The sequence below is a fragment of the Bufo bufo genome, chromosome 6, assembly GCF_905171765.1.
Source record: "Bufo bufo chromosome 6, aBufBuf1.1, whole genome shotgun sequence".
Classification (NCBI taxonomy): domain Eukaryota; kingdom Metazoa; phylum Chordata; class Amphibia; order Anura; family Bufonidae; genus Bufo; species Bufo bufo.
Window position 1 is genome coordinate 180,023,844 of NC_053394.1, and position 72,089 is coordinate 180,095,932.

Below are 72,089 nucleotides of genomic sequence, written 5' to 3' on the forward strand. Positions count from 1 at the left end.
AACCCCTGAAGGCGAAGTAACTGGTGAGGAGATGATTAAACATATTTGTGGTTTTTATGATTCACTTTTTAAAAATGAGAGTAAGGCAACTGACAGAGAAATAAAAGAGTATTGTGAAGTTGTACCTGATAATATCCCAAGGGAGGAAAAAGAAGTTGTGGCAGCAGATATTATTGACGAGGAAGTTAAAAATGCTATACAGAGGATGGCGTGTGGGAAAACTCCTGGATGTGATGGTCTCCCGGCAGAATTTTATTTGTTTTATTGGGATATTATTGGGGAGGAAGTGAGTCGTGTTGTGCAATTTGTTTTTAATAACGGGGTTTTATCTTTTTCCATGAGAAAAGGGATGGTGACTTTAATTTATAAGAAAGGGAATGAGAAAGAGATTAAAAATTGGCGACCAATCACTTTGCTCAATTGTGATTATAAAATTGTTGCGAAAATTATTGCAATTAGATTGAGTAGGGTGGTGGAGTATATGATTGATGAATACCAGGTCTGTGCCGTTCCAGGCAGAAGAATTTCGGACAATTTGATTTTGTTAAGAGACATGATTTATTACGCTGATTTTAATAATGTTCCTTTAATTGTTGAAACTATGGATTTTGAAAAAGCCTATGACAAAGTTTCACATAAATTTTTATTTTGCACACTGGGAAGGATGGGGATTCCTAAAAGAATTTTAGATGTGATTAAGGGCATGTATTTTAATGTTTTTAGTCATATTTTAATTAATGGTTGGGTTGGTCCAGCATTAGAGGTTAGGTCAGGAGTCAGACAGGGCTGCCCTCTCTCCCCGATTCTTTTTATATGTGCAATGGAACCATTATTGAGAACAATTCAAAAAGACAAATGTGTTCAGGGAATTTTTATACCAGGAGGTTCCGGAAAAACTGTGAAATCTTTTGGATACATGGATGACGTGGTTTTCTCCTGTCAAACTCAAGCAGAATTGAATAGAGTTAATTTACACATGAGGATTTTTTGCAGTATGGCAGGGATGAGCATAAACTGGAACAAGTGTCAATTAGTGAATTACGGAAAGCAAGTAGAGATGAGCGATAAAGGAATCCCCATAAAAGATGAAGTGGAAGTTTTAGGTATAATTTTTGAAAAGGAGAATAAAGGAGAGAAGAGTCTTACAGCATTGGAAAAGAAAGTTGAGAAAAAGTTAAATTTTTGGAAGTTGAGACAATTATCGTTAAAAGGGAAGATTTTAATTATCAAAGCTGTCATTTTACCATTAATTTTATATACGTCTATATTTTACCACCTGGGAAGATGTGGATAAGGAGGATGAATAGAAAATTATTTGTATTCTTTTGGGGCTCAAAGATGGAGAAAGTAAGAAGAACTGCTCCAATGATAAGAACTGATTTGAGTGGGTATGATTTTCCAGATGTTGAATTTTTTATACGGATGCATTATTTTTTATTAATTTTTAAAATTTTAAAGTGCAATAGTAGAACCACAGCGATGTGCAGGTATTTGGCAGGATGGTTTTTTATTAAATGGAGCTGGTGTGAAAAGGAACTGAGCAGACCAATTGCTTTCGTGATCCCAAAATTTTATGTGGTGCTCAGGTCTTTTTATGATCAATATGGATTAAGCTCTATAAGTAGAACTGACAAAAGAGAAGTTTTTAAAGCAAGAAGGAAAGATGAGATTTTATATGATGTACCATTCTGTAATTCTGCACAAGCTGCTAAAGTATGGAAATTTTTCGTTTTTTTAGGTCTCTCAAATAAGCAAAAAGACGTTGTTTGGTTGAGTTTTCATGGGTGTCTCCCGACCAGGTCTTTTATGAACACTAGGGGCATAGGGGTGTCTGAGAGATGCCCGAGAGAAGGATGTGGAGGCATCGAGGATCTTAGTAATTTATTTTGGGACTGTTTTTATGCGAAAGAAGTCTTTAAGATTTTAAAAGGTCTACTTATTGCACTTTCTGGATGGAGGAGTTTTAGTTACGAGAAAATTTTTATTGGTCAAGATTTTAAGATTTTATCGAACTCACGGGTTTGTTGGTTAATTTTTTCTGTTTTTAAAGAAGTATTGTGGGACACGAGGAATTTAGTGGTTTTTAAAAAAATTGTTTTAACTCCAAGAGAATGTTCCAAAAATTTTTTATCTAGGATTTTTACGATATATTTATTAGATAAAAAAAGAGTTGGAGAAAACAAAGCTGATGGAATCTGGAAAGTGTCTCAATGGAGTAACCTCGTGAGTAGATCTTGATTCATTATTATTTTTATAGTCTTTTTCTTTTTTTTTTAAGTAGAATTCCTGTGATGTAAAATAGACATTTTATTTTCCGAGCCACATCAGAGTGGATTGATTGATAAGAGTAATGTCTAGCTACTGAGGAAAAGTCACTCAAAACATATTTATTAATATAATCAAATATCCATTATTTTTGGTTTGTAGAATGATGATATGCAAATTAGCATCATCTGCCATAGGCTTATGGAAGCTAATTTGCATATCTTTCCCAGAAATCCCTAGTAGCATTGTGTAGCTTGTCATGCACAAGCATGTATTTCGCAGACTTGGGGCTCACCTTGGTGCATCAGGAGCTCTCCTTAATGTAAAAGGGTACCCGTTTAAAGATAGATATATTGGATTGAGAAACTCTCTTTGTTGCAACAATAGTTTTCTCTGTTTCATATGCTCTCGCTGTCACTCAAAACATACTTATTAATATAATCAACAATCCATTATTTTTCGTTTGTAGAATGATGATATGCAAATTAGCATCTTCTGGCATAGGCTTATGGAAGCTAATTTGCATATCTTTCCCAGAAATCCCTAGTAGCATTGTGTAGCTTGTCATGCACAAGCATGTATTTCGCAGACTTGGGGCTCACCTTGGTGCATCAGGACCTCTCCTTAATGTAAAAGGGTACCCATTTAAAGATAGATATATTGGATTGAGAATCTCTCTTTGTTGCAACAATAGTTTTCGCTGTCTCATATGCTCTCGCTGTCACTCAAAACATACTTATTAATATTGATATAATCAACAATCCATTGTTTTTGGTTTGTAGAATGATGATATGCAAATTAGCATCTTCTGCCATAGGCTTATGGAAGCTAATTTGCATATCTTTCCCAGAAATCCCTAGTAGCATTGTGTAGCTTGCCATGCACAAGCATGTATTTCCCGGACATGGGGCTCACCTTGATGCATCAGGAGCTCTCCTTAATGTAAAAGGGTACCCGTTTAAAGATAGATATATTGGATTGAGAATCTCTCTTTGTTGCAACAATATTTTTCTCTGTCTCATATGCTCTCGCTGTCACTCAAAACATTCTTGTTAATATTAATATAATCAACAATCCATTATTTTTGGTTTGTAGAATGATAATATGCAAATTAGCATCTTCTGCCATAGGCATATGGAAGCTAATTTGCATATCTTTCTAAGAAATCCCTAGTAGCATTGTGTAGCTTGTCAAGCACAAGCATGTATTTCGCAGACTTGGGGCTCACCTTGGTGCATCAGGAGCTCTCCTTAATGTAAAAGGGTACCCGTTTAAAGATAAATATATTGGATTGAGAATCTCTCTTTGTGGCAACAATAGTTTTCTCTGTCTCATATGCTCCAGCTGTCACTCAAAACATACTTGTTAATATAATCAACAATCCATTATTTTAGTTTGTAGAATGATGATATGCAAATTAGCATCTTCTGCCATAGGCTTATGGAAGCTAATTTGCATATCTTTCCCAGAAATCCCTAGTAGCATTGTGTACCTTGCCATGCACAAGCATGTATTTCCCGGACATGGGGCTCACCTTGGTGCATCAGGACCTCTCCTTAATGTAAAAGGGTACCCGTTTAAAGATAGATATATTGGATTGAGAATCTCTCTTTGTTGCAATAATAGTTTTCTCTGTCTCATATGCTCGTGCTGTCACTCAAAACATACTTGTTAATACTAATATAATCAACAATCCATTATTTTTGGTTTGTAGAATGATGATATGCAAATTAGCATCTTCTGCCATAGGCTTATGGAAGCTAATTTGCATATCTTTCCCAGAAATCCCTAGTAGCATTGTGTAGCTTGTCATGCACAAGCATGTATTTCGCAGACTTGGGGCTCACCTTGGTGCATCAGGAGCTCTCCTTAATGTAAAAGGGTACCCGTTTAAAGATAGATATATTGGATTGAGAATCTCTCTTTGTTGCAACAATAGTTTTCTCTGTCTCATATGCTCTCGCTGTCACTCAAAACATACTTATTAATATTGATATAATCATCAATCCATTGTTTTTGGTTTCTAGAATGATGATATGCAAATTAGCATCTTCTGCCATAGGTTTATGGAAGCTAATTTGCATATCTTTCCCAGAAATCCCTAGTAGCATTGTGTAGCTTGTCATGCACAAGCATGTATTTCGCAGACTTGGGGCTCACCTTGGTGCATCAGGAGCTCTCCTTAATGTAAAAGAGTACCCGTTTAAAGATAGATATATTGGATTGAGAATCTCTTTTTATGGCAACAATAGTTTTCTCTGTCTCATATGCTCCCGCTGTCACTCAAAACATACTTGTTAATATAATCAACAATCCATTATTTTTGGTTTGTAGAATGATGATATGCAAATTAGCATCTTCTGCCATAGGCTTATGGAAGCTAATTTGCATATCTTTCCCAGAAATCCCTAGTAGCATTGTGTAGCTTGCCATGCACAAGCATGTATTTCCCGGACATAGGGCTCACCTTGGTGCATCAGGAGCTCTCCTTAATGTAAAAGGGTACCCGTTTAAAGATAGATATATTGGATTGAGAATCTCTTTTTCTGGCAACAATAGTTTTCTCTGTCTCATATGCTAAGATCAAGTGTAGCATCGAAAGGTGTCGCGTTTGGTCTTGGTTGGCAGGGAGTGATTGGGGTCCTCCTTGCGGGGGGCCCTGGGTGCTAGCGAGTGCAACCTAGTGGGTGAGCTTTTTGGTGAACCTGCGCTATTTAAAAATGTCTCGAGGTCTCGAGGACACTGTGCGGTTGGAGGTAGAAGATGGTTTCCGGATGAACATCGGGCTGGATAAAGTCGTTAGAGAGGTGTTGAAGAAGTTGGAGTACCTACAGGTAAAGGATGTGTTGGCTTTACAAGATTTCCCTAAACAGGGTATTTATGATTTAACGGTTTGTTCCGAGGGTTTGTGCCAAAGAATATATATGGATTTGCTGAAGATGAAAGAGGAGAAGAAGCCGGCCTTTTTGGAACATGTTAAAATTTTTCCTTCTTTTCAAATGGTGAGACAAACGTTAGTGGTCCATATGTATAACCCTAAAGTTGGTGATATGACTGTTGCAGCCTTTTTAAGGCGGTATTGTGATGAAGTGAGCTTTGACCAAAGATTAACCAACAAACATGGATACCTTAATGGGAAGAGGAGATTTTTTGTAAAATTTAAAAAGGATATGGCGGTTCCTGCTGTTTTTTCTATAGGGGGAGAGAGAGGCTTCTGTTTTTATCAGGGGCAACTCAAATACTGTAGACACTGCATGAATTATGGCCATTTGCAAGAGGAATATCCGCAAAAAGGTGATGTGTGTAGGAATTGTGGGCAGACTGGGCATATGGTGAAAGACTGTACTGAAAAGCGTTATTGTGATGTGTGTGGAAGTGGGGATCATTTGGCGCGGAAATGTAGTTTGTTTGATAACAGGCAGTCACGTGCAGAAATTGTGGGGAAAAAAAATAGGGTGCAGCGGTCAAGTAGTGGGACATTTGCTGAGCGTGTGAAAAACAGTGCAAGCGTTATTGTCTCAAATGTTACTCATGAGAAGGAGAGTGGAAGTTTTGAAAATGAAAACAAAATGGAGACTGTGTTTGGTGACCACATGGAGGGAGAGGCCGTTTTGGCGGGAAATTCAAATGAGGGGGAGTGGCAGAGGGCTTCTGGGAAAAAGAAGAAGAAGAAGGCGAGATCCCAGGAGACTGTTGCTGCCCTTGAAAGGACATTAGGTGGTGAAATTTCTAGCAGTGATGAGGGAGAGGAGGAAAAATTTCCGGATCATGTTGTGGGAGAAGGTGAAGATATGGAATTCCAAATGAGTGGATGTGATTCAGATGCTCCCATAATTCCTGGTCAAAAAGTAAGTAGTGATTATGAGGAATTGGAAATTGATTTAAATCCTCCTGGTTCTGTCCCAAAAAGACCAAAGAAAGGAGAGGGCGGAGCTTGGTCTGGAAGCCAGGAGGATCCTGTGTGGTCTAACACTACTTTCAGGGATTCTGATGTAGGATCGCCTGTTGTTGAAAGAAAAGTAGATAGCCAATCTTCATTAAATAGTTATGGATTGAATTTTTAACATCTTAATAATGAGTTTGGTTTTAGCTACATTGAATGTTAGAAGTATTGGATCTAATAATAGGAGAGCTGCAGTTTTTGATTTTCTTAAAGGTGTTAAAGCTGATATCTTGTGTATACAAGAATGCGCAATAAGGTCTGCCCCTCATGAGTCAGAGTGGGAGTGTGGCAAATCCTTTTGGTCGCCTTGCACGGAGAATAAAAATGAAGGTGTTGGGATTTTAGTGAAGAATAATAAAATTAATGTTTTGGAGTTTAAAGTTGTGTTACCAGGTAGATGTGTTTCTTTAAGTTTGGAGTTTTTAGGACAACGTTTTAAAGTTTTTAGTGTGTATGCTCCTGCTTTTAAACGTGAACGTATTTTATTCTTAGAAACTCTTAAGCTTTTTATGCCTGGTCGCGACCATATTATTCTTTTAGGGGATTTTAATTGTATTCGGAGTGTACAAGATAGACACAGCAATTCAGATGTGAAAATTGATACAACCTCTACCTTGCTTAATGAGATGATCCAAGATTTGCATTTTAAGGATGCTGGGCTGATGGTCAATGGGGATGACAAATTTACATATATTGCTGATAGTGGGCGTTCCAGGTCCAGAATTGATTATGCATTGGTGTCAGATGGAACGGAGGTGACCAGGTGTGACCATGTGATGACCAGTTTTTCTGACCATAAGATGGTTCTTGTAGAAATAGGTCTTTCTGAGTCCATTAGCTTTGGTAGAGGTTATTGGAAGTTAAATGTTGGATTGTTGGAGGAAGAAGGAATTAAAAACAGTTTTACAGAAGTGTTTTTATTATGTGTCAGCAAACAGAAGTGTTTTAATTGTATACTTGATTGGTGGGACTGGGCGAAAGGAAGGTTTGCTTCCTTTTTTAAAAATATATGTGTGAAAAGAGCACAGGAGAGGAGGGAAAAGGAGAATGCTTTGATTGGCAGAATTGAAGCGCTTTATAAGCTTAAAAGCTGTGGTTGGGAGGTGGATGATGAAATTAAGGAAATAAAAGAGGCAAGGAAAAAGGAGGTTGTGGCAAGAGTAAAAAATATTGTGCATAATTCTAAGGTAAAACATTTGGAGGAGGATGAAAAGTGTTCCAGGTATTTCTTTAGAAAGAGTTTTAAATCAAAGGGTGTTTTTAAGTCGGTTTTAACCCCGGATGGTGAAGTTTTTGGTGATAAGATGGTAGATCATATTTGTGGTTTTTATGATGCACTTTTTAAAAATGAAAGTAAAGCTTCTGATAGTGAGATAAAAGAATACTGTGAAGTGATTTCCGATAATATTCCAAAGGAAGAGAAAGATTTTTTAGTCGGTGATTTAAAGGACGATGAAATAAAAAATACAGTGCAAAGGATGGCGAGTGGGAAGACTCCCGGAAGTGATGGTCTTCCTGTGGAATTTTATTTATTGTATTGGGATATTATTGGAGAAGAATTTTGTAGTGTAGTATGTTTTATTTTTAATAACGGGGTTTTATCTGATACCATGAGAGAGGGGATGGTTACTTTAATTTATAAAAAAGGTAATGAAAAAGAAATTAAAAATTGGAGACCAATTACGCTTCTCAACTGCGACTATAAGATTGTGGCAAAGGTAGTGGCAAGTAGGTTGAGTGAAGTGGTGAAATATATGGTGGATGAATATCAAGTATGTGCTGTTCCAGGTAGGAGGATATCAGATAATTTAATTTTATTGAGAGATATGATTTTTTATGCTGATCTTAATAACATCCCTTTATTTATTGAAACTACGGACTTTGAGAAGGCCTACGATAAAATATCACATAAGTTTTTATTTTTTACATTGGAGAGGATGGGGGTCCCAAGGAAAATTTTAGATTTGATTAGAGGCATGTATTTTAATGTTTTTAGTCATATTTTAATAAATGGAAGGGTGGGCTCAGCAATTGAGGTAAGGTCCGGAGTTAGGCAGGGCTGCCCTCTCTCCCCGATCCTTTTTATTTGCGCCATGGAACCACTTTTAAAATCAATTCAAAAAGATAAATGTGTTCAAGGAATTTTTATACCTGGGAGTTCTGGGAAGAAGATCAAATCCTTTGGATATATGGATGATGCTGTTTTTTCTTGCCAAAATCAAGCGGACCTTAACCGGGTGAATTTGCATATGAAGATCTTTTGTAGTGTGACTGGAATGAGCGTTAATTGGAACAAATGTCAATTAGTGAACTATGGTAAGCAAGTGGAGGTGAAGGTGGAGGGGATCCCTATTAAAGAGGAGGCAGAGATATTAGGAATTATATTTGAGAAGAAAAGTAAAAATGAGAAGAGTTTTGCAAGATTGAAAGAAAAGGTGGAGAAAAAACTGAACTTTTGGAGACTTAGGCAGCTATCTCTGAAAGGGAAAGTTTTAATAACAAAAACTGTGATTTTACCTTTGCTTTTATATACTTGTATTATTTTACCACCCGGGAAGTTGTGGATGAAGAGGATGGTGAGAAGTCTTTTTGTGTTTTTTTGGGGGTCTAAAATGGAGAAAAGGAGAAGAGCTGCTGTTATGACCAAAACTGATTTGGGCGGGTACGACTTCCCAAATATAGACTTTTTTATCCAAAGGAATTATTTTTTACTTATTTTTAAAATTTTAAAGTGCAATGGTAGGACGGCAGATATGTGCAGATTTTTAGCAGGATGGTTGTTTACTAAATGGGGCTGGTGTGAAAGAGAACTGAGTAAACCCATTGCTTTTGTCATCCCGAAATTTTATGTGGTACTCAGATCTTTTTATGATCAGTACGAATTGGGCTCTATAAGTAAACCTGATAAAAATGAGATTATAAAAGCTGGAAGGAAGAAGGAATTGTTGTATGATGTACCGTTCTGTAATTCTGCACAGTCTGCAAAAATATGGAAGCTTTTTAATGTTTTAGGTCTTTCAAACAAACAGAAAGATGTGGTATGGCTTAGTTTTCACGGATGTCTCCCGACCAGAATGTTTATGAACTCTAGGGGCATAAGAGTGGCGGAGAGATGTCCAAGGGAAGACTGTAGAGAAAGTGAAGACCTTTGCCATTTGTTTTGGGAGTGCTGCTATGCGAAAAAAGTTTTTAATATTTTAAAAGTCCTTTTTATTGCACTGACAGGATGGAAGATTTTTAGTTATGAGAAAGTTTTTATTGGACAGGATTTTAAGATTTTATCAAACTCACGTGTGTGTTGGCTTTTATTCTCAGTTTTTAAAGAGGTATTGTGGGATGTTAGAAATTTAGTGATTTTTAAAAAAGTCGTTCTAACACCAAGGAAATGTTCTAAAGTCTTTTTATCTAGGATTTTTACAATATATTTATTGGATAAAAAGAGGATCGGTGAAAATGAAGCTGAAAAAATCTGGAAAACATCTCAATGGAGCCAATATATGAGTAGATCCTGATTTTTTTGTTGAGTTTTTTATTTTTATTTTTTGTTTTGTAGGGGTCCAATGATGTAAAATAGACATATTATGTGTTGAGCCACGTTGGAGTGGACTGATTGAGTATGATTATGTCTAATTACTGAGTAAAAAAAAAAAAAAAAAAGGCACTCAAAACATACTTGTTAATATTAATATAATCAACAATCCATTATTTTTGGTTTGTAGAATGATGATATGCAAATTAGCATCTTCCGCCATAGGCTTATGGAAGCTAATTTGCATATCTTTCCCAGAAATCCCTAGTAGCATTGTGTAGCTTGCCATGCACAAGCATGTATTTCCCAGACATGGGGCTCACCTTGGTGCATCAGGAGCTCTCCTTAATGTAAAAGGGTACCCGTTTAAAGATAGATATATTGGATTGAGAATCTCTCTTTGTTGCAACAATAGTTTCCTCTGTCTCATATGCTCTCGCTGTCACTCAAAACATACTTATTAATATTGATATAATCAACTATCTATTGTATTTGGTTTGTAGAATGATGATATGCAAATTAGCATCTTCTGCCATAGGCTTATGGAAGCTATTTTGCATATCTTTCCCAGAAATCCCTAGTAGCATTGTGTAGCTTGTCAAGCACAAGCATGTATTTCGCAGACTTGGGGCTCACCTTGGTGCATCAGGAGCTCTCCTTAATGTAAAAGGGTACCCGTTTAAAGATAGATATATTGGATTGAGAATCTCTCTTTGTGGCAGCAATAGTTTTCTCTGTCTCAGATGCTATTGCTGTGACCCAGGGATCGCTTCTCGGCCTTTTGGCTATGATCAAGTTGGGGTCTCTCGGCTTGGTCGTGGTCAGAGGGAGTATTCGGGGTCCTCCTTGCGGGGGCCCTGGGATATCGTTCGAGTGCGATCGTGGGTGAGCGCTTCAGTGAGCCTACATAATTCAAAATGTCTCGAGGACTCGAGGACACCGTGAGATTGGAGGTGGAAGAAGGATTTCGGCTGACGATCGGACTGGACCTAATTGTGGGGGAGGTTTTGAAGAAACTCCCTTATTTGAAGGTAACGGATGTGTTGGCTTTGCAGGATTTTGCAAGGCAAGGTATTTATGATCTTACAGTTTCTTCCGAGGGATTATGTCAGCGGATATATATGGATGTTGTGAGGATGAAGGAGGAGAAAAGACCGGCTTTTCTTGAACATGTGAAGATTGTGCCATCATTTCAAATGGTAAAACAAGCTTTTATAGTGCATATGTACAACCCTAAGGTGGATGATAATACTGTGCGTGTTTTTTTGACGAGATACTGTGATGAAGTGACCTTTGATAGAAGACTAACCAATAAGCATGGATATCTGAACGAGAAGAGAAGATTTTTTGTGAGGTTTAAAAAAAATTGTGCGGTTCCCGCTGTTTTTTCTATTGGTGGAGAGAGGGGTTTTTGCTATTATCAAGGGCAGTTGAAATATTGTAGAAATTGTTTTACATATGGGCATTTGCAAGAGGAGTGTCCTGAAAAGGGGGAAATTTGTAGAAACTGTGGAAAATCTGGTCATTATGTAAAAGAGTGTAAGGAAAAGAAATTATGTGATGTGTGTGGAAGTGGTGATCATCTGGCAAAAAAATGTATGTATTTTAGTACCAGGCAATCCAGGGCTGATATTGTGGAGGATAAAAGGGGTAGAGGTGGACAGAACAGGGATGGTATTTCTTATGCAGATAAAGTTAAAGGTGGTACAAGTGTAATTGTGCAAAATACTGTAAGCATGGATGGGGAGAGTGCAAGTGGAAGTGGGGAGCATGTTGTGTTTTCAGAAGAAAAGATGGAGGAGGTTGCTGGTGGAAGTTTGGAGGGAAAAGCTGTTTTGGAGGGAAATTCAAAAAAAGGGGAGGGGCATAAAACAAAAAAAAAAAAAGAAGAAAGAGGAGAGATCCCAGGAGGCCATTGCTGCTATTCAGACTGTGCTAGGAGGAGTAATCTCTAGCAGTGAGGCAAGTGAGTGTGAGGAGTGCCCAGATCATGTGGTGGGTGAAGGAGAGGAGATGGATTGCCAGGTGGAGAATGAGTCGGATGCTTCTCTTATCCCTGGGCAGAGAGTGGAGAGTGGAGAGTGGAGAGTGAGGAGGAGTTGGAAGTGGAGGAGGAATACTCTATTTCTGACACAAAGCGTTGCAAAAGAGGAGAGGATGGGAGTTGGTCTGGAAATCAGAATGACCCTGTTGTTTCTGGTTTCTTTCAGGAGAGCAGGGATTCTGATCCAGGATCGCCTGATATAGGAAGTCTGGTGGAAAGAAGAGTATTGAGTCAGGCTTCCTTCAAGTAGTATCATGGCTGTGTGTAATTTTTATGTTTTACTAATGAGCTTGGTGGTTGCTTCTCTCAATGTGCGAGGTATTGGTTCTAGCACTAGGAGGGCAGCCGTGTTTGACTCGTTGGTGAATGTCACAGCAGATATAATTTGTCTACAGGAGTGTATGATTAGATCTGTACCTCATCAATCTGAATGGGCTTTTGGTCAATCCTTTTGGTCGCCATGTACAGACAACAAGAATGAAGGTGTTGGAATTTTAATTAAAAATAATAGTATTAATGTTTTAGATTTTAAAGTTGTGGTGCCTGGGCGGTGTATTCTTTTAAGTTTGGAGTTTTTAGGACAACGTTTTAGAGTTTTTAGTGTTTATGCGCCAGCTGATAAACAGGAACGTGTGTCTTTTTTAAAAGCTCTTAAACTTTTTATGCCTGGCAGAGATTTTACTATTATTTTAGGCGATCTTAATTGTATAAGAACCCAACAGGACAGAAAAAGTACTTCAGAAGTGAAGACTGATGTGACTTCTACATTGTTGAATGAAATGGTGAAAGACTTGCATTTCAGAGATGCTGGACTGATGGTTGATGGGGAGGCAAGATTTACATATGTTGCGGATAGTGGGCGGTCCAAGTCAAGAATTGACTATATATTGGTCTCTGAAGGGATGGAAGTGACCAGATGTGACCACATGATGACCAGCTTCTCAGATCATAAAATTGTGACTGCTGAGATATGTGTTGAGGGTTCTGTGTCCTTTGGTAGAGGTTATTGGAAACTCAAAACCAGCTTGCTGCAAGAAGTGGAAGTGAAAGAGGCTTTTAGAGAAATGTTTTTATATTGCGTCAGGCAGCAGGAGTGTTTTTTATGTATATTGGATTGGTGGGATTGGGCTAAGGTGAGGTTTGCTTTATTTTTTAAACGTATTTGTGTTAATAGGACGCAAGAAAGGAAGAGGAAAGAAGAATTGTTAATTTCTAGACTTGAAGCACTGTATAAGCTGAGGAATTGTGGTTTGGAGGTGGATAATGAGATTAAGGAAATAAAAGAGGAGAGGAAAATAGAAATGGTGGAAAAAGGAAAAAATATAGTGTATAAAGCAAAAGTACAGTATTTGGAAGAGGATGAGAAATGTTCTAGGTATTTTTTTAAAAAGAGTTTTAAAGCTAAAGGTGTTTTTAAGTCTGTTTTAACTTCTGACGGTGAAGTGGTTGGTGAAGCAATGATTAAAAATATTTGTGGTTTTTATGAGGCACTTTTTAATAACGTGAGTCAGGCTTCAGATGTTGAAATTAAAGATTATTGTGAGGTTTTATCTGATGATATCCCAAGGGGAAAAAAAGCTTTTTTGATTGAAGATATTAATGAGGAGGAGGTTAGAAATGCTGTGGAGAGGATGGCCAAGGGAAAGACTCCCGGCAGCAATGGCCTTCCTGCAGAATTTTATTGTTTTTATTGGGATATTATAGGGAAAGAAGTGAGTCAGGTGATACAGTTTGCTTTTAATAATGGTTTTATTTCCTCTTCAATGAAGAAGGGCATCGTTACTCTGATTCATAAGAAAGGTGATGAGAAAGATATAAAAAATTGGCGCCCTATAACCTTACTTAACAGTGATTATAAAATCATAGCCAAAATTATTGCTAGTAGACTCAGTGATGTTATCTCCTATATGGTGGGTGAATACCAGGTCTGTGCTGTTCCAGGCAGGAGAATCTCAGACAATTTGATTTTAATAAGAGATATTATTTATTATGCTGGTTTTAACAATATTCCCTTATTTATTGAAACCACAGATTTCGAAAAAGCGTATGATAAGGTATCACATAAGTTTTTATTTAGCACATTGGAGAAGATGGGGGTCCCTTTGAAAATTTTAAATATGATTAAGGGTATGTATCAGGATGTTTTTAGTCATATTTTAGTTAATGGGAAGATATGTCCAGCAATAGATGTAAAGTCTGGAGTTAGACAGGGATGCCCTCTCTCCCCAATTCTTTTTATTTGTGCGATGGAACCGCTTTTAAAATCTATCCAAGAAGACAAGTGTATTAGTGGTTTTTTTATAAACGGAGATTCAGGGAAGAAGGTTAAGGCTTTCGGATATATGGATGATGCTGTGTTTGTGTCACGGAACCATGAACCAGACGTACAACAAGAGATAAGTGAAAATAAGAAGGCTTTATTGAAAATAAAGCTGTAAAGCAAAAGTCCAAACGGATGGTGAAACCGAGCAGAGTCTTTGCGAAGCCAGAGGTCAGGAACCAGAAGGGTAGTCAGACGAAGCCAGGATCAGGAACCAGCAGGGTAGTCAGACGAAGCCAGGATCAGGAACCAGCAGGGTAGTCAGACGAAGCCAGGATCAGGAACCAGAAGCAGCAGCAGTCTAGAAGCATGTGAACACAGGAGGACCAAGCAAGGAACTGAAGCCACAGACCTCCTATATATATGAGCTAGGCATCCAGCTCCTCCCAGGGGAAGGAGGAGCCGCAGGGTGGAAGGCTACAAGAAACCCAGAACCCAAGATGGCCGCCAGCACATGTCAAACGAAGGAGAGCAGCAAGCAGGTAAGACCATGACAGTACCTCCCCCTCAAGGGCCCCTCCTCCGCGGAGCACAAAACGGTTTCTTAGGGAAGCGTGCGTGGAAGGCTCGGAGCAAGGCAGGAGCATGGACATCTGCGGAGGGAACCCAGGAACGCTCCTCTGGACCATAACCACGCCAATGGACCAAAAACTGCAACCGACCGCGGACCAGGCGTGAGTCCAGGATATTGCTCACCTCATATTCCTCACGATTGCCCACTTGGACCGGACGAGGCCGAGGAACCGAGGAAGTGAAACGATTACACACCAGTGGCTTCAACAGGGAGACATGAAACACGTTGGAGATCCGCATGCCAGGAGGAAGCGCAAGGGCATAGGCTACCGGGTTTACCCTGCGAAGCACTCGGAAGGGACCAACAAAGCGAGGCGCCAGCTTGGGAGTGGGCACTCGAAGGTTGAGGTTGCGGGTGGACAACCATACACGGTCTCCGACCTGGTAGGAAGGAGCAGGCGCTCGTCTGCGATCAGCCTGGAGTCTCTGGCGCTGCGCAGAGACCTCAAGGGACTTCTGGATCTGTACCCAAGAAGCACGTAGGACAGAAAGGTGATCCTCCACAGCCGGAATATCCTGGGGAGAGAATACCTCCGGTAACACGGCAGGTTGGAACCCATAATTGGCCATGAAGGGAGACGTCCCAGAGGAAGAGTTCACCGCCGTGTTCCTGGCAAACTCAGCCCAAGGCAGGAGGTCAACCCAATTGTCTTGGTGATCGGAGACATAGCAACGAAGGAATTGCTCCAAGGCCTGATTGGATCGTTCTGCGGCCCCATTGGACTGAGGGTGGTAGGCCGAGGAGAAGGAGAGATGAATCCCCAACTGGGAGCAAAAGGCGCGCCAGAACCTGGACACAAACTGACTCCCCCGATCCGACACAATCTCCTTAGGCAAACCGTGCAACCGGAAGACCTCCCTGGCAAAAATCGTGGCCAACTCTTGTGCAGAGGGTAACTTCTTGAGAGGAACACAGTGGCACATTTTGGAAAACCGATCCACAATCATGAGAATGACCGTATGGCCTCGGGATGCAGGGAGGTCCACAATGAAATCCATCCCCAGGTGTGACCATGGGCGCTCCCCGGTGGCTATGGGTTGCAGAAGGCCCAACGGAAGGTGCCGAGGGGACTTACTCTGGGCACAAACGGAGCATGCCGCTACATATGCGGCGATGTCGGAACGTAGGGAAGGCCACCAGAACAGACGTGAAACAGCCCAGGACAGCTGATTCTTTCCAGGATGCCCCGCGGTCTTGGAGTTATGGTAGGTTCGCAACAACCGAGTGCGCAACTCCTCAGGCACAAAACATCTGCCGTTGGGTCTCCCAGAGGGAGCACCAGATTGAGCCGCCAAAATCTGCTCACCCAGGGGAGAGGTCAGGCTGGTGCGAATGGCGGCCAGGATCTGATTCGGAGGTATGACCGAAGTCGGAATCGACTCCTCCCTGGACAGCTCGGAGTACTGCCGTGATAAGGCATCCGCCCTGATGTTCTTGGAACCGGGTAGGTAGGAGACCACGTAATTAAAACGTGACAAGAACAGAGCCCATCTGGCCTGACGTGGTGTCAATCTCTTGGCCTCAGAAAGGTAGGTCAGATTCTTGTGGTCCGTCAGGATGAGAACCGGAACCACCGAACCCTCGAGCAAGTGCCTCCATTCTTTAAGGGCCTGCACGATGGCCAATAACTCCCTGTCACCAATCTGATAGTTGCACTCCGCGGAAGACAGTTTCCGGGAGTAAAACCCACAAGGAAGCAGAGGACCCTCTGGTGTTCTACGCTGAGACAGAAGGGCGCCTACTCCCGTCTCAGACGCGTCCACCTCGAGGACAAAGGGCAACCCAGGGTTGGGATGCGACAGAATCGGAGCCGACACAAAGGCGGACTTTAGGGCCTCAAAAGCTCGGATGGCCTCGAGCGGCCAGACCTGGGAATTACTGCCCTTCCTGGTCAGATCCGTGAGAGGCTTGGCCAGCATGGAAAAGTCCCTGATGAACTTCCGATAATAATTGGCGAAGCCCAAAAAGCGCTGCAGGGAACGAAGACCACTGGGCTGGGGCCACTGTAAGACAGCCGAAACCTTCTCAGGATCCATGGAGAACCCCTCAGCGGAAATGATGTAACCTAAGAAGGTTACCTGGGATCGGTGAAATTCGCATTTCTCAAGCTTACCGACAGCTTGTTCTCTCGTAACCGTTGCAACACTCGTCTGACATCCAGAATGTGGGCCTCCATGGATTCAGAATATACCAAGATGTCATCCAAATAGACTACCACACACTGCTGCAACAGGTCACGGAAAACATCGTTGATGAATTCCTGAAAGACTGCGGGCGCATTGCACAACCCAAAGGGCATAACCAAGGATTCGTAATGACCGGTCCTGGTGTTAAACGCGGTCTTCCACTCATCGCCCGCCTTGATCCTTACCAGGTTATATGCCGCCCTCAGGTCGAGTTTGGTAAAGACCGTGGCCCCTTTAAGGCGATCGAACAGCTCGGAAATCAAGGGTATCGGGTAAGCGTTCTTGATCGTGATGCGATTGAGACCCCTGTAATCGATGCAAGGCCTCAACTCACCGCCCTTCTTTTTCACAAAGAAAAATCCAGCCCCTGCCGGGGACGAAGACTTGCGAATGTGTCCGCGTGAAAGCGCCTCCCTCACGTACTCCTCCATGGCCTCATTCTCCGCTACCGACAGTGGATAGACTTTGCCACGAGGAGGAACGGCACCAGATTGTAACTCTATGGCACAATCGTATGGGCGGTGCGGAGGTAGGGCAACCGCGCGCACCTTATCGAATACATCCCGGTACTCCTCATATTCAGGAGGCAACAGAGAGTCCGAGGAAGTACACAGCAACTTGACAGACCCATGGATGCAACTAGCCCCACACTGCGGTGACCACGAGAGGATCTCGACCGATCTCCAATCGAAAGTCGGATTATGCTTCTGGAGCCAGGGGTACCCCAAGACCACCGAGTAGTGTGGAGACGAAATAACCTGGAGGCAGACCGACTCTCTGTGAACGGCACCAATGGCTATCCCCACTGGAAGGGTCTCATGAGTCACGTGTGGCGGCAGAAGGGGTCTGCCGTCTATCGCCTCAAGAGCCAGTGGGGAACCTCGAGCCTGCAGAGGAATGGAATTGGCGGCAGCGAACACACTATCAATGAACAAACCACCAGCACCAGAGTCCACCAACGCCTGGGTCGTCACTGAGCCCCCGACCCAGGAGAGGACAACAGTGATCAGTGGTTTGTCAACACGGGAAACCGGGGACGAGGAGACTCCACCCAAGATCTGCCCCCGACAGGATCTCAGGTGCGAGCGTTTTCCCGGACGGTTCGGACATGCCAACCGAAAATGCCCACCGAGACCACAGTACATGCATCGGCCCTCGCGTCTCCGGAGAACCCTCTCCCCCTCGGACAGGCGAGCAAACCCCAGCTGCATGGGTTCACCCCCAGACAAGTCATCCCCAGGAGGCGTGGGAGGAGAGGGAGGCACGGGTGGGACAGCAAACGTAGGCACCAATCTGTTAGAAGACCTCCGCAGGTTCTCCTTAAAGGAAGGTCTCTCCCTGAGTCTGGTGTCAATCAAAATCAGGAAAGAAATAAGAGACTCGAGCTCAACTGGTAGGTCCTTAGCTGCAACCTCATCCTTCAAGGCATCCGAGAGACCATGAGAGAAAGCAGCGACCAGAGCCTCATTATTCCAGCCCACCTCTGCTGCCAGGGTACGAAACTCAATGGCGTATTCAGCTACGGATCGTGAACCCTGTCTGATGGACATAAGGAGCTTCGCAGCAGAGGCAGCACGAGCCGGCACATCGAATACCTTCCGAAGAGAAGCAACAAAACCGGAAAACTCGGCAACCACCGGATTGTTGTTCTCCCATAAAGGGCTGGCCCAGGCCAAGGCCTTGTCCGAGAGCAGCGAGATCAAGAAGCCCACCTTTGATCTCTCAGTAGGAAAGGCATGTGGCAGCAACTCGAAATAAATGCCCACCTGGTTAAGGAAACCTCGGCACTGAGTTGGCTCTCCCCCAAAGCGCTGTGGAAGAGGGGCAGAACCGGTCATACCCCGAAACACCGCAGGCGCAACAACAGGTGTCGGGGTAGACTCTGGCGCAACAACCGGAGCGGCAGTAGGAGCGAGCCCAGGAGCGACAACCGACCCATCGGCAACGGGAGCGAAATGAGCCGTGCGTTCAAGCAGGGTTTGCAACGCCACAGCGAACCGACCCAACAGGTGATCCTGCTGATCAAGTCTGGCAACCAGCGTGGGTAGCGAGGATGGCCCTGTACCGTCAGAATTCATGGCTTGGTCCTAATGTCACGGAACCATGAACCAGACGTACAACAAGAGATAAGTGAAAATAAGAAGGCTTTATTGAAAATAAAGCTGTAAAGCAAAAGTCCAAACGGATGGTGAAACCGAGCAGAGTCTTTGCGAAGCCAGAGGTCAGGAACCAGAAGGGTAGTCAGACGAAGCCAGGATCAGGAACCAGCAGGGTAGTCAGACGAAGCCAGGATCAGGAACCAGCAGGGTAGTCAGATGAAGCCAGGATCAGGAACCAGCAGGGTAGTCAGACGAAGCCAGGATCAGGAACCAGCAGGGTAGTCAGACGAAGCCAGGATCAGGAACCAGAAGCAGCAGCAGTCTAGAAGCATGTGAACACAGGAGGACCAAGCAAGGAACTGAAGCCACAGACCTCCTATATATATGAGCTAGGCATCCAGCTCCTCCCAGGGGAAGGAGGAGCCGCAGGGTGGAAGGCTACAAGAAACCCAGAACCCAAGATGGCCGCCAGCACATGTCAAACGAAGGAGAGCAGCAAGCAGGTAAGACCATGACAGTTTGCCTGCCAAAGCCAAGTGGACCTGAACAGAATTAATTTGCACATAAGGATTTTTTGCAGCATGGCAGGCATGAGTGTTAATTGGAGCAAATGTCAGTTGGTGAATTACGGGAAACAGATGGATGTCAAAGTTGATGGAATACCGGAAAAAGAGGATGCAGAAATATTGGGCATAGTTTTTGAAAAGGATAAAAATATTAAGAGCCATGCAGCATTAGAAAAGAAGGTGGAAAAGAAGTTGAATTTTTGGAAGCTTAGGCGTTTATCTCTAAAAGGGAAAATTTTAATAATTAAATCTGTAATTTTACCTCTCCTTTTATATACATCAATTATTTTACCACCGGGGAAGCTGTGGCTCAGAAGGATGACGAGAAGACTGTTTGTGTTTTTTTGGGGATCTAAGATGGAGAAGGTAAGAAGGACGAAGGTGATGAGTAAGACTGAGCTTGGTGGGTATGACTTTCCTAATATAGAATTTTTTATTCGGATGCATTATTTTTTATTGATTTTTAAAATTTTAAAGTGCAATGGTCGAACTGCTGCTATGTGTAGGTATCTAGCAGGATGGATGTTCATAAAGTGGAGCTGGTGTGAAAAAGAACTGAGTAAGCCAAGGGCGTTTGTGATTCCAAGGTTTTATGTTGTACTCAGGACTTTTTATGATCAATACGGTTTAAGCACACTAAATAAGACTGAGAAAAGTGAGATTATTAAAGCTGGTAGGAAAAATGAAATACAATGTGATGTTCCATTCTGTAATACCACACAGGCAGCAAAAGTATGGAAATTTTTTAACGTTTTAGGTCTTTCAAATAAACAAAAGGATGTTGCATGGCTCTGTTTTCATGGGTGCCTCCCAACCAGATCCTTTTTAAATTCTAGAGGACTGAGAGTGAGAGAGAGATGCCCTAGGGAAGGTTGTGGAGGCATCGAAGATATTAATCATGTGATTTGGGACTGTTTTTACGTTCAAAAAGTTTTTTATATTTTAAAGGAGTTTTTTATTGCACTTACGGATTGGAGGAATTTTAGCTATGAAAAGGTTTTTATTGGTCAAGATTTTAGAATGTTATCAAGCTCACGAGTCTGTTGGATATTATTCTCAGTTTTTAAAGAAGTTTTGTGGGACACTAGAAACCTTGTGGTTTTTAAAGATGTGATTTTATCTCCAAATGAATGTTCTAAAGTATTTTTATCTAGGATTTTTACGGTTTTTTTGTTTGATAAAAAAAGGATTGGAGAACTTGAAGCTGAGAAGGTATGGAAGGTATCCTCTTGGAAGGTGTACGTGAGTAAATCTTGACTATTTTTCTTTATAGTGGTAGTTAGGTTCCTGTGATGTTTTATAGACATCAATAGGTTTGAGTCACTGCGAAGTGGACTGATTTGAAGATTTGATGTCTATTTACTGAGGAAAAAAAATTAAAAAAATTAAAAAAAAAAAAAGCTGTCACTCAAAACATACTTGTTAATATAATCAACAATCCATTATTTTTGGTTTGTAGAATGATGATATGCAAATTAGCATCTTCTGCCATAGGCTTATGGAAGCTAATTTGCATATCTTTCCCAGAAATCCCTAGTAGCATTGTGTAGCTTGCCATGCACAAGCATGTATTTCCCGGACATGGGTCTCACCTTGGTGCATCAGGACCTCTCCTTAATGTAAAAGGGTACCCGTTTAAAGATAGATATATTGGATTGAGAATCTCTCTTTGTTGCAATAATAGTTTTCTATGTCTCATATGCTCGTGCTGTCACTCAAAACATACTTATTAATATAATCAACAATCCATAATTTTTGGTTTGTAGAATGATGATATGCAAATTAGCATCTTCTGCCATAGGCTTATGGAAGCTAATTTGCATATCTTTCCCAGAAATCCCTAGTAGCATTGTGTAGCTTGTCATGCACAAGCATGTATTTCGCAGACTTAGGGCTCACCTTGGTGCATCAGGAGCTCTCCTTAATGTAAAAGGGTACCCGTTTAAAGATAGAAATATTGGATTGAGAATCTCTCTTTGTTGCAACAATAGTTTTCTCTGTCTCATATGCTCTCGCTGTCACTCAAAACATACTTGTTAATATTAATATAATCAACAATCCATTATTTTTGGTTTGTAGAATGATGATATGCAAATTAGCATCATCTGCCATAGGCTTATGGAAGCTAATTTGCATATCTTTCCCAGAAATCCCTAGTAGTATTGTGTAGCTTGTCATGCACAAGCATGTATTTCGCAGACTTGGAACTCACCTTGGTGCATCAGGAGCTCTCCTTAATGTAAAAGGGTACCCTTTTAAAGATAGATATATTGGATTGAGAATCTCTCTTTGTTGCAACAATAGTTTTCTCTGTCTCATATGCTCTCGCTGTCACTCAAAACATACTTATTAATATTGATATAATCAACAATCCATTGTTTTTGGTTTCTAGAATGATGATATGCAAATTAGCATCTTCTGCCATAGGCTTATGGAAGCTAATTTGCATATCTTTCCCAGAAATCCCTAGTAGAATTGTGTAGCTTGCCATGCACAAGCATGTATTTCGCAGAATTGGGGCTCACCTTGGTGCATCAGGAGCTCTCCTTGATGTAAAAGGGTACCCGTTTAAAGATAGATATATTGGATTGAGAATCTCTCTTTGTTGCAACAATAGTTTTCTCTGTCTCATATGCTGTCGCTGTCACTCAAAACATATTTATTAATGTAATCAAATATCCATTATTTTTGGTTTGTAGAATGATGATATGCAAATTAGCATCATCTGCCATAGGCTTATGGATGCTAATTTGCATATCTTTCCCAGAAATCCCTAGTAGCATTGTGTAGCTTGCCATGCACAAGCATGTATATCGCAGAATTGGGGCTCACCTTGGTGCATCAGGAGCTCTCCTTAATGTAAAAGGGTACCCGTTTAAAGATAGATATATTGGATTGAGAATCTCTCTTTGTTGCAACAATAGTTTTCTCTGTCTCATATGCTCTCGCTGTCACTCAAAACATACTTATTAATATTGATATAATCAACAATCCATTGTTTTTGGTTTCTAGAATGATGATATGCAAATTAGCATCTTCTGCCATAGGCTTATGGAAGCTAATTTGCATATCTTTCCCAGAAATCCCTAGTAGCATTGTCTCGCTTGTCATGCAATAGCATGTATTTCGCAGACTTGGGGCTCACCTTGGTGCATCAGGAGCTCTCCTTAATGTAAAAGGGTACCCGTTTAAAGATAGATATATTGGATTGAGAATCTCTATTTGTTGCAACAATAGTTTTCTCTGTCTCATATGCTCTTGCTGTCACTCAGGGATAGCTTCTCGGCCTTTTGGCTTTATCGGGTGTAGTATCGCAAGGTGCTGTGCTTGGTTGGGCTGAAGGGAATATATCAGGGTCCTCCTTGCGGGGGGCCCTGGGTATGATCGAGTGCGATCCGTGGGCAGGCATTCGTGTGTGAGACTGCGTAACTTTGTGTAACTTTGGAGGAGAAGATGTCTCGAGGACTCGAGGACAGCATTCGGTTGGAGGTGAACGAAGGATATCGTATAGGCATTGGATTGGACCAGATCGTGGGGGAGATTCTACGGAAGCTCCCTTACCTACAGATGAGAGATGTGCTCGCGCTGCAGGATTTTCCTAAACAAGGAATTTACGACCTAACCCTTTGTTCCGAGGAATTATGCCAGAAAATTTACATGGACGTAATGAAGATGAAGGAAGAAAAGAATCCGGCCTTCTTGGAGCACGTAAGAGTTATACCATCTTTTCAAATGGTGAAACTGGCAATCATCGTACATATGTACAATCCGAAGGTAGATGATATGACTGTTGGTGCTTTCCTAAAAAGATATTGTGACGAAGTAGTTTTTGATAGAAGGCTTACAAACAGACACGGCTTTTTAAATGGCAAGCGGAGATTTTTTGTCAGATTTAAGAAAAACTGTTCAGTTCCTGCGGTATTTTCAATTGGTGGAGAGAGGGGGTTCTGTTTTTACCAAGGGCAACTAAAATATTGCAGACAGTGTTTCTCTTATGGCCATTTACAGGAAGCATGTCCGGTGAAGGGGGAATCTTGCAGGAATTGTGGAAAGACAGTGCATAAGGTGAAAGATTGTATGGAGGCGAAATATTGTGATGTGTGCGGAAGTGGGGATCATTTGGCCAGAAAATGTATGTATTTTAACACCAGACAGTCTAGAGCTGAGATTGTTGAGGATAAAAGAGGTGGGCAAAAGAAAAAGGGAGGCACTTATGCTGAGATGGTGAAAGGTGGAACAAGTGTGATTGTGCAAAATACTGAGATTGCTGGTGGCAGTTGTGTGGAGGACAAAATGGAGGATGGTGTTCATGAAAGTTTGGAGGGAAATGTCGTTTTGGAGGGAAATTCAAAAAAAGGGGCGGGGCGGGGGCTGCTGGGAAAAAGAAAAAAAAGGAAAAGAGGTCTCCTGAAGCCACTGCTGAGATGGAGGATGTGCTGGGGAGTGTGTCTAGCAGTGATGTAAGTGAGGTTGATATATGTCCGGATCATGTGACTGGCGAGGGAGAAGAGATGGAGTGTCAGGGGGAAGAGTATGACTCTGATGTTCCTATAACTCCAGGTCAGCATGTTAACAGTGAGGCGGAATTGGAGATTGATGAAGATTTTCCCACTTCTGATGTGAAAAGGTGTAAAAGAGGTGAGGACGGTGTTTGGTCCGGGAGTCAGAGTGACTCTGTTTTCTCTGGCCCCAGACAGGGTGACAGGGATTCTGATCCAGAATCGCCTGATTGTGGTTTAGGTGTAGAGAGGAGAGTGCTGAGCCAGACCTTTTTAAATTAGTTTTTATGGCTGTAAACGTTCTGAATTTATTTATCATGAGTTTGATTGTTGCTACATTGAATGTGCGCGGAATAGGGTCAAGCAGTAGGAGAGCCGCTGTCTTTGATTACCTGGCAACAGTAAGGTCTGACATAATATGTATACAGGAATGCGCAATTAAATCTACACCCCATGAATCAGAGTGGACTTATGGGAGATCTTACTTATCGCCCTGCACTGATAACAGAAATGAAGGAGTTGGTATATTATTGAAAAATAGTAATATTAATGTAGTAGAATATAAAATAGTGGTACCAGGTCGTTGTATTGTTTTAAGTTTTGAGTTTTTAGGGCAGCGTTTTAGAGTTTTTAGTGTTTATGCGCCGGCTAAACAACGTGAACGTGTGTCTTTTTTAGAAGCTCTTAAACTTTTTATGCCTGGCAGAGATTTTACCATTATTTTAGGTGATTTTAATTGTAATTAGAGTGTGCAGGACAGGCAAAGTACTTCTGAAGTCAAGATTGATGTGACCTCTACTTTGTTAAACGGAATGATACAAGATTTGCATTTTAAGGATGCTGGACTGATGGTCTACACAGACGAGAAATATACTTATATGGCGGATAGTGGTCGATCTAAGTCTAGAATCGATTATGTTTTATTTTCTGAGGGGCTGGAAGTGATTAAGTGTGACCATGTGATGAACAGTCTATCCGATCACAAAATTGTTACTGCTGAAATAAGTATGAAGAATTTAGTGGATTTTGGTAGAGGTTACTGGAAATTGAATACAGGTCTGTTGCAGGATGCAGAAGTTAAGGATGCTTTTAGAGAAGTGTTTTTATCATGTGTCAGGCAACAGGGATGTTTTAATTGCATTTTAGACTGGTGGGACTGGGCTAAAACCAAATTTGCCTCCTTTTTGAAGAATATCTGTGTCAAAAGGGCGCAAGAGAAAAGGAAAAAGGAGGAAATTTTAATTTCTAGATTGGAAGCATTGTACAAATTGAGGAATTGCGGTTGGGAGGTAGGGAAGGAGATTAATGAGATAAAAGAAGAAAGGAGAAAAGAATTGTTGGAGAAAGGGAGGAATATTGTGCATAGATCCAAGGTAAAACACATAGAAGAGGACGAGAAATGTTCGAGATATTTTTTTAAAAAGAGTTTTAAGCCAAAAGGTGTTTTTAAATCCGTTTTAACTTCTGAGGGAGAAGTGACTGGTGATGAAATGGTTAAAAATATATGCGGATTTTATGAGACACTTTTTAAAAATGAAAGTCAGGCTTCAGATTTAGAAATTAAGGAGTACTGTAATGTTTTATCTGATAACATCCCAAGGGAGGAAAAAGAGGTTTTGATTGGAGATATAAGTGAAGAAGAGGTTAAAAATATTATACGGAGGATGGCAAAAGGGAAGACACCTGGAAGTGATGGTCTCCCTGCAGAATTTTATTGTTTTTATTGGGATGTGATTGGAGAAGAGGTGAGTCGGATTGTGCGTTTTGTTTTTAATACTGGTGTTTTTTCTAACTCCATGAGAAAAGGTATAGTCACGCTAATACATAAAAAAGGTAGTGAGAAGGAGATCAAAAATTGGCGCCCTATAACATTGTTAAATTGCGATTATAAAATAATTACCAAGATTATTGCAAATAGACTTTGTGATGTAATAGGTTGCATGGTTGGCGAATACCAGGTATGTGCAGTCCCGGGAAGAAAGATTTCTGACAATTTGGTATTATTACGAGATATTATTTATTATTCTGGTTTTAATAATATCCCTTTATTTATTGAAACAACGGATTTCGAAAAGGCCTTTGATAAGGTATCTCATAGATTCTTATTTAGTGTTTTAAAGAAGATGGGGATCCCTGAAAAAATTCTTAATATTATCAGAGGTACGTACAAAAATGTTTTTAGTCATGTTTTAATAAATGGGTGGGTGTGTCCGGCATTGGAGGTCAAGTCAGGTGTTAGACAGGGCTGCCCTCTCTCCCCAATTCTTTTTATTTGCGTTATGGAACCTTTACTATTATCTATCCAGAAAGACAAATGCGTGGAGGGTTTTTTTATACCTGGGGGTTCCGGACGGAGAATAAAATCATTCGGATATATGGATGACGCCGTATTCGCGTGTCAATCCCAAGCGGACTTAAACAGAATTAACCTACACCTGAATATTTTCTGCAGTATTGCAGGAATGAGTATTAATTGGGGCAAGTGTCAATTTGCTAACTATGGGAAACAAGTGGAAGTCCAAGTACCTGCGATACCCCAAAGTAAAGCAGTGGAAGTTTTAGGGGTCATTTTTGAGGAAAATAACAAAGGTACAAAAAGCTATGAGGAATTAGACAAGAAAATAGAGAAGAAGATTAACTTTTGGAAACTTAGATTTTTATCATTAAAAGGGAAAATTTTAATAATTAAATCTGTTATTTTACCCCTGATTTTATATACTTCCATTATTTTACCACCTGGAAAACTCTGGATAAGAAGAACAACAAGGAGACTTTTTATATTTTTCTGGGGATCCAAGATGGAGAAAGTTAGGAGAACGGTGGTGATGACAAGGACTGAGCTTGGTGGCTACGACTTCCCTAATTTAGAGTTTTTTTTAAGAATGCACTATTTATTGATGATTTTTAAAATTTTAAAGTGCAATAATAGAACTGCAGTCATGTGTAGGTATTTAGCAGGATGGATTTTCATTAAGTGGAGTTGGTGTGAAAGGGAACTGGGCAGACCAATGGCATTTGTGATCCCAAAATTTTACGTGGTGCTCAGAACCTTTTATGATCAGTACGGTCTAAGCTCCCTAAGTAAAACTGAGAAAAATGAAATTATTAAAGTTGGGAGGAAAAACGAGCTTCAATGTGATGTTCCATTCTGCAATACCGCACAGGCTGCGAAAATTTGGAAACTTTTTAATATCATGGGCCTATCAAATAAGCAAAAGGATGTTAAATGGCTCTGTTTCCATGGGTGCCTCCCAACCAGATCCTTTATGAACTCTAGGGGTATAAGAGTGATCAAGAGATGCCCTAGAGAAGGTTGTGGAGGCACAGAAGACCTTTATCATTTGTTTTGGGATTGTTTTTACGCTAAAAGAGTTTTTAGTGTTTTAAAAGGTCTTTTTATTGCACTTACTGGATGGAAGGTTTTTAGTTATGAAAAGATTTTTATTGGTCAAGATTTTAGAATTTTATCTAATTCACGTGTTGCATGGCTTTTGTTTTCCGTTTTTAAAGAAGTTTTATGGGACTGCAGAAATCTTGTGGTTTTTAAAAATGTTATTTTATCTCCAAAAGAGGCGTCAAAAGTGTTTTTATCCAGGGTTTTTACGACATTTTTACTGGATAAGAAAAGGATTGGAGAAAGAGAAGCGGAAAAAGTATGGAAGGTAACACAATGGAAAAATTACGTGAGTAAATCTTGACCTTTTGATTAGTGATTTTATTTTCAGTAGGGTTCCCGTGATGTGAATCAGACATTATTTAGACTGAGCCACTTGAGTGTGGACTGAGTGAACGTTTGATGTCTATTTACTGAGGAAAAAAAAAAAAAATTCACTCAAAACATACTTGTTATTACTAATGTAGGCAACAATCCATTATTTTTGGTTTCTAGAATGATGATATGCAAATTAACATCTTCTGCCATAGGCTTATGGAAGCTAATTTGCATATCTTTCCCAGAAATCCATAGTAGCATTGTGTAGCTTGCCATGCACAATCATGTATTTTGCAGAATTAGGGCTCCCATTGGTGTATCAGGAGCTCTCCTTAATGTAAAAGGGTACCCGTTTAAAGATAGATATATTGGATTGAGAAACTCTATTTGTGGCAGCAATAGTTTTTTCTGTCTCATATGCTCTTGCTTTCATTTAAAACATACTTGTTATTACTAATGTAGGCAACAATCCATTTTTTTTTTATTTCTAGAATGATGATATGCAAATTAACATCTTCTGCCATAGGCTTATGGAAGCTAATTTGCATATTTTTCCCAGAAATCCATAGTAGCATTGTGTAGCTTGCCATGCACAATAATGTATTAAGCAGAATTGGGGCTCCCCTTGGTGCATCAGGAGCTCTCCTTAATGTAAAAGGGTACCCGTTTAAAGATAGATATATTGGATTGAGAATCTCTCTTTGTTGCAACAATAGTTTTCTCTGTCTCATATGCTCTCGCTGTCACTCAAAACATACTTGTTAATATAATCAACAATCCATTATTTTTGGTTTCTAGAATGATGATATGCAAATTAGCATCTTCTGCCATAGGCTTATGGAAGCTAATTTGCATATCTTTCCCAGAAATCCCTAGTAGCATTGTGTAGCTTGTCATGCACAAGCATGTATTTCGCAGACTTGGGGCTCACCTTGGTGCATCAGGAGCTCTCCTTAATGTAAAAGGGTACCCGTTTAAAGATAGATATATTGGATTGAGAATCTCTCTTTGTTGCAACAATAGTTTTCTCTGTCTCATATGCTCTCGCTGTCACTCAAAACATACATATTAATATAATCAACAATCCATTATTTTTGGTTTCTAGAATGATGATATGCAAATTAGCATCTTCTGCCATAGGCTTATGGAAGCTAATTTGCATATCTTTCCCAGAAATCCATAGTAGCATTGTGTAGCTTGCCATGCACAAGCATGTGTTTCGCAGAATTGGGGCTCACCTTGGTGCATCAGGAGCTCTCCTTAATGTAAAAGGGTACCCATTTAAAGATAGATATATTGGATTGAGAAACTCTCTTTGTTGCAACAATAGTTTTCTCTGTCTCATATGCTCTCGCTGTCACTCAAAACATACTTGTTAATATTAATATAATCAACAATCCATTATTTTTGGTTTCTAGAATGATGATATGCAAATTAGCATCTTCTGCCATAGGCTTATGGAAGCTAATTTGCATATCTTTCCCAGAAATCCCTAGTAGCATTGTGTAGCTTGCCATGCACAAGCATGTATTTCGCAGACTTGGGGCTCACCTTGGTGCATCAGGAGCTCTCCTTAATGTAAAAGGGTACCCATTTAAAGATAGATATATTGGATTGAGAAACTCTCTTTGTGGCAGCAATAGTTTTCTCTGTCTCATATGCTCTTGCTTTCATTTAAAACATACTTGTTATTACTAATGTAGGCAACAATCCATTGTTTTTGGTTTCTAGAATGATGATATGCAAATTAACATCTTCTGCCATAGGCTTATGGAAGCTAATTTGCATATCTTTCCCAGAAATCCATAGTAGCATTGTGTAGCTTGCCATGCACAAGCATGTATTTCACAGAATTGGGGCTCCCCTTGGTGCATCAGGAGCTCTCCTTAATGTAAAAGGGTATCTGTTTAAAGGTTGATATATTGGATTGAGAAACTCTCTTTGTTGCAGCAGTGGTTTTATCTGTCTCATATGAGCTCACTTTCACTCAAAACATACTTGTTATTACTAATGTAGGCAACAATCCATTATTTGGGTTTCTAGAATGATGATATGCAAATTAATATCTTCTGCCATAGGCTTATGGAAGCTAATTTGCATATCTTTCCCAGAAATCCATAGTAGCATTGTGTAGCTTGCCATGCACAATCATGTATTTCGCAGACTTGGGGCTCACCTTGGTGCATCAGGAGCTCTCCTTAATGTAAAAGGGTACCCGTTTAAAGATAGATATATTGGATTGAGAATCTCTCTTTGTTGCAACAATAGTTTTCTCTGTCTCATATGCTCTCGCTGTCACTCAAAACATACTTGTTAATATAATCAACAATCCATTATTTTTGGTTTGTAGAATGATGATATGCAAATTAGCATCTTCTGCCATAGGCTTATGGAAGCTAATTTGCATATCTTTCCCAGAAATCCCTAGTAGCATTGTGTAGCTTGCATGCACAAGCATGTATTTCGCAGACTTGGGGCTCACCTTGGTGCATCAGGAGCTCTCCTTAATGTAAAAGGGTACCCGTTTAAAGATAGATATATTGGATTGAGAATCTCTCTTTGTTGCAACAATAGTTTTCTCTGTCTCATATGCTCTCGCTGTCACTCAAAACATACTTGTTAATATTAATATAATCAACAATCCATTATTTTTGGTTTCTAGAATGATGATATGCAAATTAGCATCTTCTGCCATAGGCTTATGGAAGCTAATTTGCATATCTTTCCCAGAAATCCCTAGTAGCATTGTGTAGCTTGCCATGCACAAGCATGTATTTCGCAGACTTGGGGCTCACCTTGGTGCATCAGGAGCTCTCCTTAATGTAAAAGGGTACCCTGTTTAAAGATAGATATATTGGATTGAGAATCTCTCTTTGTTGCAACAATAGTTTTCTCTGTCTCATATGCTCTCGCTTTCACTCAAAACATACTTATTAATATAATCAACAATCCATTATTTTTGGTTTGTAGAATGATGATATGCAAATTAGCATCTTCTGCCATAGGCTTATGGAAGCTAATTTGCATATCTTTCCCAGAAATCCCTAGTAGCATTGTGTAGCTTGTCATGCACAATCATGTATTTCGCAGACTTGGGGCTCACCTTGGTGCATCAGGAGCTCTCCTTAATGTAAAAGGGTACCCGTTTAAAGATAGATATATTGGATTGAGAATCTCTCTTTGTTGCAACAATAGTTTTCTCTGTCTCATATGCTCTCGCTGTCACTCAAAACATACTTGTTAATATTAATATAAGCAACAATCCATTATTTTTGGTTTCTAGAATGATGATATGCAAATTAGCATCTTCTGCCATAGGCTTATGGAAGCTAATTTGCATATCTTTCCCAGAAATCCCTAGTAGCATTGTGTAGCTTGTCATGCACAATCATGTATTTCGCAGACTTGGGGCTCACCTTGGTGCATCAGGAGCTCTCCTTAATGTAAAAGGGTACCCGTTTAAAGATAGATATATTGGATTGAGAATCTCTCTTTGTTGCAACAATAGTTTTCTCTGTCTCATATGCTCTCGCTGTCACTCAAAACATACTTGTTAATATAATAGCAACAATCCATTATTTTTGGTTTCTAGAATGATGATATGCAAATTAGCATCTTCTGCCATAGGCTTATGGAAGCTAATTTGCATATCTTTCCCAGAAATCCCTAGTAGCATTGTGTAGCTTGCCATGCACAAGCATGTATTTCGCAGACTTGGGGCTCACCTTGGTGCATCAGGAGCTCTCCTTAATGTAAAAGGGTACCCGTTTAAAGATAGATATATTGGATTGAGAATCTCTCTTTGTTGCAACAATAGTTTTCTCTGTCTCATATGCTCTCGCTGTCACTCAAAACATACTTGTTAATATTAATATAATCAACAATCCATTATTTTTGGTTTGTAGAATGATGATATGCAAATTAGCATCTTCTGCCATAGGCTTATGGAAGCTAATTTGCATATCTTTCCCAGAAATCCCTAGTAGCATTGTGTAGCTTGCCATGCACAAGCATGTATTTCGCAGAATTGGGGCTCACCTTGGTGCATCAGGAGCTCTCCTTAATGTAAAAGGGTACCCGTTTAAAGATAGATATATTGGATTGAGAATCTCTCTTTGTTGCAACAATAGTTTTCTCTGTCTCATATGCTCTCGCTGTCACTCAAAACATACTTGTTAATATAATCAACAATCCATTATTTTTGGTTTGTAGAATGATGATATGCAAATTAGCATCTTCTGCCATAGGCTTATGGAAGCTAATTTGCATATCTTTCCCAGAAATCCCTAGTAGCATTGTGTAGCTTGCCATGCACAAGCATGTATTTCGCAGAATTGGGGCTCACCTTAGTGCATCAGGAGCTCTCCTTAATGTAAAAGGGTACCCGTTTAAAGATAGATATATTGGATTAAGAATCTCTCTTTGTTGCAACAATAGTTTTCTCTGTCTCATATGCTCTCGCTGTCACTCAAAACATACTTGTTAATATTAATATAATCAACAATCCATTATTTTTGGTTTCTAGAATGATGATATGCAAATTAGCATCTTCTGCCATAGGCTTATGGAAGCTAATTTGCATATCTTTCCCAGAAATCCCTAGTAGCATTGTGTAGCTTGCCATGCACAATCATGTATTTCGCAGACTTGGGGCTCACCTTGGTGCATCAGGAGCTCTCCTTAATGTAAAAGGGTACCCGTTTAAAGATAGATATATTGGATTGAGAAACTCTCTTTGTTGCAGCAATAGTTTTCTCTGTCTCATATGCTCTCGCTGTCACTCAAAACATACTTGTTATTACTAATAGCAACAATCCATTATTTTTGGTTTCTAGAATGATGATATGCAAATTAGCATCTTCTGCCATAGGCTTATGGAAGCTAATTTGCATATCTTTCCCAGAAATCCCTAGTAGCATTGTGTAGCTTGCCATGCACAAGCATGTATTTCGCAGAATTGGGGCTCACCTTGGTGCATCAGGAGCTCTCCTTAATGTAAAAGGGTACCCGTTTAAAGATAGATATATTGGATTGAGAATCTCTCTTTGTTGCAACAATAGTTTTATCTTTCTCATATGCTCTCGCTTTCACTCAAAACATACTTGTTATTACTAATGTAGGCAACAATCCATTATTTTTGGTTTCTAGAATGATGATATGCAAATTAGCATCTTCTGCCATAGGCTTATGGAAGCTAATTTGCATATCTTTCCCAGAAATCCCTAGTAGCATTGTGTAGCTTGCCATGCACAAGCATGTATTTCGCAGAATTGGGGCTCACCTTGGTGCATCAGGAGCTCTCCTTAATGTAAAAGGGTACCCGTTTAAAGATAGATATATTGGATTGAGAATCTCTCTTTGTTGCAACAATAGTTTTCTCTGTCTCATATGCTCTCGCTGTCACTCAAAACATACTTGTTAATACTAATTAGCAACAATCCATTATTTTTGGTTTCTAGAATGATGATATGCAAATTAGCATCTTCTGCCATAGGCTTATGGAAGCTAATTTGCATATCTTTCCCAGAAATCCCTAGTAGCATTGTGTAGCTTGCCATGCACAAGCATGTATTTCGCAGACTTGGGGCTCACCTTGGTGCATCAGGAGCTCTCCTTAATGTAAAAGGGTACCCGTTTAAAGATAGATATATTGGATTGAGAATCTCTCTTTGTTGCAACAATAGTTTTATCTGTCTCATATGCTCTCGCTGTCACTCAAAACATACTTGTTAATATTAATATAATCAACAATCCATTATTTTTGGTTTGTAGAATGATGATATGCAAATTAGCATCTTCTGCCATAGGCTTATGGAAGCTAATTTGCATATCTTTCCCAGAAATCCCTAGTAGCATTGTGTAGCTTGCCATGCACAAGCATGTATTTCGCAGACTTGGGGCTCACCTTGGTGCATCAGGAGCTCTCCTTAATGTAAAAGGGTACCCGTTTAAAGATAGATATATTGGATTGAGAATCTCTCTTTGTTGCAACAATAGTTTTCTCTGTCTCATATGCTCTCGCTGTCACTCAAAACATACTTGTTAATATTAATATAATCAACAATCCATTATTTTTGGTTTGTAGAATGATGATATGCAAATTAGCATCTTCTGCCATAGGCTTATGGAAGCTAATTTGCATATCTTTCCCAGAAATCCCTAGTAGCATTGTGTAGCTTGTCATGCACAAGCATGTATTTCGCAGACTTGGGGCTCACCTTGGTGCATCAGGAGCTCTCCTTAATGTAAAAGGGTACCCGTTTAAAGATAGATATATTGGATTGAGAATCTCTCTTTGTTGCAACAATAGTTTTCTCTGTCTCATATGCTCTCGCTGTCACTCAAAACATACTTGTTAATATTAATATAATCAACAATCCATTATTTTTGGTTTGTAGAATGATGATATGCAAATTAGCATCTTCTGCCATAGGCTTATGGAAGCTAATTTGCATATCTTTCCCAGAAATCCCTAGTAGCATTGTGTAGCTTGCCATGCACAAGCATGTATTTCGCAGAATTGGGGCTCACCTTGGTGCATCAGGAGCTCTCCTTAATGTAAAAGGGTACCCGTTTAAAGATAGATATATTGGATTGAGAATCTCTCTTTGTTGCAACAATAGTTTTCTCTGTCTCATATGCTCTCGCTGTCACTCAAAACATACTTGTTATTACTAATGTAGCAACAATCCATTATTTTTGGTTTGTAGAATGATGATATGCAAATTAGCATCTTCTGCCATAGGCTTATGGAAGCTAATTTGCATATCTTTCCCAGAAATCCCTAGTAGCATTGTGTAGCTTGCCATGCACAAGCATGTATTTCGCAGACTTGGGGCTCACCTTGGTGCATCAGGAGCTCTCCTTAATGTAAAAGGGTACCCGTTTAAAGATAGATATATTGGATTGAGAATCTCTCTTTGTTGCAGCAATAGTTTTCTCTGTCTCATATGCTCTCGCTGTCACTCAAAACATACTTGTTAATACTAATGTAGGCAACAATCCATTATTTTTGGTTTCTAGAATGATGATATGCAAATTAGCATCTTCTGCCATAGGCTTATGGAAGCTAATTTGCATATCTTTCCCAGAAATCCCTAGTAGCATTGTGTAGCTTGCCATGCACAAGCATGTATTTCGCAGAATTGGGGCTCACCTTGGTGCATCAGGAGCTCTCCTTAATGTAAAAGGGTATCCGTTTAAAGATAGATATATTGGATTGAGAAACTCACTTTGTTGCAACAATAGTTTTCTCTGTCTCATATGCTCTCGCTGTCACTCAAAACATACATATTAATATAATCAACAATCCATTATTTTTGGTTTCTAGAATGATAATATGCAAATTAGCATCTTCTGCTATAGGCTTATGGAAGATAATTTGCATATCTTTCCCAGAAATCCATAGTAGCATTGTGTAGCTTACCATGCACAAGCATGTGTTTCGTAGAATTGGGGCTCACCTTGGTGCATCAGGAGCTTTCCGTAATGTAAAAGGGTACCCATTTAAAGATAGATATATTGGATTGAGAAACGCTCTTTGTTGCAACAATACTTTTCTCTGTCTCATATGCTCTCGCTGTCACTCAAAACATACTTGTTAATATTTATATAATCAACAATCCATTATTTTTGGTTTCTAGAATGATGATATGCAAATTAGCATCTTCTGCCATAGGCTTATGGAAGCTAATTTGCATATCTTTCCCAGAAATCCCTAGTAGCATTGTGTAGCTTGCCATGCACAAGCATGTATTTCGCAGACTTGGGGCTCACCTTGGTGCATCAGGAGCTCTCCTTAATGTAAAAGGGTACCCGTTTAAAGATAGATATATTGGATTGAGAATCTCTCTTTGTTGCAACAATAGTTTTCTCTGTCTCATATGCTCTCGCTGTCACTCAAAACATACTTGTATTAATATAATCAACAATCCATTATTTTTGGTTTGTAGAATGATGATATGCAAATTAGCATCTTCTGCCATAGGCTTATGGAAGCTAATTTGCATATCTTTCCCAGAAATCCCTAGTAGCATTGTGTAGCTTGCCATGCACAATCATGTATTTCGCAGACTTGGGGCTCACCTTGGTGCATCAGGAGCTCTCCTTAATGTAAAAGGGTACCCGTTTAAAGATAGATATATTGGATTGAGAATCTCTCTTTGTTGCAACAATAGTTTTCTCTGTCTCATATGCTCTCGCTGTCACTCAAAACATACTTGTTAATATTAATATAATCAACAATCCATTATTTTTGGTTTGTAGAATGATGATATGCAAATTAGCATCTTCTGCCATAGGCTTATGGAAGCTAATTTGCATATCTTTCCCAGAAATCCCTAGTAGCATTGTGTAGCTTGCCATGCACAAGCATGTATTTCGCAGAATTGGGGCTCACCTTGGTGCATCAGGAGCTCTCCTTAATGTAAAAGGGTACCCGTTTAAAGATAGATATATTGGATTGAGAAACTCTCTTTGTTGCAACAATAGTTTTCTCTGTCTCATATGCTCTCGCTGTCACTCAAAACATACTTGTTAATATAATCAACAATCCATTATTTTTGGTTTGTAGAATGATGATATGCAAATTAGCATCTTCTGCCATAGGCTTATGGAAGCTAATTTGCATATCTTTCCCAGAAATCCCTAGTAGCATTGTGTAGCTTGCCATGCACAAGCATGTATTTTGCAGAATATGGGCTCACCTTGGTGCATCAGGAGCTCTCCTTAATGTAAAAGGGTACCCGTTTAAAGATAGATATATTGGATTGAGAATCTCTCTTTGTTGCAACAATAGTTTTCTCTGTCTCATATGCTCTCGCTGTCACTCAAAACATACTTGTTATTACTAATGTAGGCAACAATCCATTATTTTTGGTTTCTAGAATGATGATATGCAAATTAGCATCTTCTGCCATAGGCTTATGGAAGCTAATTTGCATATCTTTCCCAGAAATCCCTAGTAGCATTGTGTAGCTTGCCATGCACAAGCATGTATTTCGCAGACTTGGGGCTCACCTTGGTGCATCAGGAGCTCTCCTTAATGTAAAAGGGTACCCGTTTAAAGATAGATATATTGGATTGAGAATCTCTCTTTGTTGCAACAATAGTTTTATCTGTCTCATATGCTCTCGCTGTCACTCAAAACATACTTGTTAATATTAATATAATCAACAATCCATTATTTTTGGTTTCTAGAATGATGATATGCAAATTAGCATCTTCTGCCATAGGCTTATGGAAGCTAATTTGCATATCTTTCCCAGAAATCCCTAGTAGCATTGTGTAGCTTGCCATGCACAAGCATGTATTTCGCAGACTTGGGGCTCACCTTGGTGCATCAGGAGCTCTCCTTAATGTAAAAGGGTACCTGTTTAAAGATAGATATATTGGATTGAGAATCTCTCTTTGTTGCAACAATAGTTTTCTCTGTCTCATATGCTCTCGCTGTCACTCAAAACATACTTGTTAATACTAATATAATCAACAATCCATTATTTTTGGTTTCTAGAATGATGATATGCAAATTAGCATCTTCTGCCATAGGCTTATGGAAGCTAATTTGCATATCTTTCCCAGAAATCCCTAGTAGCATTGTGTAGCTTGCCATGCACAAGCATGTATTTCGCAGACTTAGGGCTCACCTTGGTGCATCAGGAGCTCTCCTTAATGTAAAAGGGTACCCTTTTAAAGATAGATATATTGGATTGAGAATCTCTCTTTGTTGCAACAATAGTTTTCTCTGTCTCATATGCTCTCGCTGTCACTCAAAACATACTTATTAATATTGATATAATCAACAATCCATTGTTTTTGGTTTGTAGAATGATGATATGCAAATTAGCATCTTCTGCCATAGGCTTATGGAAGCTAATTTGCATATCTTTCCCAGAAATCCCTAGTAGCATTGTGTAGCTTGCCATGCACAAGCATGTATTTCGCAGAATTGGGGCTCACCTTGGTGCATCAGGAGCTCTCCTTAATGTAAAAGGGTATCCGTTTAAAGATAGATATATTGGATTGAGAAACTCTCTTTGTTGCAACAATAGTTTTCTCTGTCTCATATGCTCTCGCTGTCACTCAAAACATACATATTAATATAATCAACAATCCATTATTTTTGGTTTCTAGAATGATGATATGCAAATTAGCATCTTCTGCCATAGGCTTATGGAAGCTAATTTGCATATCTTTCCCAGAAATCCATAGTAGCATTGTGTAGCTTACCATGCACAAGCATGTATTTCGCAGACTTTGGGCTCACCTTGGTGCATCAGGAGCTCTCCTTAATGTAAAAGGGTACCCGTTTAAAGATAGATATATTGGATTGAGAAACTCTCTTTGTTGCAACAATAGTTTTCTCTGTCTCATATGCTCTCGCTGTCACTCAAAACATACTTGTTAATATTAATATAATCAACAATCCATTATTTTTGGTTTCTAGAATGATGATATGCAAATTAGCATCTTCTGCCATAGGCTTATGGAAGCTAATTTGCATATCTTTCCCAGAAATCCCTAGTAGCATTGTGTAGCTTGCCATGCACAAGCATGTATTTCGCAGACCTGGGGCTCACCTTGGTGCATCAGGAGCTCTCCTTAATGTAAAAGGGTACCCTTTTAAAGATAGATATATTGGATTGAGAATCTCTCTTTGTTGCAACAATAGTTTTCTCTGTCTCATATGCTCTCGCTGTCACTCAAAACATACTTATTAATATAATCAACAATCCATTATTTTTGGTTTCTAGAATGATGATATGCAAATTAGCATCTTCTGCCATAGGCTTATGGAAGCTAATTTGCATATCTTTCCCAGAAATCCCTAGTAGCATTGTGTAGCTTGCCATGCACAAGCATGTATTTCGCAGACTTGGGGCTCACCTTGGTGCATCAGGAGCTCTCCTTAATGTAAAAGGGTACCCGTTTAAAGATAGATATATTGGATTGAGAATCTCTCTTTGTTGCAACAATAGTTTTCTCTGTCTCATATGCTGTCGCTCAAAACATATTTATTAATGTAATCAACAATCCATTATTTTTGGTTTGTAGAATGATGATATGCAAATTAGCATCTTCTGCCATAGGCTTATGGAAGCTAATTTGCATATCTTTCCCAGAAATCCCTAGTAGCATTGTGTAGCTTGCCATGCACAAGCATGTATTTCGCAGAATTGGGGCTCACCTTGGTGCATCAGGAGCTCTCCTTAATGTAAAAGGGTACCTGTTTAAAGATAGATATATTGGATTGAGAATCTCTCTTTGTTGCAACAATAGTTTTCTCTGTCTCATATGCTCTCGCTGTCACTCAAAACATACTTGTTAATATTAATATAATCAACAATCCATTATTTTTGGTTTGTAGAATGATGATATGCAAATTAGCATCTTCTGCCATAGGCTTATGGAAGCTAATTTGCATATCTTTCCCAGAAATCCCTAGTAGCATTGTGTAGCTTGTCATGCACAAGCATGTATTTCGCAGACTTAGGGCTCACCTTGGTGCATCAGGAGCTCTCCTTAATGTAAAAGGGTACCCGTTTAAAGATAGATATATTGGATTGAGAATCTCTCTTTGTTGCAACAATAGTTTTCTCTGTCTCATATGCTCTCGCTGTCACTCAAAACATACTTGTTAATATAATAAACAATCCATAATATTTGGTTTGTAGAATGATGATATGCAAATTAGCATCTTCTGCCATAGGCTTATGGAAGCTAATTTGCATATCTTTCCCAGAAATCCCTAGTAGCATTGTGTAGCTTGCCATGCACAAGCATGTATTTCACAGACTTGGGGCTCACCTTGGTGCATCAGGAGCTCTCCTTAATGTAAAAGGGTACCCGTTTAAAGATAGATATATTGGATTGAGAATCGCTGTTTTGTTGCAACAATAGTTTTATCTGTCTCATATGCTCTCGCTGTCACTCAAAACATACTTGTTAATATTAATATAATCAACAATCCATTATTTTTGGTTTGTAGAATGATGATATGCAAATTAGCATCTTCGGCCATAGGCTTATGGAAGCTAATTTGCATATCTTTCCCAGAAATCCCTAGTAGCATTGTGTAGCTTGCCATGCACAAGCATGTATTTCGCAGACTTGGGGCTCACCTTGGTGCATCAGGAGCTCTCCTTAATGTAAAAGGGTACCCGTTTAAAGATAGATATATTGGATTGAGAAACTCTCTTTGTTGCAACAATAGTTTTCTCTGTCTCATATGCTCTCGCTGTCACTCAAAACATACTTATTAATATTGATATAATCAACAATCCATTGTTTTTGGTTTCTAGAATGATGATATGCAAATTAGCATCTTCTGGCATAGGCTTATGGAAGCTAATTTGCATATCTTTCCCAGAAATCCCTAGTAGCATTGTGTAGCTTGCCATGCACAAGCATGTATTTCGCAGACTTGGGGCTCACCTTGGTGCATCAGGAGCTCTCCTTAATGTAAAAGGGTACCCGTTTAAAGATAGATATATTGGATTCAGAAACTCTCTTTGTTGCAACAATAGTTTTCTCTGTCTCATATGCTCTCGCTGTCACTCAAAACATACTTATTAATATAATCAACAATCCATTATTTATGGTTTCTAGAATGATGATATGCAAATTAGCATCTTCTGCCATAGGCTTATGGAAGCTAATTTGCATATCTTTCCCAGAAATCCCTAGTAGCATTGTGTAGCTTGCCATGCACAAGCATGTATTTCCCGGACATGGGGCTCACCTTGGTGCATCAGGAGCTCTCCTTAATGTAAAAGGGTACCCGTTTAAAGATAGATATATTGGATTGAGAATCTCTCTTTGTTGCAACAATAGTTTTCTCTGTCTCAAATGCTCTCGCTGTCACTCAAAACATACTTGTTAATATTAATATAATCAACAATCCATTATTTTTGGTTTGTAGAATGATGATATGCAAATTAGCATCTTCTGCCATAGGCTTATGGAAGCTAATTTGCATATCTTTCCCAGAAATCCCTAGTAGCATTGTGTAGCTTGTCATGCACAAGCATGTTTTTCGCAGACTTGGGGCTCACCTTGCTGCATCAGGAGCTCTCCTTAATGTAAAAGGGTACCCGTTTAAAGATAGATATATTGGACTGAGAATCTCTCTTTGTTGCAACAATAGTTTTCTCTGTCTCATATGCTCTCGCTGTCCCTCAAAACATACTTATTAAAAAAAATTAACAATCCAAGATTATTGGTTTCTAGAATGATAATATGCAAATTAGCAACTTTTGCCATAGGCTTATGGAAGCTAATTTGCATATCTTTCCCAGAAATCCCTAGTAGCATTGTGTAGCTTGTCATGCACAAGCATGTATTTCGCAGACTTGGGGCTCACCTTGGTTCATCAGGAGCTGTCCTTGGATTGTTGATTATATTAATATTAACAAGTATGTTTTGAGTGACAGCGAGAGCATATGAGACAGAGAAAACTATTGTTGCAACAAAGAGAGATTCTCAATCCAATATATCTATCTTTAAACGGGTACCCTTTTACATTAAGGAGAGCTCCTGATGCACCAAGGTGAGCCCCAAGTCTGCGAAATACATGCTTGTGCATGACAAGCTACACAATGCTACTAGGGATTTCTGGGAAAGATATGCAAATTAGCTTACATAAGCCTATGGCAGATGATGCTAATTTGCATATCATCATTCTAGAAACCCAAAATAATGGATTGTTGATTATATTAATATTAACAAGTATGTTTTGAGTGACAGCGAGAGCATATGAGACAGAGAAAACTATTGTTGCAACAAAGAGAGTTTCTCAATCCAATTTATCTATCTTTAACCACCTCCGGACCGCCTAACGCAGGATCGCGTTCCGGAGGTGGCAGCGTTGCGCAGAGTCACGCATATACACGTCATCTCGCGAGACGCGAGATTTCGCTCAAAGCCGGCCCCCGCATGCGCATCGCGGGCCGGCAAAATTAAAAGAAGTATTTCGTCACCAGCCTGCCAGCAACGATCATTGGCTGGCAGGCTGGCGATTTTCAAAAAATCCAATCCAAAGTCATATAACAGATCATATTAGTAAATATGATCTGTTATATGGCTTGTCTGCTCCTGTGCTGGTCCTTTTCGTCGGTTGGATCCAGCACAGGAGCAGACTGAACTGTGAGTACACCAAACAGTACACCTTAGCCCCAGATCACCCACCTGCACCCCAATTAACCCTTTGATCACCCCTTTGATCGCCCCTGTCAATCACTATTGAAAGGAAAAAAAGTGATCAGTGTAAACTGTCACTTTTTTTTTTTCACTGGTATTGGCTGTTAGGTTTTAGGGATAGTTTAGGCCCCTTGGTTAGGTAGTTAGCGTCAGTTAGCGCCCACCCCACCGCACCGCAGTCACTTTTATTCGCTGTTTAGCGTATCGCTAATCAGCATTTGTACTTTTATAGTATCTGTAAGTGATCAAAACTGATCACGGTCAGATCTATAATAGTATTAGTGTCACCTTAGCTCGCCCTCCACCCAAAACGCAGTGTTTGCCCGATCAGGCCTGATCGGTCGCCCACACGTGCGTTCACCCACGCCCGCCCCACGGCAGTGACAAAAAATATATATTTTTTGATCACTGCACATTCATTTTACACGCACTGCGGCGATAAAAAAATCAGTTTTGATATTTTTTATCAACCGCAGCAGCCTCCGGTACTTCGCTAGCCTCCCCTTTGTAAGACAGGTTTGCTTTTTTTCTTGGGTAGTCTCAGGGAATACCCCTAAATTTAGTAGTCCAAAATGTCAAACAGGGGGTATTCTTCTGAAGAGGCCTACAGGATTCTGACCCAGTCGGATGAGGAGTGGGAACCCTCATCTGACGAATCTAGCGGGTCAGAATATGAACCTGTGGAAAGCAGTGGCTCTCTGACCCAAAGTTCGGACGAGGAGGTGGAGGTCCCTGGCAGCACCAGGCGTACCCGGCCCCATGTCGCTAGACCACAGGTTACGCAGGATCCGCTTCAAGAGCAGCAGAGTGGGGCTGTCGCTGCCGGATCACGTGGTGAGGCATACACCAGCAGCGCAGCCCTTCCTGGACCTAGTACCAGCACTGCCGTACAACCTGGTGAAGTAGCGAGCACCAGAAGGGCAGTTGAAGCTGGTACGGTGGCACGTGCAATAGTTACCCCGTCGCAGCCACCGCACAGACAGGCCCGTAGAGCCCCTAGAGTCCCTGAGGTGCTGGCAAATCCTGATTGGCAGTCACCAACTTCAGCCGCACCAGTAGTTCCTCCTTTCACCGCCCAGTCTGGAGTTCGGGTTGAGACGGCTCAAATCGGTTCGGCCCTGGGATTTTTTGAGCTGTTCTTGACTGCGGAGCTCTTGGACTTAGTCGTGGCAGAGACCAACCAGTATGCCACACAATTTATAACCGCAAACCCGGGAAGCTATTATGCCCAGCCTTTCCGGTGGAAACCAGTCCAAGTTTCCGAACTTAAATTTTTTTTGGGCCTTCTCCTCAACATGGGCCTGACAAAAAAGCATGAATTGCGGCCATATTGGTCAACGCACCCAATTCATCACATGCCCATGTTCTCTGCTGCTATGTCCAGGACACGATTTGAGACCATCCTCCGTTTTCTGCATTTTAGCGACAACACCACCTCCCGTCCCAGAGGCCACCCTGCTTTTGACCGGCTCCACAAAATTCGGCCCCTCATAGACCATTTCAACCTGAAATTTGCAGATTTGTATACCCCTGAGCAAAACATCTGCGTAGACGAGTCCCTAATACATTTTACCGGGCGCCTTGGCTTCAAACAATACATCCCAAGCAAGCGTGCCCGGTATGGGGTCAAATTGTATAAGCTCTGTGAAAGGGCCACAGGCTATACCCACAAATTTCGGATCTATGAGGGAAAAGATCAGACCCTGGAGCCGGTCGGTTGCCCTGACTACCTGGGGAGCAGTGGGAAGACAGTCTGGGACTTGGTGTCACCCTTATTCGGCAAGGGGTACCATCTTTATGTGGACAATTTCTACACAAGTGTGGCCCTCTTTAGGCATTTGTTTCTAGAACGGATTTGCGCCTGAGGCACCGCGCGAACTAGTCGCGTGGGCTTCCCCCAACGGCTTGTAACCACCCGTCTTGCAAGGGGGCAGAGGGCTGCCTTGTGTAACGAAGAACTGCTCGCGGTGAAATGGAGAGACAAGCGTGACGTTTACATGCTCTCCTCCATTCACGCAGACACGACAATCCAAATTGAGCGAGCAACCCGTGTCATTGAAAAGCCCCTCTGTGTCCACGACTATAATGCGCTCATGGGAGGGGTGGACTTCAATGACCAGATGTTGTCTCCGTATTTAGTTTCCCGCAGAACCAGACGCTGGTATAAGAAGGTGTCTGTATATTTGATTCAATTGGCGCTGTACAATAGTTTTGTTCTCTACAGTAAGGCTGGGAGAACAGGATCCTTCCTCAAATTCCAGGAAGAGATCATCGAGAACCTCCTTTACCCAGGAGGTTCCGTGGCCCCATCCACCAGTGTAGTTAGCCGTCTACACGAGCGACATTTCCCCAGTGTCGTTCCTGGTACCTCAACCCAACCGTCACCCCGAAAAAGATGTTGTGTCTGTAGCAGGAGTGGAATAAGGCGTGACACCCGCTATTTCTGTCCTGACTGTGCTGACCACCCTGCCCTATGCTATGGAGAGTGTTTCCGGAAGTACCACACACAGGTACACCTAGCATAGGGATCACATCTCACCAGGACAGGCACACAGGGCTATTAGGGCCCATTCACTCACAGCTGCTGCAAACCTCTCCTTTCACCTGGGATAAAGTGCATAACGTACTTCGCCACATCTTTGGGCGATTTGCGCTTTGCACATTGTCCCATGGGGAAGGAGAGGTTTGTTCTATAAAGGTAAAAAAAACTAAACAAAAAAAAAAATACCGGTAAGTAAAAAAGTTAAACGTTCAGTTAAAAAAGTTTAAAAAAAGTTTCTATGTTCTGTTCAACAGTTAATAAATTTATTGCGTTGCGGCCTGGTTTTTTCTTTTTTGTTTTGTTTTTTTTACCTTTCAGGTGGACCAACAGATCGACTAGCTGCAGCACTGATGTGCATTCGGACAGAAGCATTGCGCTGCTGTCAGATTACACGCAAGACGAGATTTCTCCTCTGCAGTAAAAGATACGTTTGCCGAGGGCATATGAGCTGAGGAGGTGGCGGTGTTCATATACTTTGGCAAACACTTTGTATATATAAAAAAAAAAAAATCCCGGCAATGATTTATTCATCCACATCGATTGATGTGAATGGAGAAATCTGGTTTGCCAGGGCATACGAGCTAAGTGGGTATGGATGTTGGGCGGAGCTCCTATGTCCTGGCAGACGCCTTTCCCCTCCTTTTTCTTTTTTTGGCAGAGATTTTTTCATCCACATTGATCGATGCGAATGAAGAAATCTGTGCCGTTCATTTTTTTCTTTCAGCCCAGAGGCTGAACGGAAAAAAAAAATCTCATTACCTGTATGCTCAATATAAGGAGAATAGCAGAAACTCCTAATGCTGGGCATACATGTAATGATTGCGGAGACCCTCAAATGCCAGGGCAGTACAAACACCCCAAAAATAACACCATTTTGGAAAGAAGACACCCCAAGGTATTCGCTGAGGGGCATATTGAGTCCATGAAAGATTGAAATTTTTGTCCCAAGTTAGCGGAAAGGGAGACTTTGTGAGAAAAAAATTTAAAAAATCAATTTCCGCTAACTTGTGCCAAAATTTTTTTTTTCTATGAACTCGCCATGCCCCTCATTGAATACCTTGGGGTGTCTTCTTTCCAAAATGGGGTCACATGTGGGGTATTTATACTGCCCTGGCATTTTAGGGGCCCCAAAGCGTGAGAAGAAGTCTGGTATCCAAATGTCTAAAAATGCCCTCCTAAAAGGAATTTGGGCCCCTTTGCCCACCTAGGCTGCAAAAAAGTGTCACACATGTGGTATCTCCGTATTCAGTAGAAGTTGGTGAATGTGTTTTGGGGTGTCATTTTACATATACCCATGCTGGGTGAGATAAATATCTTGGTCAAATGCCAACTTTGTATAAAAAAATGGGAAAAGTTGTCTTTTGCCAAGATATTTCTCTCACCCAGCATGGGTATATGTAAAATGACACCACAAAACACATTCCCCAACTTCTCCCGAGTACGGCGATACCAGATGTGTGACACTTTTTTGCAGCCTAGGTGGGCAAAGGGGCCCACATTCCAAAGAGCACCTTTCGGATTTCACAGGTCATTTACCTACTTACCACACATTAGGGCCCCTGGAAAATGCCAGGGCAGTATAACTACCCCACAAGTGACCCTATTTTGGAAAGAAGACACCCCAAGGTATTCCGTGAGGGGCATGGCGAGTTCCTAGAATTTTTTATTTTTTGTCACAAGTTAGTGGAAAATGATGATTTTTTTTTTTTTTTCATACAAAGTCTCATATTCCACTAACTTGTGACAAAAAATAAAAACTTCCAAGAACTCGCCATGCCCATCAGCGAATACCTTGGGGTCTCTTCTTTCCAAAATGGGGTCACTTGTGGGGTAGTTATACTGCCCTGGCATTCTAGGGGCCCAAATGTGTGGTAAGGAGTTTGAAATCAAATTCTGTAAAAAATGACGAGTGAAATCCGAAAGGTGCTCTTTGGAATATGGGCCCCTTTGCCCACCTAGGCTGCAAAAAAGTGTCACACATCTGGTATCTCCGTATTCAGTAGAAGTTGGGGAATGTGTTTTGGGGTGTCTTTTTACATATACCCATGCTGGGTGAGATAAATAACTTGGTCAAATGCCAACTTTGTATAAAAAAATGGGAAAAGTTGTCTTTTGCCAAGATATTTCTCTCACCCAGCATGGGTATATGTAAAAAGACACCCCAAAACACATTCCCCAACTTCTACTGAATACGGAGATACCAGATGTGTGACACTTTTTTGCATATACCCATGCTGGGTGAGAGAAATATCTTGGCAAAAGACAACTTTTCCCATTTTTTTATACAAAGTTGGCATTTGACCAAGATATTTATCTCACCCAGCATGGGTATATGTAAAATGACACCCCAAAACACATTCACCAACTTCTACTGAATACGGAGATACCACATGTGTGACACTTTTTTGCAGCCTAGGTGGGCAAAGGGGCCCATATTCCAAAGAGCACCTTTCGGATTTCATTCGTTATTTTTTACAGAATTTGATTTCAAACTCCTTACCACACATTTGGGCCCCTAGAATGCCAGGGCAGTATAACTACCCCACAAGTGACCCCATTTTGGAAAGAAGAGACCCCAAGGTATTCGCTGATGGGCATGGCGAGTTCATGGAAGTTTTTATTTTTTGTCACAAGTTAGTGGAATATGAGACTTTGTATGAAAAAAAATAAAAATCATCATTTTCCACTAACTTGTGACAAAAAATAAAAAATTCTAGGAACTCGCCATGCCCCTCACGGAATACCTTGGGGTGTCTTCTTTCCAAAATGGGGTCACTTGTGGGGTAGTTATACTGCCCTGGCATTCTAGGGGCCCAAATGTGTGGTAAGGAGATTGAAATCAAATTCTGTAAAAAATGACGAGTGAAATCCGAAAGGTGCTCTTTGGAATATGGGCCCCTTTGCCCACCTAGGCTGCAAAAAAGTGTCACACAAGTGACCCCATTTTGGAAAGAAGAGACCCCAAGGTATTCGCTGATGGGCATAGTGAGTTCATAGAACTTTTTATTTTTTGTCACAAGTTAGTAGAATATGAGACTTTGTAAGAAAAAAAAAAAAAAAAAATCATCATTTTCCGCTAACTTGTGACAAAAAATAAAAAGTTCTATGAACTCACTATGCCCATCAGCGAATACCTTAGGGTGTGTACTTTCCGAAATGGGGTCATTTGTGGGGTATTTGTACTGTCTGGGCATTGTAGAACCTCAGGAAACATGACAGGTGCTCAGAAAGTCAGAGCTGCTTCAAAAAGCGGAAATTCACATTTTTGTACCATAGTTTGTAAACGCTATAACTTTTACCCAAACCATTTTTTTTTTACCCAAACATTTTTTTTTATCAAAGACATGTAGAACAATAAATTTAGAGCAAAATTTATATATGGATGTAGTTTTTTTTTGCAAAATTTTACAACTGAAAGTGAAAAATGTCATTTTTTTGCAAAAAAATCGTTAAATTTCGATTAATAACAAAAAAAGTAAAAATGTCAGCAGCAATGAAATACCACCAAATGAAAGCTCTATTAGTGAGAAGAAAAGGAGGTAAAATTCATTTGGGTGGTAAGTTGCATGACCGAGCAATAAATGGTAAAAGTAGTGTAGGTCAGAAGTGTAAAAAGTGGCCTGGTCTTTCAGGGTGTTTAAGCACTGGGGGCTGAAGTGGTTAAATGGGTACCCTTTTACATTAAGGAGAGCTCCTGATGCACCAAGGTGAGCCCCAATTCTGCGAAAACATGCTTGTGCATTGCAAGCTACACAATGCTACTAGGGATTTCTGGGAAAGATATGCAAATTAGCTTCCATAAGCCTATGGCAGATGATGCTAATTTGGCTAATTTGCATATCATCATTCTACAAACCAAAAATAATGGATTGTTGATTATATTAATATTAACAAGTATGTTTTGAGTGACAGCGAGAGCATATGAGACAGAGAAAACTATTGTTGCAACAAAGAGAGATTCTCCATCCAATATATCTATCTTTAAACGGGTACCTTTTACATTAAGGAGAGCTCCTGATGCACCAAGGTGAGACCCAAGTCTGCGAAATACATGCATGTGCATGACAAGCTACACAATGCTACTAGGGATTTCTGGGAAAGATATGCAAAATAGCTTCCATAAGCCTATGGCAGAAGATGCTAATTTGCATATCATCATTCTAGAAACCAAAAACAATGGATTGTTGATTATATCAATATTAATAAGTATGTTTTGAGTGACAGCGAGAGTATATGAGACAGAGAAAACTATTGTTGCAACAAAAAGAGATTCTCAATCCAATATATCTATCTTTAAAAGTGTACCCTTTTACATTAAGGAGAGCTCCTGATGCACAAAGGTGAGCCCCATGTCTGCAAAATACATGCTTGTGCATGGCAAGCTACACAATGCTACTAGGGATTTCTGGGAAAGATATGCAAATTAGCTTCCATAAGCCTATGCCAGAAGATGCTAGTTTGCATATCATCATTCTAGAAACCAAAAATAATGGATTGTTGATTATATTAATAAGTATGTTTTGAGTGACAGCGAGAGCATATGAGACAGAGAAAACTATTGTTGCAACAAAGAGAGTTTCTCAATCCAATATATCTATCTTTAAACGGGTACCCTTTTACATTAAGGAGAGCTCCTGATGCACCAAGGTGAGCCCCAATTCTGCGAAATACATGCTTGTGCATTGCAAGCTACACAATGCTACTAGGGATTTCTGGGAAAGATATGCAAATTAGCTTCCATAAGCCTATGGCAGAAGATGCTAATTTGCATATCATCATTCTACAAACTAAAAATAATGGATTGTTGATTATATTAACAAGTATGTTTTGAGTGACAGCGAGAGCATATGAGACAGAGAAAACTATTGTTGCAACAAAGAGAGTTTCTCAATCCAATATATCTATCTTTAAATGGGTACCCTTTTACATTAAGGAGAGCTCCTGATGCACCAAGGTGAGCCCCAAGTCTGCAAAATACATGCTTGTGCATGGCAAGCTACACAATGCTACTAGGGATTTCTGGGAAAGATATGCAAATTAGCTTCCATAAGCCTATGGCAGAAGATGCTAATTTGCATATCATCATTCTACAAACCAAAAATAATGGATTGTTGATTATATTAATATTAACAAGTATGTTTTGAGTGACAGCGAGAGCATATGAGACAGAGAAAACTATTGTTGCAACAAAGAGAGATTCTCAATCCAATATATCTATCTTTAAACGGGTACCCTTTTACATTAAGGAGAGCTCCTGATGCACCAAGGTGAGCCCCATGTCCGGGAAATACATGCTTGTGCATGGCAAGCTACACAATGCTACTAGGGATTTCTGGGAAAGATATGCAAATTAGCTTCATAAGCCTATGGCAGAAGATGCTAATTTGCATATCATCATTCTACAAACCAAAAATAATGGATTGTTGATTATATTAACAAGTATGTTTTGAGTGACAGCGAGAGCATATGAGACAGAGAAAACTATTGTTGCAACAAAGAGAGATTCTCAATCCAATATATCTATCTTTAAACGGGTACCCTTTTACATTAAGGAGAGCTCCTGATGCACCAAGGTGAGCCCCAAGTCTGCGAAATACATGCTTGTGCATGACAAGCTACACAATGCTACTAGGGATTTCTGGGAAAGATATGCAAATTAGCTTCCATAAGCCTATGGCAGAAGATGCTAATTTGCATATCATCATTCTAGAAACCAAAAATAATGGATTGTTGATTATATAATATTAACAAGTATGTTTTGAGTGACAGCGAGAGCATATGAGACAGAGAAAACTATTGTTGCAACAAAGAGAGTTTCTCAATCCAATATATCTATCTTTAAACGGGTACCCTTTTACATTAAGGAGAGCTCCTGATGCACCAAGGTGAGCCCCAATTCTGCGAAATACATGCTTGTGCATTGCAAGCTACACAATGCTACTAGGGATTTCTGGGAAAGATATGCAAATTAGCTTCCATAAGCCTATGGCAGAAGATGCTAATTTGCATATCATCATTCTACAAACCAAAAATAATGGATTGTTGATTATATTAACAAGTATGTTTTGAGTGACAGCGAGAGCATATGAGACAGAGAAAACTATTGTTGCAACAAAGAGAGATTCTCAATCCAATATATCTATCTTTAAACGGGTACCCTTTTACATTAAGGAGAGCTCCTGATGCACCAAGGTGAGCCCCAAGTCTGCGAAATACATGCTTGTGCATGACAAGCTACACAATGCTACTAGGGATTTCTGGGAAAGATATGCAAATTAGCTTCCATAAGCCTATGGCAGAAGATGCTAATTTGCATATCATCATTCTACAAACCAAAAATAATGGATTGTTGATTATATTAATATTAACAAGTATGTTTTGAGTGACAGCGAGAGCATATGAGACAGAGAAAACTATTGTTGCAACAAAGAGAGATTCTCAATCCAATATATCTATCTTTAAACGGGTACCCTTTTACATTAAGGAGAGCTCCTGATGCACCAAGGTGAGCCCCAAGTCTGCGAAATACATGCTTGTGCATGGCAAGCTACACAATGCTACTAGGGATTTCTGGGAAAGATATGCAAATTAGCTTCCATAAGCCTATGGCAGAAGATGCTAATTTGCATATCATCATTCTAGAAACCAAAAATAATGGATTGTTGATTATATTAATAAGTATGTTTTGAGTGACAGCGAGAGCATATGAGACAGAGAAAACTATTGTTGCAACAAAGAGAGTTTCTCAATCCAATATATCTATCTTTAAACGGGTACCCTTTTACATTAAGGAGAGCTCCTGATGCACCAAGGTGAGCCCCAATTCTGCGAAATACATGCTTGTGCATTGCAAGCTACACAATGCTACTAGGGATTTCTGGGAAAGATATGCAAATTAGCTTCCATAAGCCTATGGCAGAAGATGCTAATTTGCATATCATCATTCTACAAACCAAAAATAATGGATTGTTGATTATATTAACAAGTATGTTTTGAGTGACAGCGAGAGCATATGAGACAGAGAAAACTATTGTTGCAACAAAGAGAGTTTCTCAATCCAATATATCTATCTTTAAACGGGTACCCTTTTACATTAAGGAGAGCTCCTGATGCACCAAGGTGAGCCCCAAGTCTGCGAAATACATGCTTGTGCATGGCAAGCTACACAATGCTACTAGGGATTTCTGGGAAAGATATGCAAATTAGCTTCCATAAGCCTATGGCAGAAGATGCTAATTTGCATATCATCATTCTACAAACCAAAAATAATGGATTGTTGATTATATTAACAAGTATGTTTTGAGTGACAGCGAGAGCATATGAGACAGAGAAAACTATTGTTGCAACAAAGAGAGATTCTCAATCCAATATATCTATCTTTAAACGGGTACCCTTTTACATTAAGGAGAGCTCCTGATGCACCAAGGTGAGCCCCAAGTCTGCGAAATACATGCTTGTGCATGGCAAGCTACACAATGCTACTAGGGATTTCTGGGAAAGATATGCAAATTAGCTTCCATAAGCCTATGGCAGAAGATGCTAATTTGCATATCATCATTCTACAAACCAAAAATAATGGATTGTTGATTATATTAATAAGTATGTTTTGAGTGACTTTTTTTTTTTCCTCAGTAAATAGACATCAAACGTTCACTCAGTCCACACTCAAGTGGCTCAGTCTAAATAATGTCTGATTCACATCACGGGAACCCTACTGAAAATAAAATCACTAATCAAAAAGTCAAGATTTAGTCACGTAATTTTTCCATTGTGTTACCTTCCATACTTTTTCCGCTTCTCTTTCTCCAATCCTTTTCTTATCCAGTAAAAATGTCGTAAAAACCCTGGATAAAAACACTTTTGACGCCTCTTTTGGAGATAAAATAACATTTTTAAAAACCACAAGATTTCTGCAGTCCCATAAAACTTCTTTAAAAACGGAAAACAATAGCCATGCAACACGTGAATTAGATAAAATTCTAAAATCTTGACCAATAAAAATCTTTTCATAACTAAAAACCTTCCATCCAGTAAGTGCAATAAAAAGACCTTTTAAAGCACTAAAAACTCTTTTAGCGTAAAAACAATCCCAAAACAAATGATAAAGGTCTTCTGTGCCTCCGCAACCTTCTCTAGGGCATCTCTCGATCACTCTTACACCCCTAGAGTACATAAAGGATCTGGTTGGGAGGCACCCATGGAAACAGAGCCACGTAACATCCTTTTGCTTATTTGATAGGCCCATGATATTAAAAAGTTTCCAAATTTTCGCAGCCTGTGCGGAATTGCAGAATGGAACATCACATTGAAGCTCGTTTTTCCTCCCAACTTTAATAATTTCATTTTTCTCAGTTTTACTTAGGGAGCTTAAACCGTACTGATCATAAAAGGTTCTGAGCACCACGTAAAATTTTGGGATCACAAATGCCATTGGTCTGCCCAGTTCCCTTTCACACCAACTCCACTTAATGAAAATCCATCCTGCTAAATACCTACACATGGCTGCAGTTCTATTATTGCACTTTAAAATTTTAAAAATCATCAATAAATAGTGCATTCTTAAAAAAAACTCTAAATTAGGGAAGTCGTAGCCACCAAGCTCAGTCCTTGTCATCACCACCGTTCTTCTAACTTTCTCCATCTTGGATCCCCAGAAAAATATAAAAAGTCTCCTTGTTGTTCTTTTTATCCAGAGTTTTTCAGGTGGTAAAATAATGGAAGTATATAAAATCAGGGGTAAAATAACAGATTTAATTATTAAAATTTTCCCTTTCAATGATAAAAATCTAAGTTTCCAAAAATTTATCTTCTTCTCTATTTTCTTGTCTAATTCCTCATAGCTTTTTGTACCTTTGTTATTTTCCTCAAAAATGACCCCTAAAACTTTCACTGCTTTACTTTGGGGTATCGCAGGTACTTGGACTTCCACTTGTTTCCCATAGTTAGCAAATTGACACTTGCCCCAATTAATACTCATTCCTGCAATACTGCAGAAAATCTTCAGGTGTAGGTTAATTCTGTTTAAGTCCGCTTGGGATTGACACGCGAATACGGCGTCATCCATATATCCAAATGATTTTATTCTCCGTCCGGAACCCCCAGGTATAAAAAACCCCTCCACGCATTTGTCTTTCTGGATAGATAATAGTAAAGGTTCCATAACGCAAATAAAAAGAATTGGGGAGAGAGGGCAGCCCTGTCTAACACCTGACTTGACCTCCACTGCCGGACACACCCACCCATTTATTAAAACATGACTAAAAACATTTTTGTACATACCTCTGATAATATTAAGAATTTTTTCAGGGATCCCCATCTTCTTTAAAACACTAAATAAGAATCTATGAGATACCTTATCAAAGGCCTTTTCAAAATCTGTCGTTTCAATAAATAAAGGGACATTATTAAAACCAGAATAATAAATAATATCTCGTAATAAAACCAAATTGTCAGAAATCTTTCTTCCCGGGACTGCACATACCTGGTATTCGCCAACCATGCAACCTATTACATCACAAAGTCTATTTGCAATAATCTTGGTAATTATTTTATAATCACAATTTAACAATGTTATAGGGCGCCAATTTTTGATCTCCTTCTCACTACCTTTTTTATGTATTAGCGTGACTATACCTTTTCTCATGGAGGTAGAAAAAACACCAGTATTAAAAACAAAACGCACAATCCGACTCACCTCTTCTCCAATCACATCCCAATAAAAACAATAAAATTCTGCAGGGAGACCATCACTTCCAGGTGTCTTCCCTTTTGCCATCCTCCGTATAATATTTTTAACCTCTTCTTCACTTATATCTCCAATCAAAACCTCTTTTTCCTCCCTTGGGATGTTATCAGATAAAACATTACAGTACTCCTTAATTTCTAAATCCGAAGCCTGACTTTCATTTTTAAAAAGTGTCTCATAAAATCCGCATATATTTTTAACCATTTCATCACCAGTCACTTCTCCCTCAGAAGTTAAAACGGATTTAAAAACACCTTTTGGCTTAAAACTCTTTTTAAAAAAATATCTCGAACATTTCTCGTCCTCTTCTATGTGTTTTACCTTGGATCTATGCACAATATTCCTCCCTTTCTCCAACAATTCTTTTCTCCTTTCTTCTTTTATCTCATTAATCTCCTTCCCTACCTCCCAACCGCAATTCCTCAATTTGTACAATGCTTCTAATCTAGAAATTAAAATTTCCTCCTTTTTCTTTTTCTCTTGCGCCCTTTTGACACCGATATTCTTAAAAAAGGAGGCAAATTTAGTTTTTGCCCAGTCCCACCAGTCTAAAATGCAATTAAAACATCCCTGTTGCCTGACACATGACAAAAACACTTCTCTAAAAGCATCCTTAACTTCTGCATCCTGCAACAGACCTGTATTCAATTTCCAGTAACCTCTACCGAAATCCATTAAATTCTTCATACTTATTTCAGCAGTAACAATTTTGTGATCGGATAGACTGTTCATCACATGGTCACACTTAATCACTTCCAGCCCCTCAGAAAATAAAACATAATCGATTCTAGACTTAGATCGACCACTATCCGCCATATAAGTATATTTCTCGTCTGTGTTGACCATCAGTCCAGCATCCTTAAAATGCAAATCTTGTATCATTCCGTTTAACAAAGTAGAGGTCACATCAATCTTGACTTCAGAGGTACTTTGCCTGTCCTGCACACTCCTAATACAATTAAAATCACCTAAAATAATGGTAAAATCTCTGCCAGGCATAAAAAGTTTAAGAGCTTCTAAAAAAGACACACGTTCACGTTGTTTAGCCGGCGCATAAACACTAAAAACTCTAAAACGCTGCCCTAAAAACTCAAAACTTAAAACAATACAACGACCTGGTACCACTATTTTATATTCTACTACATTAATATTACTATTCTTCAATAATATACCAACTCCTTCATTTCTGTTATCAGTGCAGGGCGACCAGTAAGATCTCCCATAAGTCCACTCTGATTCATGAGGTGTAGATTTAATTGCGCATTCCTGTATACATATTATGTCAGACCTTACTGTTGCCAGGTAATCAAAGACAGCGGCTCTCCTACTGCTTGACCCTATTCCGCGCACATTCAATGTAGCAACAATCAAACTCATGATAAATAAATTCAGAACATTTACAGCCATAACAACTAGTTTAAAAAGGTCTGGCTCAGCACTCTCCTCTCTACACCTAAACCACAATCAGGCGATTCTGGATCAGAATCCCTGTCACCCTGTCTGGGGCCAGAGAAAACAGGGTCACTCTGACTCCCGGGCCAAACACCGTCCTCACCTCTTTTACACCTTTTCACATCAGAAGTGGGAAAATCTTCATCAATCTCCAATTCCGCCTCACTGTTAACATGCTGACCTGGAGTTATAGGAGCATCAGAATCATACTCTTCCCCCTGACACTCCATCTCTTCTCCCTCGCCAGTCACATGATCCGGACATATATCAACCTCACTTACATCACTGCTAGACACACTCCCCAGCACATCCTCCATCTCAGCAGTGGCTTCAGGAGACCTCTTTTCCTTTTTTTTCTTTTTCCCAGCAGCCCCTTGCCCCGCCCCTTTTTTTGAATTTCCCTCCAAAACGACATTTCCCTCCAAACTTTCATGAACGCCATCCTCCATTTTGTCCTCCACACAACTGCCACCAGCAATCTCAGTATTTTGCACAATCACACTTGTTCCACCTTTCACCATCTCAGCATAAGTGCCTCCATTTTTCTTTTGCCCACCTCTTTTATCCTCAACAATCTCAGCTCTAGACTGTCTGGTGTTAAAATACATACATTTTCTGGCCAAATGATCCCCACTTCCGCACACATCACAATATTTCGCCTCCATACAATCTTTCACCTTATGCACTGTCTTTCCACAATTCCTGCAAGATTCCCCCTTCACCGGACATGCTTCCTGTAAATGGCCATAAGAGAAACACTGTCTGCAATATTTTAGTTGCCCTTGGTAAAAACAGAACCCCCTCTCTCCACCAATTGAAAATACCGCAGGAACTGAACAGTTTTTCTTAAATCTGACAAAAAATCTCCGCTTGCCATTTAAAAAGCCGTGTCTGTTTGTAAGCCTTCTATCAAAAACTACTTCGTCACAATATCTTTTTAGGAAAGCACCAACAGTCATATCATCTACCTTCGGATTGTACATATGTACGATGATTGCCAGTTTCACCATTTGAAAAGATGGTATAACTCTTACGTGCTCCAAGAAGGCCGGATTCTTTTCTTCCTTCATCTTCATTACGTCCATGTAAATTTTCTGGCATAATTCCTCGGAACAAAGGGTTAGGTCGTAAATTCCTTGTTTAGGAAAATCCTGCAGCGCGAGCACATCTCTCACCTGTAGGTAAGGGAGCTTCCGTAGAATATCCCCCACGATCTGGCCCAATCCAATGCCTATACGACATCCTTCGTTCACCTCCAACCGAATGCTGTCCTCGAGACATCTTCTCCTCCAAAGTTACACAGTCTCACACACGAATGCCTGCCCACGGATCGCACCCGATCATACCCAGGGCCCCCCGCAAGGAGGACCCTGATATATTCCCTTCAGCCCAACCAAACACAGCACCTTGCGATACTACACCCGATAAAGCCAAAAGGCCGAGAAGCGATCCCTGGGTCACAGCAACAGCATACGAGACAGAGAAAACTATTGTTGCAACAAAGAGAGATTCTCAATCCAATATATCTATCTTTAACGGGTACCCTTTTACATTAAGGAGAGCTCCTGATGCACCAAGGTGAGCCCCAAGTCTGCGAAATACATGCTTGTGCATGACAAGCTACACAATGCTACTAGGGATTTCTGGGAAAGATATGCAAATTAGCTTCCATAAGCCTATGGCAGAAGATGCTAATTTGCATATCATCATTCTACAAACCAAAAATAATGGATTGTTGATTATATTACTATTAACAAGTATGTTTTGAGTGACAGCGAGAGCATATGAGACAGAGAAAACTATTGTTGCAACAAAGAGAGATTCTCAATCCAATATATCTATCTTTAAACGGGTACCCTTTTACATTAAGGAGAGCTCCTGATGCACCAAGGTGAGCCCCATGTCTCCGAAATACATGCTTGTGCATGGCAAGCTACACAATGCTACTAGGGATTTCTGGGAAAGATATGCAAATTAGCTTCCATAAGCCTATGGCAGAAGATGCTAATTTGCATATCATCATTCTAGAAACCAAAAATAATGGATTGTTGATTATATTAATAAGTATGTTTTGAGTGACAGCGAGAGCATATGAGACAGAGAAAACTATTGTTGCAACAAAGAGAGTTTCTCAATCCAATATATCTATCTTTAAACGGGTACCCTTTTACATTAAGGAGAGCTCCTGATGCACCAAGGTGAGCCCCAAGTCTGCGAAATACATGCTTGTGCATGACAAGCTACACAATGCTACTAGGGATTTCTGGGAAAGATATGCAAATTAGCTTCCATAAGCCTATGGCAGAAGATGCTAATTTGCATATCATCATTCTACAAACCAAAAATAATGGATTGTTGATTATATTAATAAGTATGTTTTGAGTGACAGCGAGAGCATATGAGACAGAGAAAACTATTGTTGCAACAAAGAGAGTTTCTCAATCCAATATATCTATCTTTAAACGGGTACCCTTTTACATTAAGGAGAGCTCCTGATGCACCAAGGTGAGCCCCAAGTCTGCGAAATACATGCTTGTGCATGGCAAGCTACACAATGCTACTAGGGATTTCTGGGAAAGATATGCAAATTAGCTTCCATAAGCCTATGGCAGAAGATGCTAATTTGCATATCATCATTCTACAAACCAAAAATAATGGATTGTTGATTATATTAACAAGTATGTTTTGAGTGACAGCGAGAGCATATGAGACAGAGAAAACTATTGTTGCAACAAAGAGAGTTTCTCAATCCAATATATCTATCTTTAAACGGGTACCCTTTTACATTAAGGAGAGCTCCTGATGCACCAAGGTGAGCCCCAAGTCTGTGAAATACATGCTTGTGCATGGCAAGCTACACAATGCTACTAGGGATTTCTGGGAAAGATATGCAAATTAGCTTCCATAAGCCTATGGCAGAAGATGCTAATTTGCATATCATCATTCTACAAACCAAAAATAATGGATTGTTGATTATATTAATATTAACAAGTATGTTTTGAGTGACAGCGAGAGCATATGAGACAGAGAAAACTATTGTTGCAACAAAGAGAGATTCTCAATCCAATATATCTATCTTTAAACGGGTACCCTTTTACATTAAGGAGAGCTCCTGATGCACCAAGGTGAGCCCCAAGTCTGCGAAATACATGCTTGTGCATGACAAGCTACACAATGCTACTAGGGATTTCTGGGAAAGATATGCAAATTAGCTTCCATAAGCCTATGGCAGAAGATGCTAATTTGCATATCATCATTCTAGAAACCAAAAATAATGGATTGTTGATTATATTAATATTAACAAGTATGTTTTGAGTGACAGCGAGAGCATATGAGACAGAGAAAACTATTGTTGCAACAAAGAGAGATTCTCAATCCAATATATCTATCTTTAAACGGGTACCCTTTTACATTAAGGAGAGCTCCTGATGCACCAAGGTGAGCCCCAAGTCTGCGAAATACATGCTTGTGCATGACAAGCTACACAATGCTACTAGGGATTTCTGGGAAAGATATGCAAATTAGCTTCCATAAGCCTATGGCAGAAGATGCTAATTTGCATATCATCATTCTACAAACCAAAAATAATGGATTGTTGATTATATTAATATTAACAAGTATGTTTTGAGTGACTTTTTTTTTTTTTTTTTCCCTCAGTAATTAGACATAATCATACTCAATCAGTCCACTCCAACGTGGCTCAACACATAATATGTCTATTTTACATCATTGGACCCCTACAAAACAAAAAATTAAAAATAAAAACTCAACAAAAAATCAGGATCTACTCATATATTGGCTCCATTGAGATGTTTTCCAGATTTTTTCAGCTTCATTTTCACCTATCCTCTTTTTATCCAATAAATATATTGTAAAAATCCTAGATAAAAAGACTTTAGAACATTTCCTTGGTGTTAGAACGACTTTTTTAAAAATCACTAAATTTCTAACATCCCACAATACCTCTTTAAAAACTGAGAATAAAAGCCAACACACACGTGAGTTTGATAAAATCTTAAAATCCTGTCCAATAAAAACTTTCTCATAACTAAAAATCTTCCATCCTGTCAGTGCAATAAAAAGGACTTTTAAAATATTAAAAACTTTTTTCGCATAGCAGCACTCCCAAAACAAATGGCAAAGGTCTTCACTTTCTCTACAGTCTTCCCTTGGACATCTCTCCGCCACTCTTATGCCCCTAGAGTTCATAAACATTCTGGTCGGGAGACATCCGTGAAAACTAAGCCATACCACATCTTTCTGTTTGTTTGAGAGACCTAAAACATTAAAAAGCTTCCATATTTTTGCAGACTGTGCAGAATTACAGAATGGTACATCATACAACAATTCCTTCTTCCTTCCAGCTTTTATAATCTCATTTTTATCAGGTTTACTTATAGAGCCCAATTCGTACTGATCATAAAAAGATCTGAGTACCACATAAAATTTCGGGATGACAAAAGCAATGGGTTTACTCAGTTCTCTTTCACACCAGCCCCATTTAGTAAACAACCATCCTGCTAAAAATCTGCACATATCTGCCGTCCTACCATTGCACTTTAAAATTTTAAAAATAAGTAAAAAATAATTCCTTTGGATAAAAAAGTCTATATTTGGGAAGTCGTACCCTCCCAAATCAGTTTTGGTCATAACAGCAGCTCTTCTCCTTTTCTCCATTTTAGACCCCCAAAAAAACACAAAAAGACTTCTTACCATCCTCTTCATCCACAACTTCCCGGGTGGTAAAATAATACAAGTATATAAAAGCAAAGGTAAAATCACAGTTTTTGTTATTAAAACTTTCCCTTTCAGAGATAGCTGCCTAAGTCTCCAAAAGTTCAGTTTTTTCTCCACCTTTTCTTTCAATCTTGCAAAACTCTTCTCATTTTTACTTTTCTTCTCAAATATAATTCCTAATATCTCTGCCTCCTCTTTAATAGGGATCCCCTCCACCTTCACCTCCACTTGCTTACCATAGTTCACTAATTGACATTTGTTCCAGTTAACGCTCATTCCAGTCACACTACAAAAGATCTTCATATGCAAATTCACCCGGTTAAGGTCCGCTTGATTTTGGCAAGAAAAAACAGCATCATCCATATATCCAAAGGATTTGATCTTCTTCCCAGAACTCCCAGGTATAAAAATTCCTTGAACACATTTATCTTTTTGAATTGATTTTAAAAGTGGTTCCATGGCGCAAATAAAAAGGATCGGGGAGAGAGGGCAGCCCTGCCTAACTCCGGACCTTACCTCAATTGCTGAGCCCACCCTTCCATTTATTAAAATATGACTAAAAACATTAGAATACATGCCTCTAATCAAATCTAAAATTTTCCTTGGGACCCCCATCCTCTCCAATGTAAAAAATAAAAACTTATGTGATATTTTATCGTAGGCCTTCTCAAAGTCCGTAGTTTCAATAAATAAAGGGATGTTATTAAGATCAGCATAAAAAATCATATCTCTCAATAAAATTAAATTATCTGATATCCTCCTACCTGGAACAGCACATACTTGATATTCATCCACCATATATTTCACCACTTCACTCAACCTACTTGCCACTACCTTTGCCACAATCTTATAGTCGCAGTTGAGAAGCGTAATTGGTCTCCAATTTTTTATTCCTTTTTCATTACCTTTTTTATAAATTAAAGTAACCATCCCCTCTCTCATGGTATCAGATAAAACCCCGTTATTAAAAATAAAACGTACTACGCGACAAAATTCTTCTCCAATAATATCCCAATACAATAAATAAAATTCCACAGGAAGACCATCACTTCCAGGAGTCTTCCCACTCGCCATCCTTTGCACTGTATTTTTTATTTCATCGTCCTTTAAATCACCGACTAAAAAATCTTTCTCTTCCTTGGGAATATTATCTGAAATCACTTCACAGTATTCTTTTATCTCACTATCAGAAGCTTTACTTTCATTTTTAAAAAGTGCATCATAAAAACCACAAATATGATCTACCATCTTATCACCAAAAACTTCACCATCCGGGGTTAAAACCGACTTAAAAACACCCTTTGATTTAAAACTCTTTCTAAAGAAATACCTGGAACACTTTTCATCCTCCTCCAAATGTTTTACCTTAGAATTATGCACAATATTTTTTCCTCTTGCCACAAACTCCTTTTTCCTTGCCTCTTTTATTTCCTTAATTTCATCATCCACCTCCCAACCACAGCTTTTAAGCTTATAAAGCGCTTCAATTCTGCCAATCAAAGCATTCTCCTTTTCCCTCCTCTCCTGTGCTCTTTTCACACATATATTTTTAAAAAAGGAAGCAAACCTTCCTTTCGCCCAGTCCCACCACTCAAGTATACAATTAAAACACTTCTGTTTGCTGACACATAATAAAAACACTTCTGTAAAACTGTTTTTAATTCCTTCTTCCTCCAACAATCCAACATTTAACTTCCAATAACCTCTACCAAAGCTAATGGACTCAGAAAGACCTATTTCGACAAGAACCATCTTATGGTCAGAAAAACTGGTCATCACATGGTCACACCTGGTCACCTCCGTTCCATCAGACACCAATGCATAATCAATTCTGGACCTGGAACGCCCACTATCAGCAATATATGTAAATTTGTCATCCCCATTGACCATCAGCCCAGCATCCTTAAAATGCAAATCTTGGATCATCTCATTAAGCAAGGTAGAGGTTGTATCAATTTTCACATCTGAATTGCTGTGTCTATCTTGTACACTCCGAATACAATTAAAATCCCCTAAAAGAATAATATGGTCGCGACCAGGCATAAAAAGCTTAAGAGTTTCTAAGAATAAAATACGTTCACGTTTAAAAGCAGGAGCATACACACTAAAAACTTTAAAACGTTGTCCTAAAAACTCCAAACTTAAAGAAACACATCTACCTGGTAACACAACTTTAAACTCCAAAACATTAATTTTATTATTCTTCACTAAAATCCCAACACCTTCATTTTTATTCTCCGTGCAAGGCGACCAAAAGGATTTGCCACACTCCCACTCTGACTCATGAGGGGCAGACCTTATTGCGCATTCTTGTATACACAAGATATCAGCTTTAACACCTTTAAGAAAATCAAAAACTGCAGCTCTCCTATTATTAGATCCAATACTTCTAACATTCAATGTAGCTAAAACAAAACTCATTATTAAGATGTTAAAAATTTTACAATCCATAACTATTTAATGAAGATTGGCTATCTACTTTTCTTTCAACAACAGGCGATCCTACATCAGAATCCCTGAAAGTAGTATTAGACCACACAGGATCCTCCTGGCTTCCAGACCAACCTCCGCCCTCTCCTTTCTTTGGTCTTTTTGGGACAGAACCAGGAGGATTTAAATCAATTTCCAATTCCTCATAATCACTACTTATTTTTTGACCAGGAGTTATGGGAGCATCTGAATCACATCCACTCATTTGGAATTCCATATCTTCACCTTCTCCCACAACATGATCCGGAAATTTTTCCTCCTCTCCCTCATCACTGCTAGAAATTTCACCACCTAATGTCCTTTCAAGGGCAGCAACAGTCTCCTGGGATCTCGCCTTCTTCTTCTTTTTTTTCCCAGAAGCCCTCTGCCACTCCCCCTCATTTGAATTTCCCGCCAAAACCGCCTCTCCCTCCATGTGGTCACCAAACACAGTCTCCATTTTGTTTTCATTTTCACCACTTCCACTCTCCTTCTCATGAGTAACATTTGAGACAATAACGCTTGCACTGTTTTTCACACGCTCAGCATATGTCCCACCACTTGACCGCTGCACCCTATTTTTTTTCTCCACAATTTCTGCACGTGACTGCCTGTTATCAAACAAATTACATTTCCGCGCCAAATGATCCCCACTTCCACACACATCACAATAACGCTTTTCAGTACAGTCTTTCACCATATGCCCAGTCTGCCCACAATTCCTACACACATCACCTTTTTGCGGACATTCCTCTTGCAAATGGCCATAATTCATGCAGTGTCTACAGTATTTGAGTTGCCCCTGATAAAAACAGAAGCCTCTCTCTCCCCCTATAGAAAAAACAGCAGGAACCGCCATATCCTTTTTAAATTTTACAAAAAATCTCCTCTTCCCATTAAGGTATCCATGTTTGTTGGTTAATCTTTGGTCAAAGCTCACTTCATCACAATACCGCCTTAAAAAGGCTGCAACAGTCATATCACCAACTTTAGGGTTATACATATGGACCACTAACGTTTGTCTCACCATTTGAAAAGAAGGAATAATTTTAACATGTTCCAAAAAGGCCGGCTTCTTCTCCTCTTTCATCTTCAGCAAATCCATATATATTCTTTGGCACAAACCCTCGGAACAAACCGTTAAATCATAAATACCCTGTTTAGGGAAATCTTGTAAAGCCAACACATCCTTTACCTGTAGGTACTCCAACTTCTTCAACACCTCTCCAACGACTTTATCCAGCCCGATGTTCATCCGGAAACCATCTTCTACCTCCAACCGCACAGTGTCCTCGAGACCTCGAGACATTTTTAAATAGCGCAGGATCACCAAAAAGCTCACCCACTAGGTTGCACTCGCTAGCACCCAGGGCCCCCCGCAAGGAGGACCCCGATCACTCCCTGCCAACCAAGACCAAACGCGACACCTTTCGATGCTACACTTGATCTTAGCATATGAGACAGAGAAAACTATTGTTGCAACAAAGAGAGATTCTCAATCCAATATATCTATCTTTAAACGGGTACCCTTTTACATTAAGGAGAGCTCCTGATGCACCAAGGTGAGCCCCAAGTCTGCGAAATACATGCTTGTGCATGGCAAGCTACACAATGCTACTAGGGATTTCTGGGAAAGATATGCAAATTAGCTTCCATAAGCCTATTGCAGAAGATGCTAATTTGCATATCATCATTCTACAAACCAAAAATAATGGATTGTTGATTATAATATTAACAAGTATGTTTTGAGTGACAGCGAGAGCATATGAGACAGAGAAAACTATTGTTGCAACAAAGAGAGATTCTCAATCCAATATATCTATCTTTAAACGGGTACCCTTTTACATTAAGGAGAGCTCCTGATGCACCAAGGTGAGCCCCAAGTCTGCGAAATACATGCTTGTGCATGACAAGCTACACAATGCTACTAGGGATTTCTGGGAAAGATATGCAAATTAGCTTCCATAAGCCTATGGCAGAAGATGCTAATTTGCATATCATCATTCTACAAACCAAAAATAATGGATTGTTGATTATATTAATATTAACAAGTATGTTTTGAGTGACAGCGAGAGCATATGAGACAGAGAAAACTATTGTTGCAACAAAGAGAGATTCTCAATCCAATATATCTATCTTTAAACGGGTACCCTTTTACATTAAGGAGAGCTCCTGATGCACCAAGGTGAGCCCCAAGTCTGCGAAATACATGCTTGTGCATGGCAAGCTACACAATGCTACTAGGGATTTCTGGGAAAGATATGCAAATTAGCTTCCATAAGCCTATGGCAGAAGATGCTAATTTGCATATCATCATTCTACAAACCAAAAATAATGGATTGTTGATTATATTAACAAGTATGTTTTGAGTGACAGCGAGAGCATATGAGACAGAGAAAACTATTGTTGCAACAAAGAGAGATTCTCAATCCAATATATCTATCTTTAAACGGGTACCCTTTTACATTAAGGAGAGCTCCTGATGCACCAAGGTGAGCCCCAAGTCTGCGAAATACATGCTTGTGCATGGCAAGCTACACAATGCTACTAGGGATTTCTGGGAAAGATATGCAAATTAGCTTCCATAAGCCTATGGCAGAAGATGCTAATTTGCATATCATCATTCTACAAACCAAAAATAATGGATTGTTGATTATATTAATATTAACAAGTATGTTTTGAGTGACAGCGAGAGCATATGAGACAGAGAAAACTATTGTTGCAACAAAGAGAGATTCTCAATCCAATATATCTATCTTTAAACGGGTACCCTTTTACATTAAGGAGAGCTCCTGATGCACCAAGGTGAGCCCCAAGTCTGCGAAATACATGCTTGTGCATGGCAAGCTACACAATGCTACTAGGGATTTCTGGGAAAGATATGCAAATTAGCTTCCATAAGCCTATGGCAGAAGATGCTAATTTGCATATCATCATTCTACAAACCAAAAATAATGGATTGTTGATTATATTAACAAGTATGTTTTGAGTGACAGCGAGAGCATATGAGACAGAGAAAACTATTGTTGCAACAAAGAGAGATTCTCAATCCAATATATCTATCTTTAAACGGGTACCCTTTTACATTAAGGAGAGCTCCTGATGCACCAAGGTGAGCCCCAAGTCTGCGAAATACATGCTTGTGCATGGCAAGCTACACAATGCTACTAGGGATTTCTGGGAAAGATATGCAAATTAGCTTCCATAAGCCTATGGCAGAAGATGCTAATTTGCATATCATCATTCTACAAACCAAAAATAATGGATTGTTGATTATATTAACAAGTATGTTTTGAGTGACAGCGAGAGCATATGAGACAGAGAAAACTATTGTTGCAACAAAGAGAGATTCTCAATCCAATATATCTATCTTTAAACGGGTACCCTTTTACATTAAGGAGAGCTCCTGATGCACCAAGGTGAGCCCCAAGTCTGCGAAATACATGCTTGTGCATGGCAAGCTACACAATGCTACTAGGGATTTCTGGGAAAGATATGCAAATTAGCTTCCATAAGCCTATGGCAGAAGATGCTAATTTGCATATCATCATTCTACAAACCAAAAATAATGGATTGTTGATTATATTAATATTAACAAGTATGTTTTGAGTGACAGCGAGAGCATATGAGACAGAGAAAACTATTGTTGCAACAAAGAGAGATTCTCAATCCAATATATCTATCTTTAAACGGGTACCCTTTTACATTAAGGAGAGCTCCTGATGCACCAAGGTGAGCCCCAAGTCTGCGAAATACATGCTTGTGCATGGCAAGCTACACAATGCTACTAGGGATTTCTGGGAAAGATATGCAAATTAGCTTCCATAAGCCTATGGCAGAAGATGCTAATTTGCATATCATCATTCTACAAACCAAAAATAATGGATTGTTGATTATATTAATAAGTATGTTTTGAGTGACAGCGAGAGCATATGAGACAGAGAAAACTATTGTTGCAACAAAGAGAGATTCTCAATCCAATATATCTATCTTTAAACGGGTACCCTTTTACATTAAGGAGAGCTCCTGATGCACCAAGGTGAGCCCCATGTCCAGGAAATACATGCTTGTGCATGGCAAGCTACACAATGCTACTAGGGATTTCTGGGAAAGATATGCAAATTAGCTTCCATAAGCCTATGGCAGAAGATGCTAATTTGCATATCATCATTCTAGAAACCAAAAATAATGGATTGTTGATTATATTAATAAGTATGTTTTGAGTGACAGCGAGAGCATATGAGACAGAGAAAACTATTGTTGCAACAAAGAGAGTTTCTCAATCCAATATATCTATCTTTAAACGGGTACCCTTTTACATTAAGGAGAGCTCCTGATGCACCAAGGTGAGCCCCAAGTCTGCGAAATACATGCTTGTGCATGGCAAGCTACACAATGCTACTAGGGATTTCTGGGAAAGATATGCAAATTAGCTTCCATAAGCCTATGGCAGAAGATGCTAATTTGCATATCATCATTCTACAAACCAAAAATAATGGATTGTTGATTATATTAATATTAACAAGTATGTTTTGAGTGACAGCGAGAGCATATGAGACAGAGAAAACTATTGTTGCAACAAAGAGAGATTCTCAATCCAATATATCTATCTTTAAACGGGTACCCTTTTACATTAAGGAGAGCTCCTGATGCACCAAGGTGAGCCCCAAGTCTGCGAAATACATGCTTGTGCATGGCAAGCTACACAATGCTACTAGGGATTTCTGGGAAAGATATGCAAATTAGCTTCCATAAGCCTATGGCAGAAGATGCTAATTTGCATATCATCATTCTAGAAACCAAAAATAATGGATTGTTGATTATATTAATATTAACAAGTATGTTTTGAGTGACAGCGAGAGCATATGAGACAGAGAAAACTATTGTTGCAACAAAGAGAGATTCTCAATCCAATATATCTATCTTTAAACGGGTACCCTTTTACATTAAGGAGAGCTCCTGATGCACCAAGGTGAGCCCCAAGTCTGCGAAATACATGCTTGTGCATGGCAAGCTACACAATGCTACTAGGGATTTCTGGGAAAGATATGCAAATTAGCTTCCATAAGCCTATGGCAGAAGATGCTAATTTGCATATCATCATTCTACAAACCAAAAATAATGGATTGTTGATTATATTAATATTAACAAGTATGTTTTGAGTGACAGCGAGAGCATATGAGACAGAGAAAACTATTGTTGCAACAAAGAGAGATTCTCAATCCAATATATCTATCTTTAAACGGGTACCCTTTTACATTAAGGAGAGCTCCTGATGCACCAAGGTGAGCCCCAAGTCTGCGAAATACATGCTTGTGCATGGCAAGCTACACAATGCTACTAGGGATTTCTGGGAAAGATATGCAAATTAGCTTCCATAAGCCTATGGCAGAAGATGCTAATTTGCATATCATCATTCTAGAAACCAAAAATAATGGATTGTTGATTATATTAATAAGTATGTTTTGAGTGACAGCGAGAGCATATGAGACAGAGAAAACTATTGTTGCAACAAAGAGAGATTCTCAATCCAATATATCTATCTTTAAACGGGTACCCTTTTACATTAAGGAGAGCTCCTGATGCACCAAGGTGAGCCCCATGTACGGGAAATACATGCTTGTGCATGGCAAGCTACACAATGCTACTAGGGATTTCTGGGAAAGATATGCAAATTAGCTTCCATAAGCCTATGGCAGAAGATGCTAATTTGCATATCATCATTCTACAAACCAAAAATAATGGATTGTTGATTATATTAATAAGTATGTTTTGAGTGACAGCGAGAGCATATGAGACAGAGAAAACTATTGTTGCAACAAAGAGAGTTTCTCAATCCAATATATCTATCTTTAAACGGGTACCCTTTTACATTAAGGAGAGCTCCTGATGCACCAAGGTGAGCCCCAAGTCTGCGAAATACATGCTTGTGCATGACAAGCTACACAATGCTACTAGGGATTTCTGGGAAAGATATGCAAATTAGCTTCCATAAGCCTATGGCAGAAGATGCTAATTTGCATATCATCATTCTAGAAACCAAAAATAATGGATTGTTGATTATATTAATATTAACAAGTATGTTTTGAGTGACAGCGAGAGCATATGAGACAGAGAAAACTATTGTTGCAACAAAGAGAGATTCTCAATCCAATATATCTATCTTTAAACGGGTACCCTTTTACATTAAGGAGAGCTCCTGATGCACCAAGGTGAGCCCCAAGTCTGCGAAATACATGCTTGTGCATGGCAAGCTACACAATGCTACTAGGGATTTCTGGGAAAGATATGCAAATTAGCTTCCATAAGCCTATGGCAGAAGATGCTAATTTGCATATCATCATTCTACAAACCAAAAATAATGGATTGTTGATTATATTAATATTAACAAGTATGTTTTGAGTGACAGCGAGAGCATATGAGACAGAGAAAACTATTGTTGCAACAAAGAGAGATTCTCAATCCAATATATCTATCTTTAAACGGGTACCCTTTTACATTAAGGAGAGCTCCTGATGCACCAAGGTGAGCCCCAAGTCTGCGAAATACATGCTTGTGCATGGCAAGCTACACAATGCTACTAGGGATTTCTGGGAAAGATATGCAAATTAGCTTCCATAAGCCTATGGCAGAAGATGCTAATTTGCATATCATCATTCTACAAACCAAAAATAATGGATTGTTGATTATATTAATTAACAAGTATGTTTTGAGTGACAGCGAGAGCATATGAGACAGAGAAAACTATTGTTGCAACAAAGAGAGATTCTCAATCCAATATATCTATCTTTAAACGGGTACCCTTTTACATTAAGGAGAGCTCCTGATGCACCAAGGTGAGCCCCAAGTCTGCGAAATACATGCTTGTGCATGACAAGCTACACAATGCTACTAGGGATTTCTGGGAAAGATATGCAAATTAGCTTCCATAAGCCTATGGCAGAAGATGCTAATTTGCATATCATCATTCTAGAAACCAAAAATAATGGATTGTTGATTATATTAATATTAACAAGTATGTTTTGAGTGACAGCGAGAGCATATGAGACAGAGAAAACTATTGTTGCAACAAAGAGAGATTCTCAATCCAATATATCTATCTTTAAACGGGTACCCTTTTACATTAAGGAGAGCTCCTGATGCACCAAGGTGAGCCCCAAGTCTGCGAAATACATGCTTGTGCATGGCAAGCTACACAATGCTACTAGGGATTTCTGGGAAAGATATGCAAATTAGCTTCCATAAGCCTATGGCAGAAGATGCTAATTTGCATATCATCATTCTACAAACCAAAAATAATGGATTGTTGATTATATTAATATTAACAAGTATGTTTTGAGTGACAGCGAGAGCATATGAGACAGAGAAAACTATTGTTGCAACAAAGAGAGATTCTCAATCCAATATATCTATCTTTAAACGGGTACCCTTTTACATTAAGGAGAGCTCCTGATGCACCAAGGTGAGCCCCATGTCTGCGAAATACATGCTTGTGCATGGCAAGCTACACAATGCTACTAGGGATTTCTGGGAAAGATATGCAAATTAGCTTCCATAAGCCTATGGCAGAAGATGCTAATTTGCATATCATCATTCTACAAACCAAAAATAATGGATTGTTGATTATATTAACAAGTATGTTTTGAGTGACAGCGAGAGCATATGAGACAGAGAAAACTATTGTTGCAACAAAGAGAGATTCTCAATCCAATATATCTATCTTTAAACGGGTACCCTTTTACATTAAGGAGAGCTCCTGATGCACCAAGGTGAGCCCCAAGTCTGCGAAATACATGCTTGTGCATGACAAGCTACACAATGCTACTAGGGATTTCTGGGAAAGATATGCAAATTAGCTTCCATAAGCCTATGGCAGAAGATGCTAATTTGCATATCATCATTCTACAAACCAAAAATAATGGATTGTTGATTATATTAATATTAACAAGTATGTTTTGAGTGACAGCGAGAGCATATGAGACAGAGAAAACTATTGTTGCAACAAAGAGAGATTCTCAATCCAATATATCTATCTTTAAACGGGTACCCTTTTACATTAAGGAGAGCTCCTGATGCACCAAGGTGAGCCCCAAGTCTGCGAAATACATGCTTGTGCATGGCAAGCTACACAATGCTACTAGGGATTTCTGGGAAAGATATGCAAATTAGCTTCCATAAGCCTATGGCAGAAGATGCTAATTTGCATATCATCATTCTAGAAACCAAAAATAATGGATTGTTGATTATATTAATATTAACAAGTATGTTTTGAGTGACAGCGAGAGCATATGAGACAGAGAAAACTATTGTTGCAACAAAGAGAGATTCTCAATCCAATATATCTATCTTTAAACGGGTACCCTTTTACATTAAGGAGAGCTCCTGATGCACCAAGGTGAGCCCCAAGTCTGCGAAATACATGCTTGTGCATGGCAAGCTACACAATGCTACTAGGGATTTCTGGGAAAGATATGCAAATTAGCTTCCATAAGCCTATGGCAGAAGATGCTAATTTGCATATCATCATTCTACAAACCAAAAATAATGGATTGTTGATTATATTAATATTAACAAGTATGTTTTGAGTGACAGCGAGAGCATATGAGACAGAGAAAACTATTGTTGCAACAAAGAGAGATTCTCAATCCAATATATCTATCTTTAAACGGGTACCCTTTTACATTAAGGAGAGCTCCTGATGCACCAAGTTGAGCCCCAAGTCTGCGAAATACATGCTTGTGCATGGCAAGCTACACAATGCTACTAGGGATTTCTGGGAAAGATATGCAAATTAGCTTCCATAAGCCTATGGCAGAAGATGCTAATTTGCATATCATCATTCTACAAACCAAAAATAATGGATTGTTGATTATATTAATATTAACAAGTATGTTTTGAGTGACAGCGAGAGCATATGAGACAGAGAAAACTATTGTTGCAACAAAGAGAGATTCTCAATCCAATATATCTATCTTTAAACGGGTACCCTTTTACATTAAGGAGAGCTCCTGATGCACCAAGGTGAGCCCCAAGTCTGCGAAATACATGCTTGTGCATGGCAAGCTACACAATGCTACTAGGGATTTCTGGGAAAGATATGCAAATTAGCTTCCATAAGCCTATGGCAGAAGATGCTAATTTGCATATCATCATTCTACAAACCAAAAATAATGGATTGTTGATTATATTAATATTAACAAGTATGTTTTGA